This window comes from Rhinoderma darwinii, chromosome 12 (genome assembly GCF_050947455.1).
Source record: "Rhinoderma darwinii isolate aRhiDar2 chromosome 12, aRhiDar2.hap1, whole genome shotgun sequence".
Classification (NCBI taxonomy): Eukaryota; Metazoa; Chordata; class Amphibia; order Anura; family Rhinodermatidae; genus Rhinoderma; species Rhinoderma darwinii.
In genome coordinates, this window is record NC_134698.1 from 8,955,309 (window position 1) to 9,017,843 (window position 62,535).

The 62,535-nt window shown below is 44.3% G+C and overlaps 2 protein-coding genes across 4 annotated transcripts in view; both read right to left on the bottom strand.

Annotated features, from left to right (window-relative positions):
- Window positions 1-15,902, bottom strand: part of HJV (hemojuvelin BMP co-receptor) — a 17,301-nt gene extending 1,399 nt beyond the window's left edge. The window contains exons 1-4 of one of the 2 annotated variants that reach the window (XM_075845019.1): window positions 15,813-15,902; window positions 8,474-8,600; window positions 5,984-6,486; window positions 1-3,253 (exon numbers count right to left, since the gene is read on the bottom strand). The exon at window positions 1-3,253 is cut by the window's left edge and continues 1,399 nt beyond it. In XM_075845019.1, coding sequence (XP_075701134.1) covers window positions 2,633-3,253; window positions 5,984-6,486; window positions 8,474-8,564 — 1,215 coding nt within the window. In that variant the 5' untranslated portion in view covers window positions 8,565-8,600; window positions 15,813-15,902 and the 3' untranslated portion in view covers window positions 1-2,632. Of the gene's footprint in view, window positions 3,254-5,983; window positions 6,487-8,473; window positions 8,601-15,405 lie in introns of both variants that reach the window. The other variant, XM_075845018.1, reaches the window with a different exon arrangement.
- A 13,160-nt stretch (window positions 15,903-29,062) lies between these two features.
- Window positions 29,063-59,663, bottom strand: LOC142665173 (uncharacterized). Of its 2 annotated transcripts, XM_075844744.1 has the most exons (33): window positions 59,423-59,658; window positions 58,030-58,092; window positions 56,882-56,956; window positions 56,395-56,485; window positions 54,487-54,623; window positions 52,679-52,801; window positions 52,154-52,223; window positions 50,125-50,850; window positions 49,547-49,589; window positions 48,454-48,490; window positions 48,329-48,367; window positions 47,851-47,910; window positions 46,770-46,922; window positions 45,965-46,031; window positions 43,739-43,846; window positions 43,531-43,614; window positions 42,878-42,955; window positions 42,463-42,540; window positions 40,731-40,820; window positions 40,326-40,406; window positions 38,085-38,165; window positions 37,255-37,356; window positions 36,693-36,773; window positions 35,801-35,893; window positions 35,209-35,301; window positions 34,649-34,744; window positions 34,227-34,322; window positions 33,514-33,627; window positions 33,130-33,225; window positions 32,537-32,650; window positions 31,685-31,783; window positions 30,767-30,935; window positions 29,063-29,254 (listed from the first exon to the last, which is right to left on the bottom strand). In XM_075844744.1, exons 2-32 carry the CDS (start codon window positions 58,063-58,065, stop codon window positions 30,796-30,798), a joined length of 3,381 nt encoding a protein of 1,126 aa, XP_075700859.1. In that variant the 5' UTR covers window positions 58,066-58,092; window positions 59,423-59,658; the 3' UTR covers window positions 29,063-29,254; window positions 30,767-30,795. The 2 variants fall into 2 exon arrangements, with proteins under 2 accessions (XP_075700859.1, XP_075700860.1); XM_075844745.1 differs by lacking the exons at window positions 33,514-33,627; window positions 34,227-34,322 and having other exon boundaries at window positions 59,423-59,663.
- Between the last annotated feature and the right edge of the window lie 2,872 nt (window positions 59,664-62,535).

Below are 62,535 nucleotides of genomic sequence, written 5' to 3' on the forward strand. Positions count from 1 at the left end.
TCTTCTAGTGGTCACAAAATGAAAATTAGGATCTGATTGCCTAGTTTGAGCCACACCTCCAAAGTCGGCTAACATTATAGCTCCCATAGAGGTTTTTCACTCAGCTTTTTGAGACTCATAATGGCATTATCTGTCTAGTTATGCAGCGACACTTGTTAAAAGGGTCCTTTGACGATCAGTTCATCAAAAACCCAGGGATCAGCTGTTCATCATCTGTAGGGAAAGCTGGTAGTACGTGTTTAAATTCCCTACAGTGCCACTGCAGGGGAAATTAAGAATTACACCTTGTCCCTTCAAAGCATTGGGTTGTCAGTGTAATGCAGGACAGGACAGGTCCTCCAGAGAGAGCGATGCTCTTTGTAACCTTTCTCTATGCTGAGAGATTAGGATCCTGAATACAGAACCTTCCTCTATTAACTCAGAATGTCCAAATAGGGTGAATAAAAATGCGTTTTCTAAACTCGATAAACCATTAAATAAATCTTCAAAAAGATTTTACTAATACAGAGCTCCAAATCCCCTGTAAAGATTTAAAAGATAACATTCTGGCTGCCAGCAACCACCACCAGGGGGAGCTTCTTTGCTTACTGCCACCAAACGCAATAATAACACAGTCTTCTGTGAACTCCCATGCTCCCTCTAGTGGTGGCTGCAGGTAGCGAGCATGTTATTTTTTAACTCTATGGGGGCAATTTATAAAGACAATAGGGTTGTCGCGATACCAGAATTTGGACTTCGATACGATACTTCATGTAGTATTACTCGATACCAAGACGCTAATTTTCCAACGATAAAAAAATTCTTCCATTTTCTGATGTGAGGCGCGTGGTGTGATGAATTTTGAACCTCCAAGTGCCGCACATTAATAATAATTAACTCCATCGAGGTACATAATGGGGTTAATTACTAATAATATGAGGCACATGGAGGTTTAAATTTCATAACACCTCATGCCTCACATTAATAAGTAAAAGAAAGCCCTTTTTATTTTATTTTTTACAGCGTATACGTCATAAATGACGCTTAAATTTGTTGTGTATGTTATTAAGGTTGCGACAATACCAAATGTGTATATTTTATGTATTGAGACTTTTATTTTAATGTTTATTGTAAATAATGTGTGTGTATTTTTTTTTTCCATTTTTAATTTTAACACTACTTTATTTTTTTTTACTTTTTTATTTTTAAACTTTAAAATATCTAAGTTTACCCTAACAGGAAATATGGTTAGACAGCTCTGGGGTCCTTCATTGGACCCTGGGCTGTCTGCCCATATATGGTATCCATCACAGGGATTCCCCGTGACGCGATCCAAGGGGCATCCCCCCATCTCATTTACCCCATGAATGTTGCAGTCTAGCCGCGAATAGCGGCAGAGATGAGAGGTTTCTCTGATCTCCGCCGTGTAATACAGTCATTGCCTCGGTCCTGACAAGTGTCCACGCGCGGTCAGCATGATGTGATGCAGCCGGAGCTGCACTTATGAGCGGCGGCGCAAGCACTGAAAAGAGAACATGGGGGTGCTTTGCAGTGCGCCTGCCATGTTCTCTGTCCTCAGTGCCGGCGCTTATTCGTGCAGCGCCAGCCAAATCACATCATTCTGACCGCGCGCGCACACACTCTTCAGGAGCGGGGCAATGGCTGTATCACACAGCCGCAGCCCCGCTCTGACTAAACTCATGTGTTACCGTACAGCTTAGTTTCAAAATACATGAATTAATGGTATTGAACCGTTTGAGGGGCGCACGGCATCGAAATACTACCGAAATTTCGATGCATTGTGCAACCCTATAAGGCTCATGTTTCATACGCCAGTCTTCATCTAAAGAGACTTGAAGTCAGATGTGCCTAATGTATTATTTATTTAGAGGCGCACACCTCTTAATAAATTATTTGCATCTCTGTGCGCCAGAAAATCTACGTTCGCTAAGGGCCGGCGTAGATTTACGCTATAATTTACGACAGTTTTCTGGCGTAAATTATAGTCAATTTATCACTAAGCCCTGCCCACTATTTAGAAAAGTGGCATAAAAATAGAAAAGTCGCTGAATTTTTAGAAAAAACGGCTATTTTCGGGCGCAAAATGCAACTTTTCTATGACAGAAAACTGACGTAGACGGTTTCATAAATTCCATCCTATGTCTGTGCAGGGGGCTTGGAGCGCTGTATTAAAAAAAACAGAGCTCTAACTGCATTAAAGATATATTAAAAAATTAATCTGCAGAGATTTTGACCTAAAAACGGCGTGAGGATAAAAGATGAAAATTAGCTTTATGCTAAATTCAGATTTCTGCTGGTTTCCTATTACCAGTGCATTGTGGGAGTTAAGCTGTTAGGTCACAAGTCTGACTAAACCGTTGACTGTTTCCAAGGGCAGCCAGCAAAATTATTAAATCGGCTACGCATATAAATGGAGAAAACAACATAAAATAGCTAAAAATCAGTACAAAAAAAATCAGCAAAAGTAACTACAAAGCAACAGGTTTAAACTGGGAAATATTGTCAGGATTACAAAGTTCTAAAAGGACGAGATGATCCTGATTGAGAAGCAACACCAATGTTTTTTTGGTGTGGGGGAGGGGTTTCTTCTCTGCCTTATATTTTTTACCTCTCACCCTCCATTTTGGAAGATTCAAGCAAAGTGAACTATATTCCCAACGAAAGCGAGCACAAGTACCAAACTGAGCGACAAAACTGGTCCATTGCCGGCTTTGCTGAATTTATGTACGTTTTCGGGATCTGGGTGAAAATTTTTGGCGTCCTCCAAGGCGTGGAAAGCTGCGTCCGTCAAATTGGCATTGCCTGACACCATCAAGTCAAATACACAGGATTCAAAATAAATGTCTTCCGTGTCCAGTCTCTGCCTGCACAGCGATCGAGCGCTCTCCATGTTCAGAGGGTGAGTCCTACTGAGGTCTTTAGTCCTGGAGATCTGTTGGCTCGATGGGCAACCCCCGACACAGAGCTGCAAGTCTTGCTCTTCCCGGAAAGCTTTAGATATCTCCTCCGCCATACGTAAGGAGAACGACAGCTGCCTGCCCACCTGGCGCACACGTATTGTGGTGCCTATGTAAGCAGCGTGGATCTCTATATACTTCCCAGGCTCCTTCTCATAAATAGTGAGGCTGCTGCCACCTGCTCTTCTGCCGCCATTGACAGAGCCATCGTCGAAAGCTGCCGGAACGTTGTCCACTTCTGCCTGGTACACTTTCTGGTCTATGCACTGCTTCATGTCCTTGAATATTATCGTTATCTATGAAAAGAAGAAAGAAATCAGGATAAATCCCACGCTGAACATGGCGCCATATTTAGATGGCATCTGGCTGCCACTTTTTTCACCTTTGATTCCTTTCTCCATAATATTGAAGAACATGTCAGACCCGGCCTACATTGTAGAAGCTGATTTTTAAAGGGTTAAGTTGTACTCAAGGAGGAGGGGTTTACCGGTTCAAAACTCCCCCTTCTTCACGCTCATTAATTGTTGCTGATCTCTGCTGCCACCAGGGGGAGCTTACTGCCTATGCATTCATAGTGTTCACACGGGGTGGATATGCTGCATAAAAGCCCTGGGCACCGCAGGGAATACCGGGTAAAAGAGTGCACCAAACTGTGGTCCAGTTTTTCGCCCGGAATGTCCCCTGCGGAAAACTGCTGCTAGCAGGCTGGCCTCCTGGGATGACGTTTCATCCCAGGAGACCACTGCAGCCTGTGATTGGTTGCAGCGGCGGTCACATGGGTTGAAGCGTCATCCCAGGATGCCGGCATGGAGGAAGAAGCACAGACTCCTATGTAAGTATTTTTTTTTTTATTTATATTTATTATTTTCCATGTTTTATTTTATCTCATATTTATTATTTATTTTTACTTATTATTTGCATATATACATCATTATATATTTATATATATATTTTTATATATATTTTTTTATATATATATTTTTTTCGTTTCAGACATATGTGTCTATTTTTTATATAGCGTATATTTATAATTCGATACTATGGTTTGTTATTTGTTTGTCGTTCTTTGCATAATTATTATTTCTTTTATGTTATGTATAGTATAAAAAATAAAAAATAAAATTTTGTATGCTCACTATATCTATATATAATGTATTTTATTTTATATGTTATTGGGTATCATTATCTTTATACATCGTTTATATGTCCATATCTTATTTTTCATATATTATTTTTTTATATTTATATTTATTATAATGAATTTTGCACTACATTTATTATACTTCAGCATTATATATTTTTTATATTTTATATATGTATTTTTGTCATCTTTAGCACTCCGGTTTTTTTCACTATATCTAATGCCCCTATCATACTATTATACATTAATTCTTGGGTCATCTTACTTGTTGTCACTTTTTTATTTATTATTTATTTATTCATTATTGTTTGCTATTTTTATTCATTGTATTTATGCACTATTATTATGCACATGTTTTTCTTTACATGTTTATTATTTCCTTATATGTTTCACTTTTTATTTCTTACGATTATGTTGGCACACATTTTCTGTTTAGAATCACATTTATAAATATGTATTCATTCGGATTTTTTATCAAATGCTGCACATTATCATACACTGTTCGTTATTTATTTATTTATTCATTCCTATGTATCGTTATTAACATAATTGTATATATGACTATACGCGCTGTATAATACTATCAGTGTATGACACTGATTGATACTCATGTACGTACTCTGATCTATTGGATATTTTTATCCCTTCGGGTTATTCACCATATTAGTCCTACTCCTGTCATTCTTTTGCGCATCTTGTTTTTGTCACTCTTGGTTCCCTTAGCTGTGGTGCGTGCACAGACGCTGGATTGCGCACGCGCCGTGCGACCCACATCCGGGAGTGCCGCTTAGCGTCCCACGCTGTCATGGTGACTCTCAGCCGAGGTCATCATGCGGCGCCGGGTCATCTGACGTGCGGCGCATCCCGGGATGTGTGTGTCGCTTGGTGGGCGTGTCCAGCGCCGATTTGCGTCCGCCGCAGCTGAGGGCAACCATAGTTCATTCCCATATAAGCCCCCCTAGTTTTAGGTCACTCAGCCTCCTGACGAAGCCGGTCTGCTTGGCGAAATGCGCGTCGAGGCATCTTTCATCCTTCCCTTTGGGTCGTCTGTTCCGCTCCCCACCATGTCTCAGGGTATGTGCACATTTTGGTTTGCTGCATGACATCATTTCTGCCTTTCTATGTACTACTACAGGTTTACCCTGCTTCACCATATGTGCCCTGGTTTTGTGCTGAGATTCTCTATAGCCCACTCATACCTATTTGATGTATAGATATTCCTCATTAGATGCAGTCATTTTCTCCTCATTTCTCTATACATCTGGGCATTGCCATTCCATATGCACGATCATTTCCCTGTGGGTCATTTGAGCGGTGTTTGACTTCCCTAGGTTGGCTGACTCTGTACGTTTATGGTCTTTTTCATCTGACCGCACTGTTTTTATCTCCTTATGTGGTCCATTCGTGTTTTATATTCTGTGATATTTGTTGTATCATTTCTAAATAAAGATTGTTCATTTTTCTATATTATATAGTTGACTATTATTCTAAGGGATATGTCCCTTTGTTGTTCGCTTTTGGTTGTCTCCTATGTAAGTATAGTGGGGGTTTTTATCCGCAATTCCGGACGGAAAAAACGCATCAATTCCGCTACGTGTGGACAAGCCCATACAGTTCCCACGGGAGCTGTGTAAATCTGTATGCAGTGAGCTCCCCCTAGTGGTGGCTGTAGGCAGTCAGAAAGTAATTATGATGGGGCACTTTGGCTGTCATTATATGGGTTTGTTATTTGTGGAATATCTATTTGTACTGTATGGCAGCATTATTTATGGGGGCATTACTTATGTGAAGGATGTACATGATGCTTGTAGGTTCTCCACAAGGCCCCCCCACCTCCCCTTTCATACAAATACAGTCATCTGAACCGATTTCCCATCATTTTTACCTTGCTAGTTACTGTAGCATTGGAAGAAGGGTGGAGCGGTGCGCTGGTTGCCTGGACGAATACATATTCATTGTCCAGAAGAGGCCATGAGCCGTTCACCTTACACGTTTGAAAGTCATCGCTGAAAGTGCGCACATGGGGATCCCCAAAAACGCCACAGTGCAGATACTTGGGATCAGTCTCGTGCTTTTCACGATAGACCTTGTCATAATCGCAGGCTTGTTTCACGTGACCATCTGGAAGAGGCTGCGGTGGCGGCTGCCGTCTGGGAGGAGTGGTGGGCCCCAACTTGGAGCAGTTGTGCTGAATCATAAGATCCTCGATGATGTGTACTGCAGAGTGGTACACCAGGTCTCCTCGGCAAGTCCGGGCTGTATTACGAGTGCACTGAGAATACGCACGTAAGGCGTTGCAGAACACGGCGTTCTTGTTGGAGATCTTTGGATTCGATACGGCGGCAACATAGTCCGTGTTACATTTCACAATTTTACACTGCGCATCCACTGTACAGGGAAGAAAACACAAAAATTTTAATAATGCAACTAATATGTATTAGTGGGTGTCTCCTTCCTCCATATGTAACCACCATCCATATATATATGTACTTGTCCCTGATATTAATAGAAATGGGTCTCAGCACAAAAGCTCAATAGATAGGTTCAACCAGATGGGCCAGAGGGTGCAGCTTGTAAGACCAGGGGGTGCATTGACAGATGCTCCCACTTTATTTAAGGCACAGTTAGTGCACGTTTACCGCTGAGGGGTTCCGTTGGAGGTTTCAGTCGGGTTAACCCCTCAGCGGAAAGGCAAACGGAAACCTCAGCTTCCGTTTCCCTCACCATTGAACTGTGACAAACGGAAACCATCAGCTAGGCTTCCGTCACCATTGAGTTCACGGAACCCGTCAGCGGAAAGCAACGGTGATGTGAACAGGCCCTTATATATAAAGGGTAAGTGGGCCAAATGCCTTCTGGCCCCCACCACCCTCCTCAGGACAATTATTATTTGAGCCCTGTATGGTGGTGTTATCCAGTCACTATGGTGGCATTATTTCAGCACTATATGGCGGTATTATTTGAGCACTGTATGGCGGTATTATTAGAGCACTGTATAATAGTATTATTTGAGCACTGTTTTATGAGATTATTTGAGCACTGTATGATGAGATTATTTGAGCACTGTATGATGAGATTATTTGAGCACTGTATGATGAGATTAGTTTTGCACTGTATGGTGGCATTAGTTTTTCATTGTACGGTGGCATTATATGAGCACTATATGTTGCTATTATTTGGGCACTGTATGTTGGTATTGTGTGGGCACTGTAAGGTGGTATTATTTGAGCACTGTATGGTGGTATTATTTGAGCACTGTATGTTGGTGTTATTCAGTCACTATGGTGGCATCATTTTAGCCCCCAGCACCCTCCTCTGGACAATTATTATTTGAGATCTGTATGGTGGTGTTATCCAGTCACTATGGTGGCATTATTTGAGCACTATATGGCAGTATTATTTGAGCACTATATGGCGGTATTATTTGAGCACTGTATGATGAGATTATTTGAGCACTGTATGATTGAGATTATTTGAGCACTGTATGATGAGATTAGTTTTGCACTGTATGGTGGCATTAGTTTTTCATTGTACGGTGGCATTATATGAGCACTATATGTTGCTATTATTTGGGCACTGTATGTTGGTATTGTGTGGGCACTGTAAGGTGGTATTATTTGAGCACTGTATGGTGGTATTATTTGAGCACTGTATGTTGGTGTTATTCAGTCACTATGGTGGCATCATTTTAGCCCCCAGCACCCTCCTCTGGACAATTATTATTTGAGATCTGTATGGTGGTGTTATCCAGTCACTATGGTGGCATTATTTGAGCACTATATGGCAGTATTATTTGAGCACTATATGGCGGTATTATTTGAGCACTGTATGATGAGATTATTTGGGCACTGTATGATGGTATTAGTTTTGCACTGTATGTTGGTATTATTTGAGCACTGTATGTTGTTATGTCTTTGAGCACTGTATGGGGGTATTATATGAGCACTGTATGTTGGTATTATTTGAGCACTGTATGGGGGTATTATTTGAGCACTGTATGGTGGTATTATTTTTCCACTGTATGGTGGTATTATTTGAGCATGGTATGGTGGTATTATTTGAGCACTGTATGTTGGTATTATTTGAGCACTGTATGGTGGTATTATTTGAGCACTGTATGTTGGTATTATTTGAGCACTGTATGGTGGTATTATTTGAGCACTGTATGGTGGTATTATTTTTCCACTGTATGTTGGTATTATTTGAGCACTGTATGGTGTTATTTGAGCACTGTATGGCGGTATTATTATTTATTATGGCACTGATGAAGATCAGAACCACCTATATTCTTCTTGTTGGATGGGGGGGGGGGCAAGTTGAATTGTTTACTTTACTAAATTTAGCTTCTATAAGTTAAAATCTCCAGCCTTCTTACCTTGCTCCCAGAAGATTAGCAGAAGCACGGTCTTGAAGAGGACACTGTCTGTAGATCTTGAGAGATAACGTCTAGTGGTCGGCCTACCCATCACAGTCCATTCACTCCTCACAGGTTCATCCTCCACCTGGCACAATAAAAAATCCAACTGTATAAATTTTGGTAAAAAAAATACAAATAAAGGTTTATGAATCATAAAGTCATACGATAATACTATATTATATACACAAATATATTTTTATATATATATATATATATATATATATATATATATATATATATATATATATATATATATATATGTGTAAAGGATCTGCCAGGTCCAGCTTCGGGGTTGACTTCCAGAGGTAATCAGTCTTCACCTGAGTCTATCTCTCTGAGACTGACTCCAGCTTCCACTGGAAATTATCCCCTGAAGACGCTGCTGAAGCAGTGAAACATGTCGGGGGGGCTAGCGTTTCTTTTTTAAAATCATTGCTGGTCTAACAAATAAACTCTATCACTGTGTCATACTAGAGGCTGCCCGAGCAGTCTGCAGCTGCCGTCCATGCCTGACACACTGAGATCCTAACATACATCAGATCTCCAACGTTAGATTAACCAGCTCTGAGGAAAAATTTTAATTGACACAAACTATTGTACAACCATTTACCTTATGCACTGCAACTTGTTTCCAATTTGTTTCTAATTTAAACATTAAAAGTTATATTTTAATTAATTCTATAGCAGTTGGGAAACTTGGGACTTTCTTGTGCCTTGCACATTTATTTGTTCGTTCATTAAAATTATCCCTGCCAGCTGCTAGGGTCTCTACCAATTTTTCTGACTCCAGCTTCCACCACTCAGGCTGGCAGGCTTAGGAGTGGGAGAGCCTATCGCAGACTGGCCAGACTCAGCTAGCTCCCGCCCTCTGTCTATTTATACCTGCCTTTCCTGTTCCTCCTTGCTTGTGATTCTTTCCGTGTGGTTTCCTGGCCCAGCTACAGCTCCTAACAATTTGATCCTGCTCCATACTGACCCTGGCTTACTGACTACTCTTCTGCTCTGCGTTTGGTACCTCGTGCTCTCCTGGTTTTGACTTGGCTCGTTCACCACTCTGTTGCTCACGGTGTTGCCGTGGGCCACTGCCCCTTTCCCTTTGCTTTATATTCCCTTGTATGTTTGTCTCGTGCACTTACTGAGCGTAGGGACCGCCGCCCAGTTGTACCCCGTCGCCTAGGGCGGGTCGTTGCAAGTAGGCAGGGACAGAGTGGCGGGTAGATTAGGGCTCACTTGTCCGTTTCCCTACCCCTATCATTACAATATATATATATATATATATATATATATATATATATGAGAGAGAGAGAGAGAGAGAGATCTCCTCGATAAATACCTTGACCACAGAATTTTTCATTATAGCTGCAAGACAGATAAATACCAACAAGATTCCCCTATCTCTTATGAACGTCTCAATTTCCTTGCTCACTTTTCAGTTCCCGTGCCTGTTCAGCAACTTGGAGGTCTTTTTTATTCGTGGACCCCTCTCGCCATGTATACCCACTATCCCTGGTTTGGCAAACATCCAAGGTATCAATGGAGACTGGCTGACTGCCCAAGTTTTCTTCAAGTGCCTCTTGAAGTTCAAGGAGGAACAGTAAGAATTGGCCAAGAATTGGGGGGTAAACTTAGCATGACATTGGTCTTTTTATTGAAGTCATAACATGAGTGTTAAATACTTTAACTGTGTTGGAATCTTTTACATTTTTCTTTATTATTATTATTCCCCTTTTTTTTTTGGTTTCATAAATTGTAATGAATGAAAGAAGAATAAGGTGCCATCTCCTGGGCTCTCTGTTATCTGTTAAATCTTGGTCAGGAGCAATGCAAACATAGACAGAAGGTGAACCATTAGTCCAAGTCCTTAAGAACACATCTAATCCAATACCGAATTGTTGATGCGTTTTAGATTTCTAAAGTCCTAGCAACAACTAATGACTATGGAAGGCGTCAACGATTAGGTATGGGATTATGTGTTTTTATGAAATTAGAGTGTTGGTTCACCTTCCAGTGAGCTTTAAATCCGATCCCGTAATAAATCCAGGTTAGTAGGTGCAACAGTCGCATGAAGTTCAAATCAGGTGGCCAAAATATAGTGTGTGCTCTGTTGAGTCAGAAGCCCAACTGGTCTCATATGTCCGCGCTTTCCTACCCTTTAGACTTCCAAAGGACGAAGTCTGAGGCCTTTATGGCGCTACTGATCAGCCAGTAAGACCAAGAGGCAACATGTTACATATGGACATTTAGAGCAGGCTACCTTTTGCCCCCTATGAAGTCCAAATCAGTTGGCCAAGATATAGCGTGTGCCTTGTTGAGTCAGAGAGTCCTTTTGGCCCATTAGACTGGGCTCATATGTCCACATTTTCGTACCCCTTAGACTTCCAAAGGACGAAGTTTGAGGCCGTTTTGGAGTTACTGATCATCCAGTAAGACCGAGAGGCAACATGCTACATATGGACAGATAGAGCAGGCTACCCTTGGACACTTCACGTTGGCATTTAGGAGATGTCCTAGCACACAAGAACCTGGCTTTAGGAGGACATCTCATATAGATGTGCCTGGAAGGTCAACCAACTCTCCGTAACTAATCACTGACGCATTTCGGACATCCAGAGTCCTTCATTGTAGCTAGTAGTCCAAAACGCGTCAGCAACTCAGTATTTATTTTAAATATATGGTTTTTATCGTAATCGTATCAGAGGTTTGAGGACAGCCATATGTCTCACCGACAATCTTTATCATGTATGGACTGCTGCATCAATTTCATTAAGATATATATGTTTCCGATCTCCATACAAGAGTTGGCACGCAGTTAAGAATATTTTTTTATTTTTTACATCAACGTTATTTTCCTATATAAGATGAATCGGTTCTTTTATATTAATATATATTTATCATTGCTTTTTGACTGCTCGGGACATGTGTTTTAGGAATCACTAGCCCTTAGGTTTGCCGACACATACGGACAAACATTTTTCAAGTCTCCTCCAGGTATATCTAGTTAGCACGAATTGCTTTGACACATCTGAAGTATTGATGGTACGGCCATGCAGCATGTGTGCTTCATATGTGTCCGGCTTTAAATGGCTGATCTGGCAATCTACCTCCCATCTGTCTCTGGGAGACTCCCACTAGCTTAGGGTATTAACTGTGCCATTTGGCCTGTCACGTAGAGGAATGCATTGCTAATACCACTCAGCTGTGAGAGCTGCCTGGTGCACATGTTGTGCCCTGATGGGGGCAACGCCTGCATGATATACACAAAACCACTTAGCAGGGCACAAGAGGCTGAAGTGAGTGACGCAGCTCAACCACTTTCCTATATGTCAATTTCAGAGCCCCGTTATAGCACAGGATGGAAATTAATTAATACGTCGCCAGGATTGGCCCCTTCAAATAAGGGCGGCAGCCAAATGCCCCAATAGGGCTAAACGAGCACTCATTTTTATATGCTAATGAACATATCTAGTGGCTTCTCACCCCACGCAGAGCTTAGAGGGCTCCTTTGTCATGCAGCCGGTATGTGAGCCCTCTTGGGACAATTTAGAGGGTGCTATGGCTGCCTCTCAAAGGAATCTTCCAAGCCACCACATTTAATAAAAAAATTACCATATACAAAAAAAGTAAAGGGTGATGGTCATCAGGACAAGTCCTTCAGGTAAATGCCCTATCAAGGCCAAGCTCATGGGTGTAACTGCAACAAGTAGACAGCTTTTGTGAGAGGTCAGAAATAGCGTAACCAGAGATCAGGGTCCAATGACCATTTGGCCCATGGACAGAAGGAACTTGTAGCCCCTCAGTCAAGTGCCACACAGAGAGGTCAATTCTGCTATGGTGCAATGTGTCAACCCAGCCCAAGTGGAAGGGGCCCATGACCTTTATTGGACCAGGACCCATGCCACCCTCAGTCTCCCCTCCATGAGGCCTCCTGGACATCCAACAGTGCCAGGAACTCCTGAAATACTGTCCGTTATTTGGCCCCCATCCCAAATTGCTGACTTCCCGGTAGTCTGGGCAATTCAGCCACCTCCTGCATGGCCCAATGGTGGTACTTCACCAATTTTCACATATTATCCTCCTGTAAGTGGCGCTCTTCCTAATACTCTCTATACAGCATTGTCTCTTGCACGCGCTCTCAATGCACATACATAGAACCCAATTCCTCTCAGGCTTCCTGAGGTTAGAAATGTTATTTTAGGTTAATCTCTCATTATTTTCACATTCTTTGGCACCAACCGCGTCCATCTGCTGAGAGTCCAGCTGACACAATTTTGGGGTGACATCATTACGCTCTTGATTTTTTTTGGGAAATCAACAAATTAGAGATTCCCACACATAGCCCCTGGTGTCGGACGAGCCTTTAAACATCAGCTTGTGTACGCGCCACTGTACCATAAAATCGCATGAATGCGTTCCACTCATCTCGCCATCCTCATCGTGCCTCGGCTAAGGAAATGCTGCAGATTTATGTCTGAACTCAGATGTTAGAACTAAGAGGAGGAAAAAAAATTATGTTCTTCCATCGGAAACATCTGCTCCCCCTCCCCCAATATATCTCTTTTTCACCTGCACCGGGGACTCAGACGTTAAGCTTTCTTGCCACAGACTGTTCTTGACCTTCTTCTAATATAAACCATTTGTTGCCATCATTTTTTATGCATCAAAGAACTGAGTCAGGCCGCACTATGGGAAGGGGACGGAGATCGGGACATAAAGCATTCAAATTAGGGGTGCCCTTTACGTCCACCTGCTGAAAACTAGAGGGTCCGCAGCTGGGAAGAGGAGTTGACTTGGCCAAACTCTTTTTCTGTCAAGCAAATTGCTCTCTGAAGACTTGGGAAGTATTTCCTTCCAGAACAACATGTGGCCAGATGTCATGGGGGGATATTGCAGATGTATATAACCATGAAAATACTGCGCTCTCGCATAACAAAGGCCTTACTGACTTGGGGAGATCAAGAAGCTTACAAGACATGAGATTATGTCATCACCGGCAACCTTGTTTGCTCATTAAACTTGTCATTTTCTGGACTGGGGATAAGCTCAATATCTAAATGTAAGGTTGCATTATTGAGCTAGCCATAATGTGGTTAAAATATACAAATGTAGCAGAGCTGAATTTGTCATGCAACTCTTTGGGTTTGCATTATAATCATTGAGTTAAGATAATGGAGTAGGTTTACGTGCAGTCCTGTGTAAGGCCCCAGGAACACGACCGTAAAAATAGTCCGCAATTAAGGACCCATTTACTTCCATTGACTACGGATACCTTCCTGTATATTCATGGAAAGGTGTCCGGGCCGTAGAAGTGTACCGCAAAGGATAGGACATGTCCGTTCTTTTGCTTTTCACGGACCGCGCTCCCATATTTTATATGGGAGCACGACCCGCAAATGCGGGCCGCGATTACGGGCACGGCTGTGTGCCATCCATCCGTAAATTCTGTCCGTAGTCATTTATAGTCATCCGTAAATCATCCACATTTACGGAAGGGTGTCTGTAAGTACGGTCCGTACTGCATCCGTATTTACGGATCCACTAAAAACAGGGAGGAATCTTGGGTAGTCCCCTGGTGTTGCATAGCAACGCTTCCGTAATTACGGACGGCTATGGATGCACATCCGTAGCTGTCCGTAACTACGGAAGTGCCCATAGATTGGGGAGTAAAAATACGGAAAGGTGTCCGTAGCCCATAGAAATGAGTGGGTCCGTAATTACGGAGAAAAAAAAACGGCCGTGTGCATGGGGCCTCAAACTGCAATTAAAGGGGTTTTCCAGCCAGTAAAACATTTATGGCCTATCCTCAGGATAGGCCATCGAGGATAGGCCATCATTTTTTACTGGCTGGAAAACCCCTTTTTAATGCATCATAAGTGATGACCAAATGACAAACTCAGTTCTGCTACATCCTACGGACTCTTATCTTCACATATTTAAGGTCAGCATAGAGGCAATATTGTCAAGCAATACGACAGCAGTAAAAATCTAAATGAGTAAAGTTTTGCATTGGAAAAACTGTGACAAATTTTCTTAAAGGGTAACTAAACTTTTAAAAAACTTTTGACAGGCCATAGTGACATGTCATGAGTTTTGATCGGTGGGGTCCGGGCACTGAGACCCCCATGAAGCGGCAGAATCGATCGGGGGGAGCGCTGTGCCGCTTCGTTTCCGATCGGCTTTCCTCTGAAAGCCGAGCGAGCGGTGTACGGACTCATAGACTTTCTATTGAGTCCGTACAACGCTCTGAGGACATGTCAAAAGTTTTTTAAAAGTCTAGTTATACACATGAAAGAGTCTAAGGGTCCCTTATTTACATATAGGAAGTTTGCCCCCCCCCCCCATATTTGGAGAATCAAGGGTCCGCCACTAGTGATCACTACTGAACAAATAATACAAACCCCTTTCAATTGCAGCACAAGGGGTTAATGGTTTTGCAGAGAATCACAATATTTTTGTAACAATGTAAACATTGTAACAACAGGGGCCTTGGCTTTCTGCCTAGATGTATGGTTGTTAATGGGAGAGGGAGGGGACAACTCGGACTACAGCCAGGTGAACTTCTGGAGGTCACAAGAAGACTTCTTAGCGCTGGCTTCAACAGGCAGAAAACTTTATCATTTGTCCACCATCTTTATAAAGAGTGAGAATTACGCATTTTCCTAAAAAAAAAATAATTATGAGGAACCTCCCTTTAAGGATCTCATCGGCAGAGTATTTGGGAAAATTGAATCACTGGCAAATCCGATTGCCCAAAATGGGTCAAACTAAGGCACAATGTCCTACTGGTGGACCACGTCAAGTAAAAAAGATTATCAAAAATGGAATCCAGCAACCAAATTTGGGAAAATGAAACCTATTCTACACACTATGATATTTTTGTAGTCCAGACTTACTGTGGGGCAAGTTTTCTGGCGTCCACGTTGTGTAGTAATATGTCCTCTGGCAAGTATAGAGGTTGGAAAAACACAATCTCCGGCCACCTGAAATATATTTCAAAGACAGCCGGTGTTCATCCCAGGCCACTTTTTTTTCCTATCCTCCTCCATAAAGTGATAATCCGGGACTTTCACAAGCAGCTGTCCTTCTGGATCTACAAGGATTTCCAGAGCTTCGGTGACTGTCAGTTTAAGGACTATCTAAAACCAATCTCTGCCCTTCACACAGAACAGATAAGGGCATCAGCCGTACCACCAGAGATTGGCATGAAATGAAAACTTCAATGTCCAATGACAGCCGAAGAAATAAATCTAAAAAATTACCAAATTATGGGTTTTCAAAAAGAATAAATCTAAAAAATTACCAAATTATGGGTTTTCAAACATTTTCATCCCCAGAAACGTTCCTAATAACTCAGCTTTATAGATCGCGTCTCTCTGCAGTCACAGTTTCATTCCACCTCATAACAAAGCTAATGATCAACTGGTTCCCGGTAAGGACAGCAGAAGCCTTGATCTTTGTCAGTCCTGGTCCCTGCCAACTCAAAGAAGAGGAACATAGATTGGTCATATTATTATCAAAAACGATTGTGTAACATTGGGGGCAATGCAAAATTTGTAACAACGCCCCCACCTACCAATGTTCATGTATAGTAAGTGGCAGAAGGGCATTAGGACCCACTCAGATACCACGGCTGGGTGCGACTGCTGACTCCGCCCCTGATTAAACATGTCTTTCTTTACAGGCCCATGGTAGGGTAATGGATTCCATCCTTGTGAAACTTGGGGTTGTGGCGGGTCATGGTTTTAAGGGAAGAGATAGGAACTGTGGCGGTTTCCCCGTAAATATAAAAGTTAAACTAAAGCTACAGGCAAAAAAATATTAAGAACTTTTGGCCAGGTTAGGACATACTTGCCAAATATTGAGAAGGAACATTAGGGAGGAAAGTGCAGGAAGAAGAGACGCGTTTCTTTTATATGCTCCGCCCATAAATATAGGACACGCCTCCAAACGATGCCTTTTAAACAGTGCATCTGACCCTCTTCATCACGTCACAAAATTAATATAGACGCCCTAAACTAACACAGACCCGCTAAATAAATACAGACCCCAGACGAGACCCCCCCCCCCCCTAAACGAATACAGACCCCCTAGATAAATACAGGCCCCAGAGATTTGCTTGCTCTTCCTGGAGTTAGGGAGATCATTCCCTTTTCCGAGTAAGTTATCAAGTATGGGTTAGGGGCCGGCTTCCCAACTCTCAAAAATTTTACCAAAAATAAATAAAAAAAAGCAACTTTATGTTTCATTTGATTTTGTCAAAGTTTTACTCCAAGACATATAGCAAGGGATGGGTCAACGCATCTTGTTCTGTTGCTATGTATATCCACTAGTTATGTCCCTAACCTCATGTAGCTGGATCCAGGAAATAACGAACGTACAGCAGCCATTTTTAGCTGCACTGCAGCTAGAATTTAGTCACATAGTCACCCAGACTTCATAGAAATGCATAGTCTCTGCTCTCTCCCGTGTTCTGTCTTGGTGACTCCTCCCCCAAGTTTTATACTTTTATAGCAATCTACTGTAATTATTACTAGTGAACTGCGGTAAGGAAATCACTTCCCACCACTGGAAGTATATTATTATTATTATATCAGGGAATTACCCATAATGCAATTCCCTAATCTGATCATTGAAGTGGTTCCATACCAGAGCTTCATGTTAAAGTTCTGGGGGACTTAATTGTCCCAACAAGACCCTCTCCGCTTACGTGCTGCCCTCCAGCTTACGTTTATTTTGGTAAGGACATAAGCCTACGCTAAATTTAGATTCCACTCTGGACAGGGCCAATTAAAACATGCACCTGGCAGGCGGTTGTAGAAATAGCCTATGTGGGGGGCAGCGCCCGGCCGTGACCCCACCCTCAATCTGTGGAGTCTAAACCATTCTATTATATAATAAGTAATATCTCTGGGACCGAATATATTTTGGAGGACACAAATACAAAAAAATTCACCACCAAATATTAATCTTATTTCTTTTACGTTATTCAAAATCTCATTGACCAGTTTTAGTTCTATCTGTATCTGGGAAAGCTAGATGACAACCAATACAATCGCCATTACAGCTCCCTCAGGGTTTGCCCCACAGCTTTCCCTGTTTCCTGAATGGCAAATCTAACTTGTTATGAAGAGATACACAAGCACTTAATGTATCTTGGTCTTACTAGGCATATCAGCCATTCAGTATGTTTGGAAAGCTGGGTCACAACCAATACAGTTAGGGTATGTTCACACGGCGGGGGTTTGTAACGGCTGAAATTACGGGGATGTTTCAGCCTGAAAACATCCCCGTAATTTCAGCCGTAACGGCATGTGCAGGCGCTTGAACGCCGCGTCAATTACGGCCGTAATTAGCGCTGCTATTCATTGGAGTCAATGAATAACGGCTCCAATTACGCCCCAAGAAGTGACAGGTCACTTCTTCTACGCGGGCGTCTATTTACGCGCCGTCATTTGACAGCGGCGCGTAAATATACGCCTCGTGTGAACAGACAAACGTCTGCCCATTGCTTTCAATGGGCAGATGTTTGTCAGCGCTATTGAGGCGCTATTTTCAGACGTAATTCGGGGCAAAAACGCCCGAATTACGTCCGTAAATAGGCCGTGTGAACATACCCTTACTATCACAGCTCCTTCAGGGTTTTCTCCATAGCTTTTTCCAGACTCCTGTATGGCTGCTCTGCCTTTTTATGCAGCGATACATAGGCAGAGAATATTTTCCGTCCTTGCTAGACATGTTTGCCATTCAGGAATCTAGGAAAGCTGGGTGACCACCAATCAAGCCTCCCCCATTACAGCTCCGATAGGGATGGTCACAAAGCTTTTTCAGACTCTGCCAAATCTGTCTTTTTATGCAGCGACGCATAAGAAGGCACATTTACCATTCAGGAATCTATCAAAGCTGGGTTACAACCAATATGGCTCTCATTACAGCTCCATCATAATTTGTCAGCCAGCTTTTCCAGATTCCTGAATGGCTACTCTGCCTTGTTATGCAGCGATACATAGGCAGGGGATATGTTTCTGCCTTGCTAAGCATGTTTGCCATTCAGGAATCTAGGAAGGCTGGGTGGCAATCAATCCAGCCCCCCCCCCCCATTACAGCTCCAATAGGGATTGTCATGATTTTCCAGACTCTTTAATGGCAAATCTGCCTTAGTATGCAGCAACACATGAGGCACATTTACCATTCAGGTATCTAGGAAAGCTGGGTGACAACTAAAACAGCCACATTATTCTTAATAGGGGTAGTCACACAGCTTTTCCAGACTCCTGCATGACAAATCTGCATTATTATTATGTAGCAAAACATAAGGTGGCATATTTACCATTTAGGAGTCTAGGAAAGCTGGTAGACAACCTATACGGATTGGCCACCCAGCTTTTCAAGACTCCTGAATGGCAAATCTGTATTGTTACACAGCAATACATATGCAGCGGATGTGTCCCTACCTTGCTAGGTAAGTTTGCTATTTGGGAGTCTAGGAAAGCTGGGTGACAATTAATATGGATTGGCCACCCAGCTTTTCAAGACTCCTGAATATTAAATCTGTATTGTTATGCAGCAGTACATATGCAGGGGATGTGTCTCTGCCTTGCTATGTATATTTGCCATTCGGGAGTCTAGGAAAGCTGGATGTCAACAAATACGGCTACCATGGTTTGACACTCAGCTTTTTAAGACTCCTGAACAACAAATCGGTCTTGTTATACAGAAATACATAAGTCGGTGACATATCTCAGCCTTACTAGGCATGTTTGTCATTCAGGATTCTGGGAAAGCTGGGTGACAATCAAAAGAGCTCCTATTACAGCTCCCTCACGACTTGTCACCCATCTTTTCCAGATCATGAATGGTAACACAGCGCCATATAAGCAGGTGATGTCATTGTCATGAACGTCTTAATGGAAGGCGAGATATTTGGCGGGACGTGTAGCGCCATGACGTTTTATTAGCGCACATATAATAGTTCAGACCGTATATGGCGCATTTATTAGTCCGTTCTGTCCGGTGGGAATTGTAAAAAAGAAATGATGTTCCTCACGTGTTGCCTGTTAATGGCGCACACATGTAAATACAGCGACGAGGTGTCGGGGGATGGAGCGCATCTGACCGATGATTGATTTGATTTATTATTATTTGGTGCATAGACACGCACATATAACATAGGCCAACGCTCTCCCATGTGCGGACTCCAGCCAGGTGCTGAGGAGCGGGGGGAGCGGCCATCTTGGATATGTCAAGTTGAGCTCTGGGGAACAGGCTATGAAATGCATCACTAATCTGCTGGTCGTAGGGCCGCTCGCAGCTGTTGAGCAGGTTGGGATATTGAGGCCAAGTCCCATATTAATACGGCGCAGTGATATCAAGCAGCGTACGGTCATGGCGCAGCGTATTACAACTTTGTGAATATTGATCAGCTGCAGATGCATCCGGGAGGCCGAGGCTTCTTCCAACTCAAGTTTCATGAATCTATATTATATATTTTATATTAAACTTGGGGGGGGGGGGGTGTTTGGAAAATTAACCCCCACTTTCTGAGTTATAAAGGAGGTAAATAACCAGAGCAGATACAAAGAGCGTCTCTCACTCAGGAGGACCCAGCGCCTCCATGGACAGCCAATTGATTTCAATGGGAAATATGTAACACCTCATTTCACCTGTGGTGGCACTGCAGGGAAATTGAACACTTGTTGCCTGATTTTCCGACAAGATTACAGCCGATCGCTGGGGATCTCAGCAGCGGGACTTTCTGTGATCACTTTAACGTTGAGGGACTCATCTGATAAAAAAGAGAGTGTCCAAAGTAGACAACACTTTTGAGAGGAAAAAAAAAAGACCCTGAGGCCAGCCTCTTCTACGACTTGGCTGATAGGAGAGAACAATAGTGCATATGTTTATACAATGTTATTTAATATGGGGTCTTGTATGATGATGTTAGAGGTGCCTGTATTGAGGAGGACCTGCACAGCCAGAAGGTGGATGAGGCTGACCTGAGCTGGGACCCCCTATAAGCCACAGCCTCATAAGAGCTACAGAGAAGACTTCTTAAAGGGATTGTCCACTTTTTGACAACCCCTTTCCATATGTCCTATTAGGGTTTAGGGACGCAATATAGCGGGTTCCCTGCTCAGATCTCCCCCTTTATTAACCAGAGTGGAGACTGACTGGGGAAAGTAGTTCTGGTTCTGGTCGTCCAAAGGATGGAAGAGATTTTAATTGGTTGGAAGTGACCAGAATGTATTGGGCACTTACTCAACTGTTGGGGTGTCCCTGCAGTCCTCTATACTGGGGGCAGCATTTCCCCACCTAATTGGTGACTGTTCCGAGGGGTACCTGTGGGTAGTACAGTACTCACTGTCCACATGTGTGAGGTGCTTGTTATTCACTGACTGGACACGTGGGGGCGACATTCATGTCTGACTAATCACTGTCTTACCCCTCACTAATGACTCACACCAGTTCCTGCACTCAGTGAAAGGTTAATTATGCTGCTCACAGAAATCTGATCACTTCTACAAGGACAGTGATGAATCTGAATGCTGAACCGAATCCAGGATTTCTTTTATTTTTTTTACTATCCTTCTATATGTCACTCCTGACATACTCTGTGCTGCTGAGATACCGTGCTCCTTCCCCTATCAGTATTTCACCTCCCACTAGTCTCTGTTCCCCTTCCGTAGATGCAGTCCTGTCCATACTACCATAATCATAAGAGGTCAAATCACTGCCCCTTGAAAGATTATTACGCGCTTCTTCCTAAATACTCTGTGCTGCTGTGACACCTGCTCCATTCAGTGTCTGTAACCTCTTCATTGTCTTCCTTCCTCTTTACATCCTGTCAGTGCCCGTCATGTGTAACCCTGTCCTCACTAACAACATTTAAATAAATACTCCTCTCCTGAAATACTCTGTGCTGCTGGGACCCTACTCTTTCACGGTTTTTGACCTTATACTTGTATCTATGGTCTCCTTTTCAAGATAATATTGATTCAGTCATAAGCTGGCCGGTTCTCACTAAAATTAGCCATAGACACCAAGATTTTAATAGTTCACACCCAAATATTTAATAATTTTTCAAGTCAATTACAGATTTTTATATTTTTTTTGTACAGTCAGATTGGTTTTCCCACGCATTGCCAAGATAATAGGTTATAGTACCATTTACATGGCAGCGAGTTGGGACACGACAACAGAACTAGCATTCAAATGAATGAGACTGAGCTGCAATACCAAACACGACCAGTGAACAAGAGTGGCGCTATTTCTGTAAAAAAATAAAAATATATATATATTCTAATCTCATACACATCCTTCAACTGAATTTTGTGTGTGGAAAATCAACAAGTCCAGTGAAAAACTGCCCCCGTGGACGCTGGACTAAGGGAATTTTATGACACCAGGTGTCTCCTTCCATTGCATCCACAGATCGTCATCCTCTTTACAACTAAGTGCCATATTGTGGGCACCAGGGTTTGCAGCTCAGTGTGATTCATGTGTCACCTCTCCCATAATGACTAGTGGTCACCCTCCAGAGGACTGATCTGTCAAAGGCAAATTCCTGCAATGTTACCGCGCCGCTCTTGTGTCACCCTGAACGTCAGGACTCCAAAAATATTATAAATAAACATGTCCAATCATATAAAGACCCAAAGGGCATTTACCCCCAAAAAAAAATTACAAAAATCACCCTTAACTACAAGTCCGTGAAGCGGTTTCCGAATTTTTTGGGGAAAGCAGAGTCATAACTAACAGACCATTCATTATTATCGTCCAACTTTCCCGGGTGTCAATGGCATTTTAGATGAGTTACGGAAAAATCCGGGTTACGGCAGCCACATCGGTCCCAGAAAGAGATATAACTAAGAAATATCTGCAATTTGGGGTAAATGCCCCCTAGGGGTAGAATGTGCCCTTATGGTCACAGCTGTTTTGGTGGAAGCTCTTGTACAAATAGGGAGAAGAACAAAGTCCCTGGTGTGAGGGGAAAATTCACAGCTTGGCTGTTTCGTGGGCAGCTGGCGTAGACCACCCTGTCGCATGTGCCACTGACATCAGAGCTGGGCTTCACTTAAAAAGTCCCACAGATAACAAGTTTGGGCTGAAACGGAGGAAATACTAGAATCCAAGCAGCTAACCTGCCTACAGTGGCTGCTGGAGAACTACAACACTCAGCAGGCTGGTTACAGATTTACCCCCCAAAAAAAAAATCTGTATTTTTTTTTTTCTATTTTATTAACATTTTGTAAAGAAATTCATAATTGTATCAGGCTTGACACCAACAGCTTAAAATGTCAATAAAAGTGCAACATTCCATGTCACAATCTGTAGAATATTCATAAGGCCGGGATCACACACACAGGTTTGGTGCAGTTTTTGGCTAAATTTTTTGAGCCAAAGCCAAAAGTGGATCCAAAAAGGAACGAAAGGTATAAAGAAAAGACTGATGAATCCCCTTACTTTTGTATCCACCCATGTGTTTGGCTAAAAAAAAAAACCGGAGCCAAAAACTGCATCAAAACGGTGTGTGTGAACCTGGCCCAAATGGGGCAAATTAGTACTGAATTTGCCCAAAAAAATAAAATAAAAATAAGATATAAGTATTCTCAGAAATAACCTCAAAACATTTTTTTTTATTTTTTTTTTACAAATATTGTCAGTTTTTTTTTTTCTTTATTATATTTTAGATATGTGTCAATGAATCAGAGTTAAATACATAATATATATGAAAATTCCTGAAGAGTTAGAAATACTAAAGCTTTAGTTATGGGACATTTATAGGTTGGACTTGATAGACCCGTGGCTTTTTTCCAGCTTTTCAAAAATAAAAAATGATATATATATTATTTTTTTTTATTTAGACCTGGTTCGAATAAATCTGATTCGATTTTTATAGTGTTAATAAAAAACAAATAAAAACAAATATTGAAATTACTTATAACGTTTCAGTCGTATACACGTAACATTTTGTAATTTTAAAGACAAAAAAAAAGCTAAAAATATATAAAAGCAAAAAAATCTCACAAAATATATATGAAAACGAAACAATAAAATAAAAAAATATATCTAAAACCAAAAATAAAAAATCTATATATACACAAAACAAAAACAAAAAAATACGTATTTTTTTATTGGTGTGCCCCGTTTTTTTTGCATAAGAACATGAATGGAATACAAAATAAAATAGAATATAAAAAAAAAAAATTTCTTGGGGTATTTAAAAGGACACATTTAAAAAAAGATATTTACCGCTGGACAGTTGACTATGCCGACATGCAAACGTCACTTACCTGACACACTGCAATTTGGCTGTAGGCTTCACTAGCCCACGACACTTGACTTGTCCTTGAGTCATGTAGCCGCACTCTTGCTACAGGTGGCGATAAATGGAACGTATTAAATCTGCATCCGGTCACCCAAAATAAGCTCGTCCCCCAGTACTCTACAAGTAGAATGATACCAAGTGAGCCCGCTGCACTTCTCCCAGCTCTGTACCCTCATCTAGGACCACCTTTTTTTTTTTTTTTAGAGGGTGGGTGCAGTTAGTCTCAGCAGGGCTCCGGAGATACCAGAGGGGAGATAAATCAGTGGACATTGGCACCTGCTCTTTGCTTGAACAACTGTGTTTGGCCTCCTCAGTGCTCCCGGCTCAGTGCATATGTTACTTGCAGGATGGAAGAAGTACAGTATAGGGTGTGTGAGAGAGGGAAGGGGGAGAGACCAGAGGGGTCTAAAAAAAGATTGAAACAGATGTAGGGGAAGCCAGCAAGCTCAATATGTCAAGCCTTCCTGGAGCTCAGTCATACAAGTGACATTTCTGAAAGGGGATGATGCAAGGAGCGCACGGAGGCTTGTGTAGTCACCGGACCCAGGAACCAAATCTCAAACTCGATTACTTTACAGCACAGTCGCGTCATTTACTGCAGTATTTTAAAGTGTCCCTGCACCTAATCAATATTAACGCTAGGAAATCCCCAAAGACTCTTTCTGGTAGTTGCATTGAAATCTTTTTGGATTTTAGTTTTGGATATTTTTCACTGTGTTTTATACTGAGGTTTAAAAGCCACACAGAGCAGGAGACACAAAATCTGTGTCTCTCCTGCCTTTCTGTATTGGGTTTTCTCATCTCATAACTTTCTCATCTCATAACTTTCCAATCTGGACCTGAAATGAAGGGGTTACGGCGCTGCTTTGGTGACATGTTCCAGCCAAAGTTTTCCTGCGCTGCATTTATCCCGGCAACCGGCAGTGCAGAGAGCTGCAGCATGGCCCCATAAACCGTGTTGTAGCTCCCTGCACAGCGGGTGACCAGAAGCACCGATGGGCAGGAAAAAAAAAAATCAGTGAAGGTGCTGCAGTGCTACAACAGTGCTGCGCCCCTTCATTCTCAGGATCGTCAGGGGTTACAGAGGTTGGACCCCCACCGATTAGAAAGCAATAGCAGATCTAAGCGTTAATCTATATGATCACTGACCCCCCCCCCCCCAAACCCCTTAGAGGGGGGTGTCCAGTTTACAAATCCCATTTTCATATGTCCTATTACAGAATTCTGAGTTATTAGGGGGGTCCTCTGTTCAGGATCCTCATCTCTTGGCCAGAGTGGAAAACGGATAGAGTCACGCTCACTCTGGAGGACCCGTCCTGTCCAGCATTATATAGACAAACAGTTGATATAAATATGCACTGTGTAATACTTAATTTCCCCTGTGGAGGCGCTGTAGGGAAATTGAAAACTTACTGCCAGGTTTCCCTACAGATCACAGCTGATCACTAGTGGTCCCAGCAGGGGAGCACTTCGTGAATAGCTTATGGTCAAGCGGAGAACACCTTTAAACATCAATCGCTATAGAAGTGACGCCAGGTCAGGCAGCACGTCACTAGCAACAAGTCTATATCTTTCACTCCCTCATATTGGTACGATTTTGGTTGGGACCCTATTTGTGAGGGGGTGGGGATTTAGTTTACAGTTTATATGGCAATATAACAGAATATCACCTCCAATGCATCAGATCCATTATGAAGGAATAAAAATTGCTAAAAAACAACAATGGCCGTTTAGTTAAAAAAAAAAGTGAAATTTTTTTTTTCTTCCGCAGATCCCCCATCAGTTTCCAAACATGAACTTTCCATCCTGAACTCCGGCAGAAGAATCATTCTATTTTTTTTAGTCTTGTACTAACAATGTCCTTTCATCTCACAGTATTTACGTACACACGGGACCCCACGCTCCCACTCTTGGAACAAAAACAATAAAAAAAAAAACTTTATTCACCGTGGAGATAACTTTACTTGTTTTCAGTCAATGTATAACTCACGGTCTAAAAATATCTATTCCGAATAATCTTTCTACCTATAGGTAGGAAAACCACAGAATTCTGCTCCACTCACCCCCCAAGCTGCTGCTAATTGAACAAATGTGGGAAGGTTTGGAAGTAAAACAGACTAAAGAACAGGTATCATCACAATACAGTAAAGCTGGCCATACCAGGGGCAATGGGCCCTCGATCTGTGCCGCCTTCCACTGGTTCTTAAAGGGACATACACAAGATTAGCAGTGATGGGAATGTAGAGGATCATTTGCAATGCTATAGCTATATATACTGTTCATGATGGTTGCTGCTCCTATATATTCCCATACGATAGCCGACTAAACCCTAGTAAGGACCAAGTCCTATATCCCTTATGATCTTTTATTTAAAAAAATGGAGGACTTCAAATGGAGGAAGCCATGTATAAATGTAGACAGCTGTCCCTGTCCTCAACTTCTATTTATGGTCACCACCTTGACTTGTGAAATCTAGACCCGTTCTCCCAATTGGTGGGGGGCCAGTTGGTGGAACGCCAACCTCCGAGAGGTTTAGGTCCTATCCTGTGACTATGCCATAAATGTCATGGGTCGGAATACCCCTTTAACTATTGTTTATTCTGGTTGTATTATCATCATCGGTATACACTGGGTATACGGCGATTGACGCATATTAACCCCTTAATGACCAGGCCTGGAAAGGCCTTAAAAGGGGTGAACTGATGACCATCAGTATATGATCGGTGCGGGTGCGGGTCAGACACCCGGACCCCGCAACGATCAGCTGCTCCGGCTGCCTGCGGGCGCAGGATTTTATTGCACAGTATGCGGTGTATGGAGCCGGAAGCCATTGGCTCCGTACACTTCATAGCGGCCGTGCTGCCGAACTGCAGCTCAGCCGCTATTCTGTGACTGGAGCCATCGGCATGACCATCCGGTGCCCGGAGGCAGTCGCAGCAACTGATCGGTGCGAATATAGAAAAAAGAATTTTGGGCATTGTTTTCTTGTTTATTTTTTTATACAGTTCACGTTTTACGCTATATAACCGGTTGAATTAATTTTTCAGGTTATTACGGTCGTGTAGATACCTAATATGTGTCGTTTTTATAGAATGTATGGGCAATAAAATAGATTTTATACAAAATAATTTTTTGTGGACATTTTACTATTTTTTTTTAAAATCCCATGAAAGTATAACTTTTATTGACAACTTTATTTTATACTTATAATGTATTAGCATACCCCTGTATACTAATACATTCTACTCTGTCCCTATGACAGCACATCGTGTGTCCTAACAGCAGGCACACAGAACAGACAGCCCTGGGGTCCTTTCTACGTCCCCAGGGCTGATTGCAGAGGGTTACCCCAGTCTCCAGGTTTCCGGCGACGCAATCGAAGAGCAAAGTCCCCTTTGGCCATGACAATGTCACAGACCACGGCGATCAAAGGGTCAAACAGCTGGGATCAGAGTTTTCCCCGATCCCAGCTGTATTCAGGAGGCTGCTCTAAGTACAGGAGATGTTCGTAACGGCTCCTGCTTAGAGAACGAGCGCTAACTGGAGCGTTCATAAGCCTTTTCTACAGCGACGCCAAAAGACATCACTGTAGACTCCGTACCTGTACCGCCAACCGGTTGGGAACGGGTTAAACTTTAACTCGGCTCTACCTAATTTTCCACACTAAAATTGAAAAGGAACACTCCAGGCAAAAGTGATGCGTTATGCCTAGTGCAGGGACTGAGGGGGCGGAGCATGGCACAGGGATTCTCTTTGATGTGTCATGCTCCGCCTACTTTAGGCCCTGCACTAGGAACAACGCAGAGTTAAATACACATTAAACAATTCCTTAACATTTTTGCTTCATGCTTTAAAATTGGACTTGTACAATAGATGTTGTTACGAGTTTGTAATGTGGTTCCTAGGAATAGTTACTGTCCTATGAGTCATTCGAGGCCAACCTCAGCCCAGAGAGAGGGGTTTACCACGGCACTGTCCGACTAGTGTGGTGAGAGGGAAGTACGGAGAACCTGGTCTTCTTGAACGTGTCAACAAAAAGTTCACAGCACCCCCCCCCCCTTACCCCTAGTATTGTGTCTAGAGTGTTCAACAGTGCAGTAAAGTCACACAGCCCACCTAAAAGAGGAAGGGCCCCCAATAGAAAATCAAAATGGGGCCCCTCCTGCAATGATTATTAGCCAGCTGATCGTAACCCCCCCAAAACAGCAGCACTGAGGGTTGTGTGATATAACCCATCCTCCTCAGCACAACGGATCAGTCCAGAGAAGAGGGGGTCCGATGCTGAAACACCCCCTCCAACGTTCAAATCCGAGATTCGGATCTCTTCACCTGAAAACCCAATGGTGAGGGCCAGAGTCTACACAAGGGCATTTCCATGGGCGGCACTCTGCCTTTCAGTGGGTAGAAGTAACAATGCCACTTGTGCATCTAAACCAGTGGTCTGCAATATGTGGCTCTCCTGCTATTGCAAAACTACAACACCCAGCATGCTGGGTGTTGTAGTTTGGCAACGGCCGGAGTGTCACATGTTGCAGATCTAAGAGATCCACATTCCGAGGCTGCTCCTAGAGAGTGTCCTCCATAGAGACAGGATCACAATGCATACCGAGATGGAAGAAGATGACTGCAATAGAGATCCACCATCATCAGGTCTTCTAAAGGGGCGACGCTGTGACAACATCAATGTGAAAATCGTATAATGATGGTGGGGTCATTGTAATGCTTGTGACCAAGAAGGGATAAAATAATATGGAAAATAGAAATTCATGATACAAAAGAGGATTCTGTACTCAACAATGAAATGTTCATCTGACTTGTATGAGATTAGAAAGAAGTATTTACTCAGAAACAGCGCCACTCTTGTCCATGGGCCATGTCTGGTATTGCAGCTCAGCCCCCCTCAAGCGAATGGCTGCAATACCAGACATGACCTCTGGACAAGAGTGGTGCTGTTTCGGGAAAAAACAAACCCTTCTTTCTGATCTCATACAACCCTTTTAATCCTTAATCTCACTTTTGTTTCAATGTTGTTGAGACTTTTTTTTATGCCTTCCAATAGTCCCGGTTTTGGTGGACCACCACCAATTCTCAAAACCTAAAAGGGGTTGGTACACAATAAGTAGACCTGCTAAAATATCTATCTATCCTTTGAAATTCACACATTTTGTACATCAGGTGGCGCTGCTACAAAAATTTTTACCAAATAACATAAGGAAAACAGGAGGTTTCAGTTCACATTTTACTAATAGCAGAAAAAAAAAAAATCATCCTATAACAGAATAAAACGAAAACTCTAAAAGGTTCTGCACAAATAACGACCTCATAAAGGGACGGGTTACATTATTGTGGATTTATAACAAAGTGTCGCTCCTGATGGGGTGTGCGCCTCCAGACTTCCTCAGCGACGAAAATGTCATCTGTAATGAACAACAATAAAAGAAAATATAGAAAAGATGAACGTGAGTTCCCGTAGTTCAGCTGTCATGTCTGGCATATAGGTTGTGAATAGACATGGCAGCCGAGTCTTATCTATTCTTCTCTATACACTATGGGAGGGAAGGGAGAAGGATGAAGAAAGGAAGGGGAAAGAGCAGAGAGCAATAACGGGGGGGGGGGGGGGGGGGGATGGGTGGAAAAGGGATAGTGGAAGAGAACGGAGAAGGAAGAATAAAAGGAAATAAGCAGAAAAAAAGGTAACGTGGAAGAAGATAAATGGGAGAGGAGTAGAAGGGGAAGAGGGAAGGTGGAAGGGTGGAAAGAGGGCTGTGGAAGAGGGCAAATACAGGAAGGGTGAAGAAAAAGGGCAGGAGGGTGAAAGGGAGGAGGTATGGAAGGGGAAGAGGGCAAATACAGGAAGGGTGAAGAAAGAAGGCAGGAGGGTGAAACGAAAGAGGTATGGAAGGGGAAAAGGGCAAATACAGGGAGGAAGAAGGAAGGGGAAAATGAGTAAAAGGATTGGAAATAAGGAGAGGAAGAGGGAAGGCGGAAGGGAGGAAAGAGGGGTATGGAAGTGGAAGAGGGCAAATACAGGGAGGAAGAAGAAAAAGGGCATGTGGGTGAAAGGAAAAAGGAATGGAAGGGGAAGAGGGCAAATACAGGGAGGAAGAGGAGAGGAAGAAGGAAGGGGAAAATAAAGAGTAAAAGGATCAGAAATAAGGAGATGAAGAGGGAAGGCGGAAGGGAAGAAAGAGGGGTATGGAAGTGGAAGAGGGCAAAGACAGGGAGGAAGAAGAAAAAGGGCAGGAGGGTGAAAGGAAGGAGGTATGGAAGGGGAAGAAGGCAAATACAGGGAGGAAGAGGAGAGGAAGAAGGGAGGGGAAAATAAGGAGTAAAAGGATCGGAGATAAAGGAGAGAAAAATGGAAGAGAAGGGAGGAGTAGAATTGAAAGGAGTGAAATAAGATGAGGAGGTGGAAAAGAAAAGTGATTTTAAAGGGGAGGAGAGGAAATACAGGAAACTTCTATAAGAGATATGTAAACAGCGCAGCTCATCTGTGTCCGTACTCCCGATCACCTCGTCAGACAGTGGTTGGGAAGCAGCAGGAGAAGGAAGGATGGGGGTTTAGGATGCCCCATTCTAGAGATAGGTGCAGGTCCCAGAGGTGGGACCTGCATCTATCGGACATTTATAACATCCTGTGAACATGCCATAAATGTCCCAGGTGGGAATAGCCCTTTAATATGCAGACAATGTATCGCCTATGTATTAGACAATACATAAAACTGGATATAATGAGCCTCCTGTATAAAACCTCTGCAGTGGAAACGTGAAAGAGGTTGTAGTATAAACCGATTTATTTTAGAACCAGCAGTATTAAAACAAAAGCGACTCTACACCTCGGCTCAAAGTGGGGTGGGGGGAGCCCAAGCAGAGGACCCCCCTCTATGACATTAATACAATAATTGTCTTCCTGAAACCTCATCACTTACAGAAACATTTGCTTGTCTTCGGGATGGATTCAGGGCAGATTTCTCGTTTTGTTGGCGAGGATACCGGCAGGGTAGACACCGGCTTTAGCTGGTTCCTGGTTGGGCCACGTGCCTGGGCGCCTGTCTGCCGAGAACCCAGTAGAGTCTGTGGGCTGGTGACTTTGAGGTCCTGTAAAATAACAAATGATAATTTTTTTACTGCCTACCTACTAATTTCCCAATCTAAATCCAAGGACGAGAGAGATCTTGTCCTACATCATCATAATGTGTCGTCCATTGGGCCACATCCATCAGCTTTCCTACCAAGGACATTTTTTACATAAATCGACTACGATGTGCCATAGGGATCCAATTGGTGGTGATCTGACCATTAGGACCATCACCAATCCCAAAGAAATGGGGTGCCTAGTGGCACGTATGTATGTAAAAGTTAACGGAAGATACAAAAACAGCCGATTGGCATTTCTGCCCTTCCAATAGTCCACCCATACAGCCTTCTCTCTAGGCAGTTCCTGTATGGGGGCTCCGTAATAGACAGACATTCTCAGTGCCCGCTATCTTAATCTTTTATTAGCATCTTATAGATTCCCCTATAGGTTTTTAGAAAAGTCTTCTCAAAAACCTTCACTAGCTGGAGCCACCAGGCCCTGGCACCTATTGTTATACTTGTCTGGCATAGTGGTACCCGCTCTGCAAAGGGTTCGCTCCGCTGGCTAATAGAGGGGTCCCGAGCAGGGGAGTCTCTCTATGACATCCATATTTCCTAATAGGATATATAAAACGGGGCCACTGTACTGCTAAGTCAACCATTTTTAGGAACCTATAGAAAGACTTGAGACTTCGTATGCAGCCGAGTCAAAAGTTTTTTCAAAGTTTAGTTACCCTTTAAGATTTAAAGATACAGAGATGAATATATACCAAGAGGTCGGTCCATGCCTGATCCAAATGAAGATCTTCCCTCACTCATTGCTCCTCTGTTGCTGAATTGGGATTGCCATTGGCTTTGGTTGTACCGTTCTGTGAAGAAATACATAGGTGATGATTTATTCATCTCCCGTCCTCATACACAGATGTCCCGTCACCCTATTCAATCCCCGGCCGCCCAGTGATGTCACTTTACACAAAGTCAATGCTCCGCCCACCAGGTGTATTAAACCAGTGAACAGCATGGGTGCAAAAGCCTTGGCTATAAAGTGGAGTAACAGTTTACACCAAAATATCTGGTACAGTAACAGAGAAGAATTTTCCCTAAACTTGTAGTGATCTTGAGTTGTATTGCGCCTTATACACAATTGACATCTAAAGCTGCATTCAAAAGTTATTTTGGTTGCCACCTGTGTCCCTAGCCCCTGAGTTTATATAATGAGCTGCACTGAATTCTGGGAGACTTTGCCGTCGTTAACATCAGACTAAAAGTATATAGCCCGGAGAGAATGCCACATCTTCCACAATGCAGCGCAGCAGGACACGCACAGTACAAATATTGAACCAACAGGGGGCTGTAGTGAGCTCCTGAATTCTGAGCGCTGATAAGAAGTTATTACAATTCTGAACGCAGGTCTTAAAGGAGATCAGTAAAAGAACAAAAATACTTTCGTGACATGAGCGACCATTCCTTCAATAGAGCGAGACCGAAAATTCATGGTGGCATCAGGACCAGCCCATTCTCAGGATTGGTGGGGTCCCAGCTGCCGGCCCGCAAATAATCAGAATATAAAAGGTCCCACACACACAACAATATCACAGCCAGGAAATCCAGGTCTATAATACCGTCATATCCTCCTGCTCCTATCCCGGTACTCGGACGGGTCTCATTGTAGGGACCTTGGTTCCCGGACTGTTGTCCACTATTCCACTGCATCTGCTTATACTTTGCTTCCATTTCTATGAAAATAAAGAGGATAGGAGTTATATCGCCAAGCAAAAAAAAATAAAAATATCATATATATATATAGCTGCGTTGCATTAATCGGTCTGGAATTGGCGCCAATCCAATATACAGCCATTACAGTCCCATGGCTGGATTGGCAGATTACCCAATGGTCTTACATTGAACTCCCCTCTCAGCAGCAGATCAATGCCAGGTGGTCGGACCCTGTACAGCGGCACAAGGGGTGGCTACAGGTTCATATGCCATCCCCAGAGACGCCATCTGTGCCCCATGATAGGCCGTATTTTATACTAACAGAATTGTGCACACGACCGCCAATGCTACCTACCACAATAGGCATTGGGCCATGTATTCAGGACCAGGAAATCGGGATCCCGACCATGTGACCAAGTCTTAACTTTGATTTACGTGTCCAGTAATGTGATCAAACCGATAATCCGGCAATTCTCCGAACCGCATTGTCTTTACTTACCTGCACCCGATGGTGGTTTTGTCTTATCGAGAGATCCACTGTTGTCCATCCGGGACCCAGGAAACGGCTGATTCTGGTTGAAACGACTGCCGGAATCTGTACATGAATAAGGATATAAATATAACTTAGGCCAATGGAATCAATAATTATAATACATAGAAAACAATGGCGCCTCTATCGCTGAACAGATCCCAACCCAGACATTAGAGGCGGCTGCAGAGTCGCTATTTTGTTAGCGATAGAAAATCACAGGGACGGCTAAAACTTCTCTACAGTATGAGGACCCCGCCTAACAGCTCCTCATATCTCAGCTTCCTAAAATCCTGTAAGCGGAGAGTGGGATATTGGGATTGCAAGCAGTCACGCCTGAATACAGCCCGATACCTGAATATCCGCCGGCTCCTTGTCCCATAGGAGGTCTTGGATCTTTAGCGGGATCAGCATTATCAAATCTGGAGCCAGCAATTTGTGGAGTCTGATTGAAACGCATTTCGGATCCTGTAAAATACGGAAAAATATTTGTTAAAACGATTGTATGCGGAGAGATCTCGCTAGGGGAGCCGCTCTGACAATGTCCACAGAGATAAGACGGTATCAGAGCGGCTTAGGCGCTTGTCCCTTTGGCAATGGGCACATTTTGCTGGAGGGCACAAAAGGTGGACAATGGAGGGAGAGGGATGGTTTCTGTTTAAAAAAAATATATATATCCCTCCCCTCTGACATCCATAAGCCCTTTTTGGGGTTGTCCTTAAAAAAAAAAAAAAAGTGATGCCATGTGCACAGACCATCGGTACAATGGCACATGGAGTCGCCACGCTTTTACTTGAAATACCAGCAGGCAATCCTATCGCATGATGCCCCAATGAGGCCCCCGTAGTCTCCCATAGAAGTATCGCCTTGCGGCATACAATGCTACATAGCACAATCAAAATTGGAGGCACACAGAGGTACAGCGTGGGCCCATAGCATTTAATGGGCTCCATATTCTGGACTGGGGAACACCGTCATGTGCATAAGGCTTCATTTAGACTAAAACGTCCAATGATGCCATGAACCTGATCATCCGGCATCTCTCCGATCCTTAGGTCTGTACTGACCTGCACCTAATGGTGGTTTTGTCTTCTCGAGAGATCCACTGTTGTCCACCCGCGACCCAGGAAACTGCTGATTCTGGTTGAAACGACTGCCGGAATCTGTAAATGAATAAGGATATAAATATAATTTAGGCCAATCAAATGTCATAATTATAATACACAATAACCGATGACGTCCGTCTATCCCTGAGCTGCCCCAAACCAACTGCAAAGGGGCAGAGTCGCTGTTGTATGGCTATTTTGTCTTCTCTCCTGTCGTAGGAAGGCAGCAGTACATTAATTCAAGAGTGCGAGACCCCCCAATCATCTCAGCTTCCGGGAGAGGATAGTGGGATATTGGGGTTTCTTGCAGTCACACCTGAATTTCCATGTTCAATAATACTGCCAATGTGATTAGAAGTTGTGCGAGTCACAATGCCGGATACCTGAATATCCTTGTCCCCCGAGAGGTCTTGATTCCTTTGGATTATCAGATCTGGAGCCGGGAAATTGCTGATTCTGATTGAAACCCGTTCCGGGACCTGTAAAATAAAACATTTTAATAAAAGACCCTTGGATTTTATAAGGGGAAGGGGGGTATTGTGGGATCTCGCAAGTGAAGCCGCTCTTACACGGACCACACTGGACAACGTCAGAGCAACGTAGGCACACATGCCCCTCATGAAGGATAGTAAGATACCATGACTGTGTATATACTAGGAGTCCTACATGTGCACGGACCCTGTACAGCGGCACATGGAGTGGCTATAGGTTTATACTCTATACTCCGAGGCCTACCGGTACTGCAAACCCAAACGGTTCACCATATTTTTCACTATAAACCATGAAATGCTACTTACCACCATAAAATCAGAGGCACATGGTATAATTTGGGCACAATGCAGGCAACGGGCACCATACTCTGGACTAGGGCCTACAGAGCCTGAATATGGACATGCGATAAACCTAAAAACCTTCCGATCTCCGATCCAAAATCGGCCATTACCTGCACCTTGTGGTTTTGGCTTATCGAAAGATCCAGCGTTGTCAGTCCAAGAACCGGGAAACGCCTCATTTTGAGCAAAACTACTGTCAGGTTCTGTAAATTAATAATAGAATATCCAATTACCAATAGCACAGTAAACAATAGTGCCCATCTATCCCTGACCAGATCCCAACCCAGGCAGAGGGTGCAAAAAGGCCGAAACTGTGCTGAAAGTACCCAGCCGGGGTGTCCAGCCAGGAGACTGGACTAATGGGAGGACGAGGGAACTTTCTGACCGTAAAATCCCTTTCTCGTCCAGTCCAATGGGGGATCCAGACCGTGGGTATAGGTTGTTGCCACTAGGAGGCGTGACACTAAGAATTAAAATGTATTGGCTCCTCCTCCAGGATTGGCACGGAGCTAGCCGGTCTGCACAGAAGCAGAATTCAACATAAAGAGAAAAACACGAAACCGTGTCCGACACATGGTGGTACAATTTGGGCACAATGCAGGCAACGGGCACCATACTCTGGACTAGGGCATACAGAGGCTGAATATGGACATGCAATAAACCTAAAAACCTTCCGATCTCCAATCCGAAATCGGCCATTACCTGCACCTTGTGGTTTTGGCTTATCGAAAGATCCAGCGTTGTCAGTCCAAGAACCGGGAAACGCCTCATTTTGAGCAAAACTACTGTCAGGTTCTGTAAATTAATAATAGAATATCCAATTACCAATAGCACAGTAAACAATAGTGCCCATCTATCCCTGACCAGATCCCAACCCAGGCAGAGGGTGCAAAAAGGCTGAAAAGCTTTGCAGAGTAGTAAAAAGGACCAAGGGCGCTGCTATGAACATCAATGTCACAGGCTTCAGACAGGCATGACATAAAAGTATTTATTTGTAACAGAAGAGGCTACGCGTTTCAACGCCGGACCAGCGTCTTCATCAGGCCAATGCCAACTGCTGAAAGACTACCCAGCCAGGAGACTGGACTAATGGGAGGACGAGGGAACTTTGACCGTAAAATCCTTTTCTCGTCCAGTCCATTGGGGGATCCAGACCGTGGTTATAGGTTGTTGCCACTAGGAGGCGTGACACTAAGAAATAAAAAGTATTGGCTCCTTCTACAGGATTGGCACTGAGCTAGCGGGTCTGCACAGAAGCAGAATTCAACGTATAGAGAAAAACAATATCAGAACCAGGTATGTAGCCGCCTTTCTTGGAAAGGACCAATCAGTGGAAGAGAAATAAAGGAACGGCACATGAGGGTGGACAGCCAGCGCCAGAGGGAGTTGTGTACGGATAGAAGAAGAGTGATCCCTGGGTTTAGGGATTCTGGAGCGACGTCCAAACCGGCAAAAATCTAAACTGAACGGGAGTGAAACGGAGTATAGGGGAAAAGCCTCTAACGCCAACACCGTCTTGCCTGAATTTTTTATTTTTTTTAATGGAGTAAGACCCGAAAATAAATCAATATTGTGCAGGTCACGATGAATATACCTTGATATCTGCTTGCACCTTCGTCTATTTCAGGTCTCTGTTCCTTGGTGGGATTCGGATTATCAAATCTGGAGCCGGGAGCTGTAAAATAAAAAACACCACACATGTGGATGTATACACGTCATTGCGGTTCATCTATATGGACAGTATAGGTACATATATATCCCTCTGGATGTATTCTACATCTATGGAGGTGAATGTAGACAATCTGTATACAGGTCACTGTGGTTTAGAGTATTTGTAACATAAAAATACCAGGTCCTAACATTCTCGTTCCATCGGAAGGCCCCTTGTCAAAGCGAGAAGCCGGATTTTGGTTAAAGGCTCTGTCCAATCAGAGATAATGGCGGCAATATTGCTAGGATATGCCACCAATGTCCCAGTAGTGGAGGTTCAACCGGTGTGACACCCAGTGATCGCATCTTGGCCCTGTTTTTCTTAGTGGCCGCATGGTGGCTCATTATAGCCAATGGCCGACCATGCAAGCCTTTTATTTTACAGAACTGGATGGTCACGCAGAATATTTAAGACCACAAAAACTGCTTTATGACTATATAGTTACCTTGAGGTCTCTGACCGAGTGGTTGAAGTTGTGGCCCTTGACCGGACGCGAGCGCCTTCTGGGAGCTGGTCCCTTGCGGAGGCTGGTTGACATTCTCTGTAGCTAAAGTATATAAAAGATATCTATATTACTAAATGATCTGTGAAAGGAAACCGATACAAAACGGTATCTGAATTCAATTGGTTGGGATTGTGTGTTGTGATGTAGTACCACTGTCACGCACTAGGGGGAGCTAGACCAAACCACATACGTCCAGTAAAGTTACTTGGGTTGTATCAACATGACAACCACTGTTCTTATGCCCTTGTAGGTTATATAGCGTCATACAGGGGAGGGTGTAATCGCGAGATCGTCAGGACTGGATCAGTTCGCGGCATTGTAAGTTAATTCACCACCAAAGGTGAACATGTGGCGTTCCGGCTCAATGATCCTGTCTGAAGCTTGGGAAAGGATCATCGATGAGCCGAAATGTCGCCTTTTCAGACGTGCTGTTGCCTACTTTGACTTTACCAAATAGGGCGGATCCACCCTTTTGATTCGCACGAAGATCCTTATATTTTGCGGAGAGTGCTGCATCTGTATGCTTTTGCGTTTCAGTCCGAAAAAAAGACATTGGGCGGTCCGCAGTTAAAAGGGGGGTGAAGGAGGGTTCAACTAAGCAACCCCTGTCCCTATGCCTCATTAGGGCCTATGAATGTCATCGATGGAGATTCTCCACTCAGGACTCCCCTATATTAGGCAAAAAAATTGGAATTACCTGCAGTTATACCTGAATTTGCAGGTTATGATTTAACATTATTGCTTATGTGAAAGTTTTCAGTGTGGGATACCTGAATATCTGCCTGGTCCTTGTCCCATCAGAGATCTCGGATCTTTGGAGGGATTAAAATTATCAAATCTGGAGCCAGGAGCTGTAATATAAAAAAAAGGATTTGTTAAAGAGATCGGCTGTAGGGTCCGATGTCCAATAGGATTTCTGTCTGTTCATTGCAGTCATCTGTTACTGTGTGTACTACTCCGCACTAGCCCAATGAAGAAACTATAGTCCGTATATACCACCTTAAGGGTAAAATCTTAGACTGCCCCTTTAAATAACAGAACACACAAGGAGCTCTAAAAATCCCTATACACTGCAGGTGGGGGAAGGGAGAGCAGTGTTTGCGCACACGTCCCCTCTATATACACAGTAAAGGCTTAACATGTGGATGTATAGCAGCTGTGTACAGGTCATCGCTGTTAACCCCTTAGTGACCAGCCCATTTTAGGCCCTAATGACCAAGCTATTTTATTCGTTTTTCTATAGTCACATTCAAAGAGCTATAATGTTTTTATTTTTTCGTCGACATAGCTGTATGAGGACTTGTTTTTTGCGGGATTAGTTTTACTTTTTAATAGCACCATTTTAGGGTACATATAATTTTTTTATTAACTTTTTGGGGGGGGGGGATTATTAAAAAAAAATACCTGAAATTCCGCCCTTGTTCTATGCATTTTTAAATTGACGCCATTCACGGTGTGGCGTAAATAACACGTTACCTTTATTCTATGGGTCGGTACGATTACGGCGATACCACATATGTAGAGGTTTTTTATGTTTTACGACTTTTGCACAATAAAAACACTTTTGAACCAAAATTATTTGTTTTTACATCGTCGCTTTCCAAGAGCCGTCTTTTTTTTATTTTTCCATCAATGTAGTGATTTTTTGGGCTTGTTTTCTGCGGGACGAGACGTAGTTTTGAATGGTACTGTTTTGGGGTGCATGGGACTTATTCATTCATTTTTATTATGACTTTTTTGGGGGGCAATGGAAAAAAATTGCAATTTCGCCATTGTATTTTGCGGGTTTTTTTTACGGTGTTCACCTTGCGGTTTAAATTACATATTAACTTTATTAATTGAGTCATTACGGTCTATGTGTACTTTTATTTATTTTTTACACTTTTACTAAATAAAACCACTTTTTTTTTTACTGTAATTTTTATTATTAATCTTTATTTCAAATTTTTGACTTATTTTATTAGTCCCACTAGAGGACTTTACTGTGCGATCTTCAGATCGCTGATATAATGCTCTGGTATACTTCGTATATCAGAGCATTATTGCCTGTCAGTGTAAGGGCTTATTCAGACGAACGGGATATACGTCCGTGCAACGTCCGTGATTTTCACGCGCGTCGCACGGACCATTATTAGTCTATGGAGCCGTGCAGACAGTTGCGTGATTTTTACGCAGCGTGAGTCCGCTGCGAAAAAGTCACGACATGTCCGTTCTTTGGGCATATTTTGCGCATCACGCACCCATTGAAGTCAATGGGTGCGTGAGAATCATGCATGCCACACGGAAGCACTTCCGTGGGACGCGCGTGATTCGCGCAACAGCTGTGAAAAGTATGAATCAAAACAGAAAAGCACCACGTGCTTTTCTGTTTACAAACATCCAAACGGAGTGTCATACTGATGGCGGCTGCGCGAATAGCACGCAGCCGCGCATCATATGGTGATGACACACGGAGCTGTCAAGTGCCTTTTGCGCATGCAAAACGCCGCGTTTTTTGCGCGAGCAAACGCACATACTCGTGTGAATCCAACATAAATCTGACAGGCAATCTATTAGGACGTGCCTACGGCTGCCATGACACCCCATCAGAGACCCGCGATTGCATTTGCGGCCCGCCGATGGGTGACAGAGGGAGCTCACTCCCTCTGTAAACAAAGTTAAATGCCGCGGTCGCTATTGACGACGGCATTTAACAGGTTAAACGGCCGCGATCTAAGTAAACTTCGATCGCGGGCGTTGGAGCAGGAGCCCAGCTGTCATCAGACAGCAGAGCCCCGGCTCCAGCCTGCACAGGAGACCCGTGCAGGACTTAGACTTGGCCAACGTGAAGAGGCGACGGCCTAGCCTAAGGCCCCTTAGTGACCAACGTGAAAAGGCGTATTGGTGGTCACTAAGGGGTTAATGTATATGGACCGTATATTCCTCTGCATGTATTCTACGTCTACGGAAGTGAATGTAAACAATCTGTATACAGGTCTGAGTGGTTTACAGTATTTGTAACCTGGAAATACCTGGTCCTAACATTCTTGTTACATCAGCAGGTCCCTTGTCGATGCGAGAAGCCGGATTTTGGTTAAAACGCATTTCGGAACCTGTATAAAGAAAAAATAAAAAAAGAAGACGGCCCTAAGATTGAATAAAGGGAGATGAAAATACACAGAAAACCCGGATGGATGTGCCATAAATGTGAGAGATGGGAATATCCCTTTAAATAACAAAAAACACATACAATACTCTAAATATACTGTGAGAGGAGCAGATCTCAGCGATTGCAGGCGGGGGAAGGGTTTGCACACACGTCTCTCTATGGACAGTATAGATACATAGGCTCCTCTGGATGTATTCCACGTCTATGGACTAATGTATGGAAACTGAGAATATTCACAACCACAGAAATCTCTTCATTACATAGTTACCTGGAGGTCTCTGAAGCTGCGGCCCCAGACCGGGCATGAGGGCCTTCTGGGAGCCGGTCCCTGGCGGTGGTTGGTTGACAATCCCTGCAGCTAAAAGGTATAAAAGATATCTATGTTACTGAATGGGCAGATCTGTGAAAAGAAACCGATAGAATTTGGAATCAATAGATTGGATTATATGTTGGGAAAAAAAAAAAAAAAACACACACTAGGGAGAGAGCGATCCGCAAACCACACAGTATAACACCAACCTGGTTACTTTAAAGAGGACTTGTCCGCTCTCCTCACATGTCCAGTATAGTAAATATTTCCATTAATCATCAAAAAAATTATAATAATTCCAGAGCATCTTTCCTTAGGACGCTGCATTGTGCCATTCCTCTTATATTCCTCCTGGAAATGTATGCATAAATTGATGTTACCATTCCTCTTTGACAAGGAAAATGGTAACACTTAATTGTCAATTTATTTAAACATTTCCAGGAAGAATAAAAAAAAAAAAAAAAGAAGAGGAACACCACAATGCGAGTCCTAAATGAAGATGCTCCGGAATTATTTTATGGGAAATGCAAGTTTTTTTCTAAAACACACATGTCAGGAGCGGGGACAGGTCCGCTTTTAAAAAAAAGAAAAAAAAAAAAAAAGAAGAAGAGGTTGTCCCAACTAGACAACCCCTGCCTACACGTCCTATTAAAATTTACATAGATGTCAGACCCGCCCCTTCCCATTAGCCCCAGCGAGCTATTGGGATTAAAAAGGGGTTTTCCCATCTTGGACAATTATGCCGTATCAACCGGATATGCCATAAAAGTCTGATAGGTTCTGGGTCCTAGAGGCAGGACCTGCACCTATCTCTAGAAGGGGGCCCCCTAAAACCCGTTCTCTCTTACTCGGCTCCGCTGCCTCCCGGCCACTTCCTGGTTAGGTGGTTGGGAGTTCCGGAAACAGCCGAGTTCACTCAGCTACGCTGTTTCCGTAGCTACCGAGTCCCGGAAACAGCGTAGCTCGCTGTGATAAGCGGTTACCGTAACTGCCATTCACTTCTATGGGAGTTACGGAAACAGCGTAGCTCAATGAGCACTCGGCTGTTTCCGTAACTCCCGACCACCTAACCAGGAAGTGGCCGGGAGGCAGCGGAGCCGAGTAAGAGAGAACGAGTTTTAGGAGGCCCCCTTCTAGAGATAGGTGCCGGTCCTAGAGGTGGGAGCCGCATCGATCAAACTTTTACGGAAAATCTTGTGGATACGTCATAAATGTGCAAGGTGGGAAAACCCCTTTAACTGGATTCACACCTGAATATCCAGGGTTTGAATGGAGTTAAGGCCCTTTTACACGGGCCAATGATCAGGTCGTCTTAAGGCTCGTTCTCGATCATTTCTCTGTGTAAACAGGGCAACGATCACCCGATAAACTAGCAAACGCTCATTCATCTGCTGATCGAATCGTTCATGCAGCACAAAATATTATCGTTGTCGGCAGCGCATCTCCTGTGTAAACAGAGATGCGCCGCCAACAGGATGGAAATGTATGGGGACGAGCGATCGTAGTAACAATCACTCGCCCCCATACGTTACTGATCATTGTTCCTTGTGAGAGGAGCAAACAAGCGCCGATCATCGAGCGATCTCATTGATCCGTGCTCGTTGTTACGGCCAAAACTGCCCGGTGTAAAAAGGACCCTTAGGCTTTAAAAGTATTGCTAATGTGAATCACAACTCTCTATGTGGGATACCTGAATATCTGCCTGCTGCCAGTCCTAGTAGAAGATTCTGCATAGAGGGAATCGGGATTTGCGGATTCTGATTATAACCTGTAAAAAAAAAAATTTTATTTGTTAACGTTACTCTTAGGTTGGACGGGGGGGGTAGAAGTAAAAGAAACATCTCTATGCACGCGTGGGTCTGCATGACTAATGTGAATAGGATCTCGTATCCAATACATACAGCGCTCCAATACCAATATACGCTGTCTGACTGCTAACCAAGAGGAGATCTCAGTGATTGCAGGTGGGTGATTGGAGGGCCCGGTTTGCACACACATCTATATGGACAGTATAGATACAAAGGCTCCTCTGGATGTATTCCACGTCTATGGGCAAGTGTATGTATACAAGCTGTGTATACGCCATTGTCATTTAATCAACATACCTAGTCCTATTGCTAATTTGATTAGATCAACGGGTCCCTTGTCAAAGCGAGCAACTGGATTTTGGGTTGTGAGATAGTCTAGAGATGAAAAAAGAAAAACCAAATACCTAAAAGTTAGTCAAATCAGGTTAAGAAAAGAAAAAAAAAAAAAATTAGAAACCCCAGCACAACGTAGGGACAATAATAATACCCGGAATATGACTTCAAGGTGATTTTCAAGCTAAAACCTTTAAAGGGTTATTCCAATCTCAGGCATTTCTGGCCTATCCATATGAAAGGCCATACATGTCCGATAGAGGTGGGACCCGCGAAACACGGCTCCCTGACCCTCGTCCTAAATACTCCCGCTGAACTACAGAAACCACGTAGACAAACCCGTTCAGATGTTTCCATAAAACCCGGTCACCCCGTAACTCAGTGGCCGGAGCCCAGCGACAGCGGAAGTAGGTAGGACAGGAGTCCCGTTCTAGAGATAGGTGTGGGTAGGACCCGCATCGATCGGACATATCAAAATGTCTGAGATGTGAATATCCCTTTAAATATCAAAACACATACAATGCTCTAAATCCGCGGAGTATAGTGCGGTCGCGAAATTGGATCATTACTGAGAATATTCGCCACCGCAGAAATGTCTTCATTCATTTCATAGTTACCTAGAGGCCTCTGAACAAGTTGTTGAAGACCGGACGCGAGCGCCATCTGGGAGCTGGTCACCGGCGGAGGTTGGTTGACAGTCCCTGCAGGTAAAAAGCGATCTATGTTACTGAATGGCTAAGCCCAGTACTGTGCATTTCATCTTACAATACAACGTTACTCAGTATATGTACAACCGAGAAAACCACTTCATTACTATATAGTTACCTGGAGGATTCTGACCAGCCGGCTGAACTACTGGCGGTATACCGGCCACGGGCGCCTGCTGCGTGCCGGTCCCTTGTGGAGTCGGTTTACCCCTCTCGGCTGCTGCAGCTTTATAAAGAAATACATATTAATGGTATTTGGATGAGAAGAGAGAAAAGAGAGAGAGAAAAGAGAGAGAGAAAAGAGAGAGAGAAAAGAGAGAGAGAAAAGAGAGAGAGAAAAGAGAGAGAGAAAAGAGAGAGAGAAAAGAGAGAGAGAAAAGAGAGAGAGAAAAGAGAGAGAGAAAAGAGAGAGAGAAAAGAGAGAGAGAAAAGAGAGAGAGAAAAGAGAGAGAGAAAAGAGAGAGAGAAAAGAGAGAGAGAAAAGAGAGAGAGAAAAGAGAGAGAGAAAGAGAGAGAGAGAAGAGAGAAGAGAGAAAGAGAGAGAGAGAGAGAGAGAAGAGAGAGAGAGAAAAGAGAGAGAGAAGAGAGAGAGAGAAAAGAGAGAAGAGAGAGAAGAGAGAGAAGAGAGAGAAGAGAGAGGAGAGAAGAGAGAGAGGAGAGGAGAGGAGAGGAGAGAAGAGAGACAGAGAGAGAGACAGAGAGAGAGACAGAGAGAGAGACAGAGAGAGAGACAGAGAGAGAGACAGAGAGAGAGACAGAGAGAGAGACAGAGAGAAGAGAGACAGACAGACAGAGAGATGCCCGCTTTTTACCCCATATTTTTTTGCGCTTCATGAATCCCTCCATAGACTCTAGTCTATGAGGGATCCGTGAGAGCACGTCCCGCACTGGTGCATCGTGGACGTGAAAAACTGCAGTTTTTCACGTCCGAGGTTGGCCACGTTCGTGTTAATGTACACGACCTCCCCCCGTGCAGGCTATACCCAGCCTACAGCCACAGAGGTATTGTTTGTATCTCAGCGGTAGGAGAAGCACCAACAAAAACGATGTAAGATAACCAAGGAACAAAATAAGAACATGGTCAAAGGGGACAACAGAAGACTTCAGAATTCAATGAGCGGGTGCTGTGTCCCAAAATGAAGACTCCAAGAAAGAGATTCACAAAAAATTCTCGGTCGATTTATTGGGAGACACCATGGCACGCCCAAAAACAGTCCCTAGAGAGGGAAAAAAAAAAATGCTCGAAGACTAAGCCACCCCTGCCTGTAACACCTTACGACCAAAAAGATCCATTGATGAAAAAGGTGTGCACCCTGTAGAACCTAGAGGGCTGAAGACTGATGGTGCAGTGCCCAAAAAACCACCGCCGAACAGGTAGAATGTGCCGTGATCCCTACAGGAGTGCCCGTCTCTCACACATACCGCTTACGTCGATTGCCCGGAATGATAGAGAGGGTATAAACACTAAGGTGAGGTGACCGCCAGGTACAGGTGGATTGCACTCACAAAATCCAGCTTGTGGCGAGACCGCTCTCTGGGGTGAGAAAGGCGAGGGACAGAAGGATGGAAGTGCGACCTCTTAGGAAAGCGAGAACAACCTTTGGAAGTAGGGAACCAGGTGTAAAACCAGCTTATCCTGGTGGAGAATCAGAAAAGGAGAGCGACCACTCGGAGACCTGTCTGGTAGAGGTCACTGCAACTAGAAAAGCGACCTTCTAGGAGGTGAAACATAAGGAGACGTCTCTGAAGGGCTCAAGGCGGAGACTGAAGAGCAGCCAATACTGGTTTGAGGTTCCAGGGGTGCACCGGAGTTATGTATAGGATAACTGAGTAAACTACCCCTGACATGGGACTTTGAGGCAAGAGGAGATCTGACCCATCAGGGAACTGAGGAGCAGCCCCGCGTTCAGGCCGTCTGGAGTGCCCAACCGTTGAAAAAATTTGGGGCTGAGGACGTTGAGATGAGGTAATCTGCCGAGATGGCTGGGACATAATGTTCTGCCCAGTAGAGGATCTGGGCTGCTTTCTTCATGACCGCTCTGCTACCAGTGCCGCCCCGGTGATTAATGTAAGCGACGGCCGTGGCATGGTCCGTCTGTACTCGAATTGGGTGCCCCCGTAGAGGAAGGTCTCATGCCAATGGAGGACAGTGGGGGAGGGGGACCAACCTTAACTCTAGGATATCGATGGCCAGGGAGTTTCCTGAGAGTTCCAGCGGCCCTGTCCCATGTGGTAGAGAAACATTTCCCACAAGCCCAGCAGGCGCATTAATCGGCCTTCCATACATTTCTCCTCGCAGGTCTGTGCCATTGGACATGAAATCTCTATACAACGAGCGCCTTACCTTGATTTTTGCTGGATTGTCCTCCAGCTATTGCGATCTCTTTTCGTTTCTTAATCTCTAAAAATGCCTAGGATACAAAATAAAGCTGGTTATATAGAAACTTGGGGCGCAGTTCAGCAGTACCGTAAAGCAAAGTTGTACTACCGGTGCCACTTACATTGACGATTTGATAATTACTTAACGGGGGCGTTCACTTTGGACAACCCTTTTTCCCAGATTTACGTTAGCACTGCGGCATTTCCGCAAAAGAATGAGCACGCTCTGATTTCCATGCTCCGTTAAGTATCATATCCGCACCAAAAATCCTCGGCAAATCTGCCTGGTCTGAACTCGGCTTAAAGGGGCCAGAGTGACCCTTCATTCTGTTTACCAGTAGGGGCCCCATGTGGTCAGACTCACGAGAATCATAACGATCATTCAACAGGCCATCAATTGAGCCCTGGGCTAACCCTTTCAGGACCTTGTGATGGCTGCCAGTAAATGTCATCTTCATCTATACCCCATAGAGCATTATGGCATAGTTTAAGCACTGGCACCAGAACGATGGGGCCCATATGGGGCACACATTAAGTATAGGACCTCTTGCAGCCATAACATTCTCCTCTCTTGTGGGCTTCGTTTGGTGGCCACTCCTAAAAGGAGGTTTCTTAGAAGCCGAAAGAAAAGAACGAGGAGGGGGAGGGGGTGACTACACGAACTATAGCCAAGAAGGGACCCGAGAAGGAACAAGAAGGTCCCTCATCTTCAGGACAGCTTGAAGGTCCCTCACTCCAGAATCCTCTGGATTTTCTAGCAGGACACTTACCTTCTTCTCTGCTTCCAGCCTAGTTTTCTCCTCTGTAATCCGCATCTTCAATTGCTCCATACGTGTCCTGTAACGTAGAAGAGCCTCAGACATCTGCTTTACGGATTCCATGACATACTGAACTCCTTTTTCATCTTCAACGTGGTAGGTTTTCTAAAAGAGAGCGAGTGAAGGGAAGTAAAGTGAAAAGAGAAGAATCCCCAGATAGTACTCACTACTTGTCAATCCCCCCGGTGCTCCTGAAATCCATAGCAATCCCCCCGGTGCTCCTGAAATCCATAGCAATCCCCCCGGTGCTCCTGAAATCCATAGCAATCCCCCCGGTGCTCCTGAAATCCATAGCAATCCCCCCGGTGCTCCTGAAATCCATAGCATTAAAGGGATTTTCCAGCCACTAAAAATTGATGGCCTATCCTTGGGATAGATGATGGGTCAGGCGATTCACAGGCATTAGTCTTCTCCCATTGAATTGAATGGGAGAAGAGGCTGCAATACCTGTGAATCACCGCGAAATGCGTGTCGACGATTCACAGCGAGCAAGAAGAAATGAAGGGGAAGCAGCGCTCGTACGATCGCCGCTTCCCCTTCAAAACAGCTGACCGGCGGACACTCCCCGACCCATCAGCTATTGATGGCCATCAATTTTTAGTGGCTGGAAAACCCATTTAAAGGGGTTGTCCCAGAATCCTATAGGATAGGGGATCATTGTCTGATCGCTGGGACCACCACCGATTACACGACCCTAAAAAGACCTAAAGGACATGGCGGGGGCAGCATTACCTGAATTACATGGCAGGACAATTGACATATATAAAAGGTGTACGTTACACATATACCTCGGGGATCGAGCGGAATGCCTACCCAGAGCGTTGCTGGCGGTCTGGCCAGGGATTCTCACATTACCAAGCTCCTAACGTCACGGTCCATACGCTCTGGCCGGGGACTCTGGGACTGTAGGAGCACCTGACATCACGGTCCATATATAGGCGGTGACTTTAGGAGCGGACTCCCTGGCCAGAGCGTTGCGGTTCTCTTCAAAAATGAGTAATGTCTGTCACAAGCCATTGTCGAATAACCTTACCAAAAAATCAAACAGCTCCTCATTGCACCAGAAATCATCCGGATCAGTGTCGCTAAACTCCTGGGGGGGGAAAGATGGACATTTTTATTATCAATTTGACATCACCATATAAACAATGTTGTCTATTCACTTTATGAATGGTGGAGGTCCGACCTCTGGGGCTCACACCGATCCTGAAAAAGTTGCCGGCATAGCCGATTTATTACTATTTTTTCCTGCACAGCAGTGCCCCGGCCACCCCATGTACATGGTGCTGCAGAACGGCCCCATTAAAGTGAACGGGGCTGGCTGGGAGCACCGCTGTGCAGGGAAAACATAGAAGGGGGATGCTAAATCAGGTCGGACCACCACTGATCAAAAAGTGATGGCATATCCTAGCGATCACTTTATAAGTTGGGAATACCCCTTTAATAGGGAGAGCCTTTTATATACCATATATGCATTGTATAGGGTTATAGAATAAACATTCATCTCATACCATGCTGCACACTTCCATGTCGCTGTCACACTCCTTATCCTGAAAAACAAACAACACAGTCAATCGGCCGCCACTTTGAACACCAGAGCGGTCACGTGGTTTATCCGCTTCACTCTGTGGCTCACCTGCTTCTTCTTTTTACAAAGGGGAAGATTTTCACTGCTGAAAAAGAAATAAATCCATGAATATTTTTTGAGGGTTCAATAGCGAATATGTACGCCATGGCCGAACTAATACATTTGAGAAAATTGGGGCTCAGAAAAATGGCTGCCTCCAGATGGCGGTGCATATTCGGCAGTTGCTTAAAGGGATTGTCCAAGATTAGAAAAACACGGCGGCTTTCTTCCATAAACAGCACAACCCCTGTCCGCTGACTGTGGGTGTCTTACAGCTCAGCCCCATTCACTTCAATACCAGACAACCCATTGACAGGTGCGGCGCGGTTTTTGGATAAAAGCAGCCATGTTTTTCAAATCCTGGACAACCCTTTTAACTCCTTCCCACATTTTCACGTACAAGCACATCATGAGAAGGGGCACCCACCCGAATTATGACGTGCAGAAGCTGTGCCGGCACAATCACCGTGGGACCCCGGCCGGGCTCCTGCTCCGACAGCCGTTTAACTCCTTAAATGCCACGGACCACAGCATTAAATCTTTTGACAGAAGGAGGGAGCTCCCTCTGTCATCCATTAGGGGCCCGAAATCGACGGCCGCCGACGGTTTGCCATGGAAGCAGGCGGCCTAACAAAGGACCCCAAGCCTGCCCTGGCTATATGCCTATTAGTCCGTGCCAGAGGCATGGCCTAATAGATTGCCTGTCACTTTTACATGGTCAGGCAATAATGCTTTGGTATACTAAGTAAACCAAAGCATTATATCTGCGATCAGAAGATCGCATGGTGAAGTCCCCTAGTGGGACTAAAAAAATAAAAAAAATTAAAAAAGTTCAAATAAAGTTTTTGAAAAGACAAAAAAAAAGTCAAATAGCAAATCCCCCATTATGTTTGGAAGACGTGTGGGAAGCCACAATTTTATGGACACTTATGTAAAGCACTAGGCACTACACAAACCAATACCGTGATTCCCCAGGCCTAGACAAGATGGCATCAATGCACTGCACTCCACCGACTAGCAGTGCCCACATGTAAACCTACCACCTAACTGAGGTGCAACAGCGCCCTCTAGTGATCGCCTAGACTATACCCTCAATACTAACCTGAAACCTTCTGGCATTTTTCCTTCATGAACGGCCTTCAGTTCTGTAATGATAGAATATAATACATGTGTTCATAACGTACAGTATACTCAGTCCTATTCTATTCCCAGGTGACATTAATACTATCGTACGTCCTGCACCCAAATATTACAGATACAAGAATTCACCCCTAAAGTGTTATTAGTGTTATAGTCACAATGTTGACAACCATTAGGGCGGTTATTAAAGGGTAACTAAACTTTGAAAAAACTTTTAACAAGTCATAGTGACATGTCAGAAGTTTTGATCGGTGGGGGTCCGAGCACGGAGACCCCACCGATCACTAAAACAACTCAGGTGAGTACTGTGTCACTGTTTCCGATCGGCTTTCAACAGGGGGGGGGGGGTCACCCAACTTCCCAATAGTCCTGAATGGCAAATCTGGCTAGTTATGAAGTGATACATTCCCTGCCGGAATCTCTGCAAAATTAAGATTTGCCACACAAGGTCTAGGAAAGCGAGAACCCCAGATATCTGTATCGGTTGTCACCCAGCCAATCACGAAGCAGCCGATACAAAACAATCAAAGACAAGTTTACCTCTGAACGAGACGCCTCCATCGGGCAACACCGAGCGCACGTCAAGATCACTACAGTTCTCTGCAAACCTTGATCCGCGTCTCTGCGTACTACTGCGCCCACCTGGAGAGCGGTTGCGCCTCTTATTCTGGCCCTTGGAGTCGCCAGCAGCGGAGGAACCTTTACCATGATCGCGGTTTACGGATCTAAAATCTTTATCTTGGAAGGCGTCTTGAGATATCGGACCACCAACCAGCTGAGAAGGAGGGACCATGGCGTGCTGAAATGGGCGATCTTGTTGATACGGAGGGACATTGCCAATAATACGCTGAGCTGAAGCGCCAACTCTAGTGTCAGGCAACATTTGTGCGCCACCTCCAGTGCTGTATGGCATTGGCATGCCTGCTAGGGTGTCTTGCTGGTATTTTGGCACTTCACTGCTGCCATGGCTCCTGGATTGGGCATCATCCGCTCCTTGAACATGTGCATTGTCCCTACTGTCACGGTGCAATGACCTTGCATCGAAATCATCGTCGCGATCTCGAAGCCGGGATCTTGGCGCATCTCTACTGTCACGTCGAGATCCACGATCGCGTTGCCTGGATCGGGAATCGCTATCATCGCTATCGGACCTTCGTTGAGATCGGTCTGCGCCTCTACGTTTCCGGACTCGGGATCTGCGAACTTTCTTTGATTTACCTTGGTCCTTGCTGGCAGAACTGCTTTGCTGTGCTTTGTCAGGCGCATCTATAGAAGATATTTACAGTGAAACGGGGGAAATTTGCGACTTTTGTCCTTTAACGCGGACTTTCCAAAAATGTGGGCGGGGCTTAGCAAAAGGGCGTGGCCCGACAAACTTATGCCAGTCTACGGTCACAAGTGATCTTACTCCAACGATCTTTAAATAAAGACTGGTGTACGAAACGCCCGTCTTAATAAATCTGCCCCATTGTGTTTCTCCATCACCATGCCCTCCACTATACAGACATGGATGCCAGCTTGTGTAGATTTCTGGTGGCTTCACTTCCATGCCCATATTTAAAGAACCAACCAGAGTATTAACGCGACCCTCCGGTTTCAGGACAAAGTTATAAATGTGATGGGTATACGGGGTAATAATACCTGATGCCACCCAGGTACCCCCCTCTGCCCTCTGTGTTCTCTCCAAATGGGCGTAGCGCTTCTCAGACCGAGTAAGGCAATCCCTCTGTTCACAGATTGGCCAGAACTGCTCACGTGAGCAGCTCTGGCCAATCCGAGAACAGCGGGAGTGTATCAGACTCGTAGTCTAGGAAGCGCTGCGGCCATTTTTGAACATCACAGAGGGGACTCCAAAACGGCGGATCAACGGCACAAATGGAGGGCATCAGATTTTATTACCCCATATACACCATCAGATTTAAAACCTTGTCCCGGGACCGGAGGGTCGCTTTAAAAAGGAGGGGAAAAAAAGAAGCTTCTTATGTCAAACAAAGGGGTTGTCCCATTAGGACGACAACCTGTCCATTCATCCTATTAGGATATATTGATGTCACTGAGGGGGGTTTCCCTGCTCGAGACCCCCTCTTTGTTAATTAGATCCGGGAGCTACTATCAAGCAGTGGATCTCACTCTGGTGGCTTCAAGCCGGCCATGTATGCATATGCTAAAATTGTATCTAACAGTCCAATAGTCCGGAAGTTCGATAATCCGGCAACTCTTGCACCTTTATGGAATTTTATTGCATCAGGGAATATCGGATACAATGTAAAAAATATCTCATCGCGGCCGAATAGGCATACAGCCTGGGGTCCTTTGTTAGTCGTCCCACTGCCATGGCTACCCACGATCGTGTCACCTAAAGGGTTAAACTGTCAATCCTGCCGCTAATCTCGCACCAGACCGTTACGTAACATTTGTCCTAGGTGGTTAAGGGGTTAAACTTCAACTTCACCCAGCCTGTACGTGTGAATGACGGATCAGCCACAGTCACCATATGAGTTTTAGTGAGAGAGAAAATGATACATGGACTCACCAGGAGAGGGCGCAAACCCCTACATTTGAAACTTACCCTCAGGAACGGTTTCTGAATCACTGTATTCAGAGATGCTCGGTTTGGGAACATAGACCTCATTCACGACCTACGGTATAAAAACACATACACAGGATAAACGGGTGCTCTTAAATCATCAGACAGGTCAGGGTTTCCGCGGTTCACAGTCCTACATATATTAATACATTTCCAGGAGGACTAACAGAGGAATGGAACACAATTTTTTTTTTTTTAAAGAAAAGATTCTCCAGAATTGTAACTTATTTGGGGACTATATTTACTTGACAAGACATATCAGGGGAGCTGACGGTACGATATAAAGGGAGGGATTCTGATAACCGACGTGTGTAGGGGAATTGCTATACGTGGAATTCCCTAAAATAAAGCCATGAGTTCAGCAAATATGCTGCAAAGCAAAGAGCTCAGCGTAAGTGAAGCGATTAAAGATATATTAACATGGACAAGAAATGATATGCGGACTGCCTGATCAATATTGTCAGCAAGAAACACAAGTTCTCGATGTCTGCCAGGAGGAACTCTTACATTGATTTTCTTTCTTCCGTGAGTTAGCTCGATGGCGAGGACATTGTTGGCTAGTTTTCTGTATTGAATTTGTTGGTGCACTTCAAATCCAGCCTCGATTCCCATGATGGGGTGATGCTTCGTCTGAAAGACAACACAGCGTTACAAGTTACCCGCCAAATCTTATATAACAGGTACCCGATACCGAGGTGGCGCCCCCCAGGGGTTATTACCCAGTGTTTCCAGACCTCGGAAAATCTGCCTAGTAACATAGTGATAGATCTTCCACAATCTAAAGAGGTCAGATTACTGTTAACCCCTTAGTGACCGGGCCTGAAAAGGTCTTAACGACCAGCCTCATTTTTCCGTTTTTACCTCTCTGCATTTCGGCGGCCATAACTGGTTTATTTTTTCATGGCCGTGTGACGTATGAGACCTTGTGTTATGCGAGAGAATTTGTATTACTATTTTTTCATAGTTTGGAGGCAGAAAAAAAATATTTTTACGGCGCGAATATAAGAAAACGCGATTCTCGGCATCGTTTTTCTTGTTTATTTTTTATCCCGTTCACGTTTCACGCTAAATAACACGTTAGATTAATTCTTCAGGTTATTACGGTCGTTTAGATACCCAATATGTGTAGGTTTTTTGTTTTTATTTAGTGTAGGGGCAATAAAATATATTTTATGCAAAATAATGACTTATTTTTTTTTGTTACTTTTTTTTGTAATCCCATTAAGGGATAACTTTATTTATAACTTTATTTTTTACTTGTAATGTATTCGCATACTCCTGTATGCTAATGCATCATATTGTGTCACTATGACATCGTAGAGTGTGCCCGAACAGCAGGCTTACTCAACAGACAGCCCTGGGGTCCTTTATAGGTCCCCAGGGCTGACTACAGAGGGATTCCCAGGTGTTTGATCACGTCACCGGGTTTCCGATGACGAGATCAAAGCGGGGAGTTCACTTTGATCTTGCCGCGGTTTGCGGACCGCGGCAATCAAAGGGTTAAACAGCTGGGGTCCGAATGTTTTCCAACCCCAGCTGTGTTCAGGAGGCTGCTCTAAGATCAGGAGCTGTAAGTTACAGCTCCTGCTTAGAGGATGAGCGCTCACAGGAGCCTCTTCCACAGCGGCGCCAAAAGACGTCACTGTAGACCAAGGACCTGCACTGCCTGCCGTCAAAAGACGGTGGGCGGTCGTTAAGGTGTTTGGGAAAGCTGGGTAACCGCCTCTATGGGTGATGTCCATACTAGCTGTAACCCAGCTTTCCCAGAAAGAGATACCAGAAAATATCTCTCCATAGATTTTATAACAACTTGAGAGGATTCAATGACTTATCTTAAAGGGTAACTAAACTTTTAAAAAACGTTTGACCTGTCATAGTGACATGTCAGAAGTTTTGATAGGCGGGGGTCCGAGCACTGAGACCCCCACCGATCGCTAAAACTAAGCGGCAGAAGCGCTCAGGTAAGTGCTGTGCTGCTTCGTTTCTGATCGCCTTTCCTAGGAGCTCAATAGAAAGTCTACGAATCCGTGCCCCGCTCCGAGGAAAGACGATCAGAAACTAAGCAGCACAGCGCTCACCCGCTTCATTTTAGCGATCAGTGGGTGTCACAGTGCACGGACCCCCGCCGATCCAAAAACTTCTGACACGTCACAACATTTTTAAAAGTTGACTTACATTTTGAGGGAAAATTCTTGAGGGAAGAATAAGGAAATGGTAAAATGCTTTCCCGAAAACCTCTCTAATGAAGCGTCTGCCTGTTGGCAAATAGGATCAGAATCCGCGAGTTCGACAAGGTTTCCAGATGCTGAACTTACCAGGTACAATACTCTGTGCGGAGTTCCAACAATGTGAAAAAAAATGGCGTTTGCTTTGTAGGCAGATTCACACAATTTGCATTCGTACATGATGACGCCTTCGCTATCTTCTGCATATTCATAGATGTACTCAAGACCTGGCAAAAAAAATAAAAAATAACTTTAATATTACATTTACAGGATTAGTTCCCGTCACCCCTGACTACACAATCGTGAAGGAGTGGTTGGGTATCAGACTGCTGGTCCATGAGAGGGGTCCCTCATCCACATCACGTGGACCAATTCAATAGGGTAAGCACAAAACTACTTGTAAGGGGTTGTCCTGGCACAGGGCAGTTTTTCATACGGGTGACCTATCCACAGGATAGGTCATCAGTATATGATCAGTGGAGGTCAGACACCCGGACCCGCTGTTTCCGTCATTCTCAGACAGTGAATGGAGAGGCGGGCACATGCTCCACCGCCACTCCAATCCAGCTCCTCACCGCCGGGGGTGCCACGAGAAGGATCTGGGGTTTCAGGACCACCCCGGTGATCATAAAATGATCACCTATCCTATTGTTAAAAATTGATGGCCAATCCTTAGGACTCTCAGCACCCCCAGATCAGCTGTATGACATGGCAGGGGTGGTCACGTGAGCGCGGTCAGCTCTTCGCGGTTTAGATCTGGTTTTAGGCTGGCGCCTGCTAGCACAAGCCGAAATGTAAACAATGAAGAGACTGCGGCGCTGTTGCCACTTCAAAGAGCTGATCGGCACGGGGGTTAAGAGTTGCACCGCCACCGATCTAGTATTGATGGTCTACGATAGGCCATTCATTTTTTTACCCCTTAGTGACCAGCCTATTTTAAACCCCAATGACCAAGCAATTATTTTTTTTCGTTTTTCTATAGTCACATTCAAAAAGCTCTAACTTTTTATTTTTTTGTCGACATCGCTGTTTGAGAACTTGTTTTTTTGAGGGGTTAGTTGTACTTTTTTGATGGCACCATTTTGGGGTACATATCATTTTTGGATTAAAGCGTAGCTAAATGTTTAACAAACTTCTGACATTTAACTTTTAGGACTTTTCTGGGGGGGGGGGGGGGGAATGGAAAAAAAGCAATTTCGCCATTGTTTTTTTTATGGCGTTCACCTTGCGGTTTAAGTTACATGTTAACTTTATCGTTTGGGTCTTTACAGTCGCTGCGATACCATATAGGTGTAGTTTTATTTAATTATTTTTTTTTACACTTGGACAAAATAAATCCACTTTTTTATGGAAAAAAAAATATATATTTTTTTTTTTACTGTAATCTTTATTAACAATTTTGATTTCACATTTATCACTTTTTTTTTTTAGTCCCACTAAGGGACTTCACTGTGCGATCTTTTGATCGCTGCTATAATGCTCCAGCACGTCCTAATATGTATATACCCAGGGCAGACCTGGGGGCCTTTATCAGGCCCCAGGCTTACGTGGCACCCCATCGTAGGCCCACAATTGCATTTGCGGGCCACTGATGGGTGGGAGACGGAGCTCCTTCCCTCTGTAAAGGACTTAAATGCTGCGGTCATAATTGACCACGCCATTTAACGGGTTAAACGGCCGCGATCGACGTAAACTTCGATCGCTACCATTGGAGCAGGAGCTCGGCTGTCACCAGGCAGCCGAGCTCTGGCTCCAGTCTGCACGGGACACCCATGCAGGACCTAAACTCGGCCGCTGTAAAAGGCACCTTAGTGACCGCCGTGAAAAGGCACATTGGTTGTCACTAAGGGGTTAAAGTCTGGAAAACCCCTTTAACAATTATGGTGTCTCTCTAGTATAACGGGTGGGTGTCCGACTATCCTAGAGATACGCCATAAAGGTTTATGGTGGGTAAAAACCCCTTTAAAGATGCCTAAAACAGCATTTGGACTCTCTTACCAATTAAAGGTTCCTTCCTGCCAGTTTTTATGATCTGCTCACTCAGCGTCTTCGCGTCTCCCATGTAAAGAAGTTGCGATCGCCTTGTCAACTATAGAACAGAAATGAGAAACATGGCATGACGTCATCACACAGGGCAATTCCAGTAATACGGCATTAACAGAACCTGATGGATTCTGGATTATCAAATCTTATGGATCATTATAGAGAATGACATAAAACTTAGGGTCCTCTTACGCGGCCCGACGTGGGCTGTGTAAACGAGCGCCGATCAACGAGACAGCTCGATGATCGGCGCTCATTCACAAGGAACTAGTATGGGGACGAGGGAGCGCTCATTACTACGATCGCTCAACCCCATACATTTCTATCAGGCCAGCAGCAGTGATTAGAGGAGCGCAGCGGATCCCTTGTAGCGATCATTGGGTCCCCAGATCACAGATGATATCTTCGGACATAGGAGCACTGCCCCTTTAAGATCACTCACCATCATGAATTTGTGGAACGGCATGGTGTAGTGTGTGGCTAGATCTTTTTCAGAGTTGAAGTGTGCGCCGCAGAGCTGCAAAAAAAAAAAAAAAAATGCCAGTTAACATAGGAGAGCGATGATTGTACAGATTCAGCCTATGAGGTATGTGGAGAGATACACCCATGGCCAGGTTGGAACCATCGTCCTTGCCCATGGTGGATCTCCCCTCTATCTAATATAAGTGCCGAATGGGGGATCCACTATCATCACACCTATATTAAGAGGGGTTGTCTATAGGTTTGTTTACATAAAAGTGGAAAATCCCTTTAAATCATCGGATAGCACAAAATGTCTGGGGTTCATTGCAGTTTACTTGTGGGTCCAGTCAGATCAAATAGTCTTCTATATGACCGATCCTCTATACAAAGGGGTGACCCGATCAATAAATACACAGGGTCGGCACTGGTGGGGCAGTTCATCTAAATAAAAGTGAAATTCAGCGCAAATAACCAACGTCATATTGGACATTTCAGCTTTTTCCGTTCGATTATGTCCAGTTTCAAGCGTATCTGCGTTCTGAGGACGCAGATACAGATGAATCCAATGGTGGAGCAGGGAGAAGTCAGCGCCGCGCCACACACTGCATAGACCCAGAGGGAACAGGGTTAGGCGAGTATTTATCTTATTCTTTTTATTAGGCACTATGAGGCATTATACTGGGTATGGAGGGCAGATATAGGGGCATTATACTGTGTGGGGAGCAGTTACAGGGTCATTCTACTGTGTAGGGGCAATATACAGTAAGGGGCACCATGCGGGCATAACACTGTGTGTGGAAGCACTATTAGGTCATTATTCTATGTAGGGAACACTATAGGGGCATTCTACTGTGTGGGGCGGCACTATAGGGAGCATTCCGTGTGGGGAGGTACAATAGAACGGGGTCCCTAAACCCCGTTCTACCTCTTTGTGTTCCGGCTGATTTCTGACCATAAAGAAGAAAACAGCGTCGCTGAGCTACGCTGTTTCCGTACCTCCCGACCATATAGTCAGGAAGTGGCCAGGAGCCAGCGAGGGCACAAAAAGCTAGAACGGGGTGTTTAGGGGAGCCCGTTCTGGAGATGGGTTCAGGTCACAATCGCCCGGCTCTCGGCTGTGGTACTTACATTGCACATATTTGTGAGATCCTTTTTTCTCCTCATCTTGTCGTCTGTGTCGATTTTTTAACCCTTGAAAAAAAAAAATTTGATATGAGGTGAATATAATATTGTATGAGAAATAAGTGACATGATGAAGCGTTCTATACAATGTGCGCGCTACTCGGCCACGGAGAAGTTGTGACTAAAAATGACGTCCAGATGTCCTTAAAGGGCTGGGGTTTTTCCTCCCACAGAAACAGCGCCACTTTTTTTATGGGCCGCTTCTGGTATTACATCTCAGCCCCAATTCAATTGAATACAAGCCCATAGAAAATATCTCATACAACCACTTTAATCCTCAGACAATTATGGTACGTCAATTGGATTTATGACTGCGGGGGTCCGACAGCTAAGACTGAACTGGGGAGTCCAGTCTCCATGCCCGATGGCCGTTTCTATATCTCCCATACACTATGAGTGACCGCCACCTCTCTGTTGGTTACAGTGGGCACAGATCCCTATTATGATCAGTGGGGGTCCCCGCGGCCAGACCTACGCCCATCAGACATGTATAGTTTATGCCATCTGATTTGAATAGATCTCTTCAGTGAGTGAAAAAAAACTTTAATTATTAGCAGATAGTGGCTGTTGCTTAGCCACACTGGCCATGGCCCCCTGGCGATACTGGCACATGCCCCCCGCTCTTAGGGATCCACCACCCAGCCGCCATCTTTTCAAAGAAAGTCAAGCATCTGAACACTGTCGCACCATGTGATTTGAATAGTGTAAAAGTCGAATCATGTGACACAAATCGTATTTAAAGGGGTTCCACGACATATTAAACTAAGTCCAGAAACCTGCGACACAGAGGAAAAGAATCAACTTACCCATAGGTTGTAATTAAAAAATCTGTCCCGGTCCACCTCAAAGCCGAGGACTTATACAAACAATACAGCCATGGTGACTACAGAGCCATCAGTCATGTGACATAGTCACATGTCTGCACCATCCAATGGCATTAGTGCGGCTTATATATATTATGTAATAGCTATTTATGCCATTTCCGTACATCTATAGTCATTGGACGATGCGATCACGTGACCACTAGCCGCAAAGTCGCCCTGAATGACTCGTCCTCGCAGTCGTAGAGTTTACATGAAGTTGAAGGCCGACATCTTTATTAAACACGCAAATGAGATCGTATTGAAGGTCATCACGTGATATGAACGGCGAATACGTCCCATGACTCAAGTAACATGCACATTGCATTACGTATGTTTAGAAATGTGCAACGCTCTGCACAGGCAGCCATGTTACATACACTGTAACCGTTATCAGCTAAGATTAGTGATAACGACAGGCCCTACATATCACCATAGCAACAACAGACAGCCAAGTACCCAGGACCTCAACAACTCACCTTTATAAGCTGCAGACACAAATGTGAATGCGTTTCCTCAATTTGCAGCTTCCCACCACCACACAGCTCCGAACACCTACAAGATAATATCAGCGACGTCCCATTGTCTCTCGCGCCGGCGCCATTTTGTAAGAGATAATCCGTTAGGTGTTTACGGCCACAGGACTCCGACAACATGGAGGACAATCAAGAATTCGGCGCTCAATAGCGGACACTTATTCGCGCAGAGGAAAATCACTTCCGGGTAGTAGGACGCTGACGTCATCAGAACGTGCTTCGTTTGCGGGGCGTATCTTGTTAAAGGGCCAGGTCTTTCTTCTCGCTGCTGGGAGGGGCCTGGTTCGGAAAGGATTTTGAAATCAGTATCTTATTCCCTTAAGTTTCCTTCATTTTGGGTGACATAACTTACTTTTAAACACATCATTGTCCCAAATGCCCTTGTTTTGGAATTAAAAAGTTCTATTGTGTTTCAAATCGTCACCTTTTTCAAAATCTCTGCTTGCTGTCAGGGAATGGAAACATTCTAGTTTACATCCAGGGGCCTGATCTTGTCCGAATGACACAGGTGCAGGGCTCGTAACAGTAAGGGTATGTGCACACACACTAATTACGTCCGTAATTGACGGACGTATTTCGGCCGCAAGTACCGGACCGAACTCAGTGCAGGGAGCCGGGCTCCTAGCATCATACTTATGTACGATGCTAGGAGTCCCTGCCTCGCTGCCGGACAACTGTCCCGTACTGTAATCATGTTTTCAGTACAGGACAGTAATTCCACGGAGAGGCAGGGACTCCTAGCATCGTACATAAGTATGATGCTAGGAGCCCGGCTCCCTGCACTGTGTTCGGTCCACTACTTGCGGCCGAAATACGTCCGTCAATTACGGACGTAATTAGTGTGTGTGCACATACCCTTATAACTCTTGTAAGGGTTTAGTTAAAAACGCCATTGTGGGAAAAACCACAACAAGAATTACAAGTAAAAAAACAAAAATTGACATGGATTTTTAATGCTGCGTGTTAATATCTCCTAGTCAGCTGTGCACTGGTGTCAGTTGGACAATATCGGGACAATTTTTCAGCCGCCAATGTTTAAGCCTCTGGATATAACGCAGATCACTAATAGGGCTCTGTTCACATCTGCGTATTCCTTTTTCATCGTTCTGCTCCGTCATAGGAGCAGAACAATGAAAATGACGGAAGAGACGAATCCATCGCGTGACGGACACTAACGGCGCCTCCATTGACTATATTAGGGTCCATTTGATTTTTCGTCGTGGTGTCCGTCATTTAACCGGACAAAATAGCGCTGCATGCGTCGCAGTTGCGCCTAAACAGATTGAACTCCAGGCTGATATATTTTGCCTGCTATGATACATTGTAAATCAGGACAGGCGAGAGATTTGTTGACGATTAGCTTCACTAGACTGGATACAACTGTAGCAAACCTTCAGCTGTGAGAACAGAGACATAACTTAGGCCCCATGGACACAACCGTAGTTTTCATCCATAATTACGGATCAGGTAATTATGGTTGAAATTGCATTTCTATTGGCCACGGACACCTTTCAGTATATTTACGGATGTGTGTCCGGGCCGTAGAAATGATCCGCAAAATATAGAACACGTCCTATTCTTGTAGCAATTGCGTCACAAACTCGCTTATAGAATGGGCGCTTCAATAGTTGCGGACGGCTACAGATGTGCATCCGTATTTTCGGATAGTAAAGAACCCTTACGGTCATGCTTATGCCGCCTTAAAGGTCCCGGGTGTTGGACCCCCACCGATCAGATACTGATGACGTATCCTGTGGATAGGTCATTAGTATAAAAAACCGCCCAATTTTTGCACGAGCCCATGGACTTCTATGGGCGAGTCCGTGCCGCAATTGCGGACAGGATTAGGACATGTTCTATATTGTGCTGATCATTTCTACCGGCCGGACTCACATCTGTAAATATATGGAAAGGCGTCCGTGGCCTATAGAAATGAATGGGTCCGCGGATTATCCGTGATTACAAGATCGCATGCAAATCAGCGTATTCATGTGGACTGCAGCTGTAGCTCACGACCAATCAGCAGCGCCAAAACGTCTCAGTGTAGTCCAGGCCGTAGAGAAGAATTACTTAATCATAAGGAGAATTTTCCAACATGGTCAGAGCTGGACTATATTGGACGGCTCTGCTTATTATAGAGACCTATCATTCCCGAAATCAGTGGCGATCAGAGATCACAGGCTCCTCCAATGGGATCTTCCTGTATATATGACATATGTATATAGATCATTTTAACTGGATTTCTCCTTTAATGTGTAAGGTGGCGGTGGGACCCCAGATGGTATAGGGCCCGGTGCAGGTTGTGTCGCGGGATAGATGGTATGGAGGGAGGAGGTAGTTGTGAAACTTTATTTCAGGCCGACACCAATGGCGTCACACGGCCACATATACTTAGTTCTTCCCAACATGAGAGGCACAATCTTTAGACAGGCTTGATGGCGACTGGCTTACTTAAAGGGACACTCCGGCCAATACTAAACTTCCTCATGTGAACCATTACGTTATTCCATGTGTCAGTCTCCCACCTGTTATTTTTCTTGCCGCTTCTTAGGGTGTGGCGTCGTTGGTGGGTGTGTCTTATGGGGGTGTGGTTTATCTGGTGGGCGTGGCTAGTGGGCGTGTCTTCACAGAATTTCTGCATACAATAAACAACAAACAAAATTTCTGCACAAGTTTGACTGACAACTACTATGTCAGCCGGTATGTCTCTGGTTATCTGGTTAATTAAATGCAGGTGATGTCTTGCTTTATCATTAGGGCTAGGCGATATGTGCTGACCACTACTGGCAGCGTAAAAACCAGCATAGATAATGCCACACTCAGTGCCCCCTGTATATGGTGCTCCACACTGCCCCCAGTAGATATCTGCACACACTGCTCCCTGCAGATGATACCACAGTGCCCACTGTAGATAATACCACAACATGCAGCATCCCACAATATCCCCTTCTGGTTCCTGTCTAAATGTATTTCACATGTTTTGTTATTTTCCGCATTATGTGCTGTTCACCATGCAAATAGGATGTGACGGTTCTAGTTGGGAGCCACTAGGGGGA

Bases quoted from the DNA above. Each gene is read 5' to 3' on its own strand.
- LOC142665173 (XM_075844744.1), bottom strand. From the start codon at position 58,065: ATGAGGAGAAAAAAGGATCTCACAAATATGTGCAAT. The intron at 52,802-54,486 runs GTAAGTTCAGCA...GTTGTCTTTCAG, and splicing joins CGCACAGAGTATTGTACCTG to ACGAAGCATCACCCCATCAT. The intron at 34,745-35,208 runs GTAATGGCCGAT...TTTATTTTACAG, and splicing joins GCCAAAACCACAAGGTGCAG to GTCCCGGAACGGGTTTCAAT.